Source organism: Panthera uncia, chromosome D1, assembly GCF_023721935.1.
Source record: "Panthera uncia isolate 11264 chromosome D1, Puncia_PCG_1.0, whole genome shotgun sequence".
NCBI lineage: Eukaryota > Metazoa > Chordata > Mammalia > Carnivora > Felidae > Panthera > Panthera uncia.
Genome location: NC_064808.1, coordinates 16,570,189 through 16,640,233, shown reverse-complemented (window position 1 = coordinate 16,640,233; position 70,045 = coordinate 16,570,189). Strand labels below are relative to the sequence as shown.

The 70,045-nt window shown below is 53.2% G+C and overlaps 2 protein-coding genes and 1 long non-coding RNA gene across 4 annotated transcripts in view; 1 reads left to right on the top strand and 2 right to left on the bottom strand.

Annotated features, from left to right (window-relative positions):
* Positions 1-6,497, top strand: part of PRDM11 (PR/SET domain 11) — a 47,508-nt gene extending 41,011 nt beyond the window's left edge. Inside the window, exons 6-7 of the mRNA XM_049647728.1 lie at positions 2,452-3,078; positions 4,269-6,497. Of these exons, the coding sequence (XP_049503685.1) occupies positions 2,452-3,078; positions 4,269-6,433 (2,792 nt within the window). The 3' untranslated portion in view covers positions 6,434-6,497. The remainder of the gene's footprint in view (positions 1-2,451; positions 3,079-4,268) is intronic.
* Positions 6,498-18,215: 11,718 nt separating this feature from the next.
* SYT13 (synaptotagmin 13) lies at positions 18,216-59,858 on the bottom strand. Of its 2 annotated transcripts, none has more exons than XM_049647701.1 (6): positions 59,556-59,858; positions 32,790-33,015; positions 30,434-30,568; positions 28,986-29,287; positions 23,927-24,056; positions 18,216-22,241 (listed from the first exon to the last, which is right to left on the bottom strand). In XM_049647701.1, the coding sequence occupies exons 1-6, from the start codon at positions 59,733-59,735 to the stop codon at positions 21,937-21,939; spliced, it is 1,278 nt and encodes a 425-aa protein (XP_049503658.1). In that variant the 5' UTR covers positions 59,736-59,858; the 3' UTR covers positions 18,216-21,936. The 2 variants fall into 2 exon arrangements, with proteins under 2 accessions (XP_049503658.1, XP_049503666.1); XM_049647709.1 differs by lacking the exon at positions 59,556-59,858 and adding an exon at positions 33,388-33,489 and having other exon boundaries at positions 18,217-22,241.
* LOC125934368 (uncharacterized) lies at positions 39,386-41,837 on the bottom strand. Its single transcript, XR_007461360.1, has 2 exons — positions 41,288-41,837; positions 39,386-39,733 (listed from the first exon to the last, which is right to left on the bottom strand). It is a non-coding gene; the product is annotated as an uncharacterized LOC125934368 (long non-coding RNA).
* Positions 59,859-70,045: the final 10,187 nt, after the last annotated feature.

Below are 70,045 nucleotides of genomic sequence, written 5' to 3'. Positions count from 1 at the left end.
GAGAAGTCCTATCTGAGGACACAGGTTCCGTCCCTTGGCCATAATCTTCTTAAATTCTCCTGGATTCGTGATATCCTCCCCCACCCCCACCCCCACCCCCAACCCAGTGTCTTCTCCAAAGCACATCAAGCTGCGATCATCCTCAGAGAGCCCCGAGATCCGAGGGGAACGCTCGGAGGAGGGAGTGACCTCTCGGGAGTGGCTCAAAGGAGGCGTAGCAGAGAGGCTTGAGATGAGATACGTGAAAATTTGTGAAGATACAGGAGGAAGGAGTGGCTGTTCCTGGCCAGGCTGAGCAGTAGGAAACAGGAAGGAGACTGAAAGGCACCATGGGGCAGGGCCAGAGCCGCGGGTGGGCTTGATCCTAAAGCCCTTGGGAGCAGTCATGAGCTCAGCGGCCTTTAGCTGTGTAGACGTCTCTGTAGCCTACAGCTTTGGCAGGCTCTGAATACAGTTTAGTGGCATCTTAGATTGGTGGGCCAGCCCCGCTCCGGGAAGGGGATCCCGACACTCAGTCACCGAGGGTCTTGCGTGGAAGGAAGTTCCTTTGTAATTGGGGGCTGGAGCCCTGAGAAAGGCCAGAGCATGAATTACTGGTCCTTCTTAAGTAGGGATGTTACCTGAAGCCCAGAAACTTCTTCCTGCAGACCGTTTAAAGTATGCCTTTGTGGAGATCTTTTAAGAGCGGGATGCATCGGATAGGTGTATTCAAAAAAACCTTGTGTCATTTGATCCACTTTGAGCCACCGATTCACTCTGTGGTGTTTCCCCCCATATTTAATGGAGGCTTTGAAATCAATTCCACGATGCTGAAAGGTCCTTCTCGGCCTTTAGATTTTTCCGAGCGCCTTGAGTCCGAAGAAGTCCCCCACGCATCCTGGGAGATTTGAATGACCTTGTCTTTAAGCAGAGACGCATGAGGACTCCCTGCTGATGTATAGCCTTGAGCTCCCGACATAAGCTGTTTGCCGCCTGACTGGTCTGTGAGAAGTGAAAGCGTGGCCCCTGACGTTTGGAGATTCCAAATGGGCAAGTGTCATAGCTGATCTGTACCGCGAACGTGTCGCATTTGTTAGTGTTCACGTCCACCCTTTCTGCTCCTCGGTCGTTATAAAAATATAGGCTGTGAGAGCCACCTGACTTTCAGGGGCCCTGAACATAACGTTATTCGTGCGAGGACAGAAGAGGGGTGTCCTGATTAGGTTACCCCCTTTTGTGCTGTTACCCGTCGGAAGCCTGGATTCATACACGGGCCGGGGCACGGCACCCCTTGCCGGCTGCGGGGACCCAGGGCTCGGGCATAGCATGGATCTTCTGGATTGTTCCCAGAGATCCTTTGGCCTCCGCTCCACTCAGAGGTTTTTAGCAAACACGGCTTTTGGAAATCCATCCGCAACATACATTCAGGTCAAGTCACTGCTCGGAGTCGGCTCCCAGGGCCCCACCTCTATCTAGGAAGCCCTTTGAGATTCCCCGGCCCCACAGGCCGCCGTCAGGAGACCTTCTGAGGGTCCCCTGTAGCGTCTGCAACCCCCGGGGAGCATACGCCCTTCTATAGCAATTTATGAGACTGTGGCGGCCGTTTCAAAGAATCAGGCTAAAATTCTTGTTGGGAGCTCAGCAACGTCTCTGAAGCCAGTCACGTGATGGAAAGAGCTAGAAAAGGGAGCGTTCTTTGTATCATCAGGTAAGGAGACACGGCTATATTTCAAGAATGCTTTGGGTCAGTGGGGCCACGCCCCTCTTTGTCTTGCTGGAGGCTGCCCGCCCGGGAGCCATCAGCCACTGTGGGGGGGCCCCGTCTTCCCGTTCCCCCCCCCGCCTCGGTTGTGGGAGAACCACAGACGTTCAGGTCACGCTCCCTTCCGTGCACCTCGTCCTCTGATCACTGGGAGAGTTAAGAAAGGATGGTTGGCTGTGGGTCGGTCTCTGCCCCGAGGGGCCGTCTCGGGGCAGCCAGGGAGCCGGAAAGAGTGGACTCCGTGTTTCGTGTGTACCTTTTACCAAGTCGAAGCAGCCGTCTTCCAGTTGCCAGGACTGGACGAGAAGCCTGGAGGGCGGGGAGCCACACGCACTGAGCTCTGAGGTGCGCGCCCACCCGCCCGGTTTGATCGGTGGGGGTGTCATCTTCTACGGTTACCGAACTTCCCACTGCCCTCCCCTATAGCCTTCCCTCCATTTGTAAATGTGCCGCGTGTATACGTAAGGCTCCCGTGCAACGCGTGGTCTTTTTAGAGAGTTCTGCCCACGTTTTGGGATCCCACTCTAGACCCCGTGATCCGCTGAGTGACCCGCCTCTCTCTCCCTGTCGTGTCACACCTGCCCCACAAGGCCAGATTCCAGAGGGATGTGTCAAGTGACTTTCCCGATAGGAGGCGTGCCTTGTTTTCTGTTGGTTTCTCCACGTCGGGGCTTTTCCCCCCTTCCTCACGCCCTGGTTTTCCTTCCTAGGAGAGAAGAGGTTGCAGAGGGAGAAGTCTGAACAGGCTCTGGATAACCCAGAAGACCTGAGGGGTCCCCTTCCGCTCCCCGTGTTGAGACAGGGCAAAAGTCCCTACAAGCGTGGCTTTGACGAGGGGGATGTGCACCCCCAGGCCAAGAAGAAGAAGATTGACCTCATTTTCAAGGACGTGCTGGAGGCTTCCCTGGAGTCCGCGAAGGCGGAAGCTCACCAGCTGGCACTGAGCACCTCGCTGGTCATCAGGAAAGTCCCCAAGTACCAGGACGAGGCCTACAGTCGGTGCGCCATGACCGTGTCACATGGCGTGCAGAATGTCGGCCGGACCCAGGGGGAAGGGGACTGGAAGATCCCCCAGGGGGTTTCCAAGGAACCAGGCCCGTTGGAGGATGAAGAAGAAGAACCTTCGTCCTTCAAGGCCGACAGCCCCGCCGAGGCCTCCCTTGCGTCCGACCCTCACGAGCTCCCCACCACCTCCTTTTGCCCTAACTGTATTCGCCTAAAGAAGAAAGTCCGGGAGCTCCAGGCCGAACTAGATATGCTTAAGTCTGGGAAGCTTCCTGAACCCCCCGTGCTGCCCGCACAGGCCCTGGAGCTCCCGGAGCTCTCGGACCCCGCAGGTAAGTTGGCGTGGATGAGACTGTGGCCGGAGGGACGGGCGCCCGGTGGGCAGGGTGAGGGTGGCCTGGCGCTCTCTGCTGGAGCCACCTTCCCCGGGGGGACCTGAGGCGTGTCACGAGGGGGGCGGACTCCGGTCGCGGCCCTTGCCCGCAGGTGCCTGCCCCCGACAGGCTGCTTCTCAGCTCCAGCGGGACGCCTCGCATCATGCCCTTGTATCCTCCCGTCAATAAAGGAAGTTCCACTGCTGGAGGGGTGTGTGCTGTGTTCTTGACCCGCTGCCTCTCTCTAGTGGGCCTACTGGTGTCTCAGCCCCACGCTCAACTTCTAAACCCCATCTCTCTCTCTCCCCAGTCCCAAGCAGGGCACCCCGTGGGGGAGAGCTCCCGGCCTTGTTGACCTCAGTCCCGGAACACAGCCTCGTTCTTCTCTTCCCGAATCACTCTTCTGCCGCACGCGGTCCTATCTCCCCTGCCCGGAGTGTTCTAGAAGGACCGGGATGCGGGGGCGTGTGGCTGCACGCCTCGGTGCTTTTCTGTCGGCCGCTGGGATCTTTAGACTCGGTCGACAACCGGCAAGGTTTTCTTGGAACACAGCTGCAGCTGAGTCCAGCATTGACGTAGCGTTTCCTATTTTAACCTCATCCCGTAGCGCAGAGTGAGGCGTTTCAGATACTCGAAGCATGCGTCTTGACCAAGCTGCATTCTGATCCTGAAATAGCCCCGGGGGCCGTGGCAAGCCGCCTTCCCGCGAGGGCGGCACGCCGGCCCCCGACCACGCTGGCCGCTGGGATAAGCGAGCCCCCGCGTCCTCGCCCCGGGGGGCTCGGGGACCCTCGACGTGCTTCGTTCTCTCCGCCAGGTCGGCTCTCGTGGTCGTGCCGCTCAGTCGATGGGGAAGATGAGGTTCCGTGAGCACCCGCTGGTGGAGGGTGAGGGCCGGCGGCCCGGTGCGGGGCGGCCGCCGGGGGGCGACCGCCCCCCCCCCCCCCCCCCCCCCGGGGAAGGCACGGGGGGGGCGGGAGGGTGCCTGTAAAACAAATCCGAGGCCGGGGTTCGGTCCGTCGTAGCACGTGGCTCGCGGGTCACGCAGCGTGGCGCCTTTGTTTGGGGCCGCGTGCCCGGTCGCTTTGGAGAAGTCGCTGTGTTCGCCCCCGGGGCCTTCAAATGTCTCCTTCCCGTTTGTCTTGCAGCCTCCGAGAGCATGGTGTCTGGCCCCGCCATCCTGGAGGACGACGACCCGGAGGTCGACTCGGCCGACGAATCCGTCTCCAACGACATGATGACCGCCGCCGACGAGCCCTCCAAGATGTCGTCCGCCGCCGGGCGCCGGATCCGGCGCTTTAAGCAGGAGTGGCTGAAGAAGTTCTGGTTCCTGCGGTACTCCCCCACCCTCAACGAGATGTGGTGCCACGTCTGCCGCCAGTACACGGTGCAGTCGTCCCGCACGTCGGCCTTCATCATCGGCTCCAAGCAGTTCAAGATCCACACCATCAAGCTGCACAGCCAGAGCAACCTGCACAAGAAGTGCCTGCAGCTGTACAAGCTGCGTATGCACCCCGAGAAGACGGAGGAGATGTGCCGCAACATGACCCTGCTCTTCAACACCGCCTACCACCTGGCCCTCGAGGGCAGGCCCTACCTGGACTTCCGGCCCCTGGCCGAGCTCCTGCGGAAGTGCGAGCTCAAGGTGGTGGACCAGTACATGAACGAGGGCGACTGCCAGGTCCTCATTCACCACATCGCCCGCGCGCTGCGCGAGGACCTGGTGGAGCGCATCCGCCAGTCGCCCTGCCTCAGCGTCATCCTGGACGGGCAGAGCGACGACCTGCTGGCCGACACGGTGGCCGTCTACGTCCAGTACACCAGCAGCGACGGGCCCCCGGCCACGGAGTTCCTGTCCCTGCAGGAGCTGGGCTTCTCCAGCACGGACAGCTACCTGCAGGCCCTCGACCGGGCCTTTTCTGCCCTGGGCATCCGGCTGCAGGACGAGAAGCCCGCCGTCGGCCTGGGCATAGACGGGGCCCACGTCACGGCCAGCCTGCGCGCCAGCATGTTCATGACCATCCGCAAGACGCTGCCCTGGCTGCTGTGCCTGCCCTTCATGGTGCACCGGCCCCACCTGGAGATCCTGGACGCCATCAGCGGGAAGGAGCTCCCCTGCCTGGAGGAGCTCGAGAACAACCTGAAGCAGCTGCTCAGCTTCTACCGCTACTCGCCGCGCCTCATGTGCGAGCTGCGGTCCACGGCGGCCACCCTGTGCGAGGAGACGGAGTTCCTGGGGGACATCCGCGCCGTGAGGTGGATCATCGGGGAGCAGAACGTCCTCAACGCCCTCATCAAAGACTACCTGGAGGTGGTGGCCCACCTCAAGGACGTCAGCAGCCAGACCCAGCGGGCGGACGCGTCCGCCATCGCGCTGGCCCTGTTGCAGTTCCTCATGGACTACCAGTCGGTCAAGCTCATCTACTTCCTCCTGGACGTGATCGCCGTGCTCTCACGCCTGGCCTACGTCTTCCAGGGCGAGTACCTGCTGGTGTCCCAGGTGGACGACAAGATCGAGGAGGCCATCCAGGAGATCAGCCGGCTGGCCGACTCCCCGGGGGAGTACCTGCAGGAGTTCGAGGAGAACTTCCGAGAGAGCTTCAACGGGATCGCGATGAAGAACCTCAGGGTGGCCGAGGCCAAGTTCCAGTCCGTCAGGGAGAAGATCTGCCAGAAGACCCAGGTGATCCTGGCCCAGAGGTTTGATTCCCGCAGCCGGATCTTCGTGAAAGCCTGCCAGGTGTTCGACCTGGCCGCCTGGCCCAGGAACAGCGAGGAGCTCGTGAGCTACGGCAAGGAGGATATGGTGCAGATATTCGAGCACCTGGAGGCCATCCCCACCTTTTCCCGGGACGTCTGCAGGGAGGGGCTGGACCCCCGGGGCAGCCTGTTGATGGAGTGGCGGGAGCTCAAGGCCGACTACTACACCAAAAACGGCTTCAAAGACCTGATCGGCCACATCTGCAAGTACAAGCAGAGGTTCCCGCTCTTGAACAAGGTCATCCAGGTCCTCAAGGTCCTCCCCACTTCCACAGCCTGCTGCGAGAAAGGCCGCAACGCCCTGCAGCGAGTTCGCAAAAACCACCGCTCCCGCCTGACGCTGGAGCAGCTCAGCGACCTGTTGACGATCGCCGTGAACGGCCCGCCCATCGCCAGCTTCGACGCCAAGCGAGCCCTGGACAGCTGGTTTGAGGAGAAGTCCGGCAACAGTTACGCGCTGTCGGCCGAGGTCCTCAGCAGGATGTCCGCGCTGGAACAGAAGCCGGTGCTGCAGACCGTGGACCACGGGTCAGAGTTCTACCCGGACATCTAGGGGGCCGGCGTCACAGAGTTCACTGAGCTGTTGAATATTTTTTTAATCTATACTCATAAGCTTTGATATATAAATATATATTATATTATATATATATATATATACATGCATATATATATATATATATATATATAAACCCACACTGAAAATTTTTAAGAACCGAGGTGATGCATCCACCAGAAGCCACTGGGAGCTTTCACAAAGCAACGATGTTGGAAACCGACTCTGGTCTACAAGATCCGGCAGCCGTTTTCACTCACGGAAGCATGTGCTGGGGCCACACGCGTTCCCACCTAACAGCCAACCAACAGCCTAAGCTAAAACGACGGGTCTCTGTCATCACCTTTAGGTGGTTTGTTTCGTTTTATGTTTTCGTTTGGGGGTTGAGGGGTTGGGGTTTGGGTTTCTGTCTTGCCTTTTCTTTTCCCGTCTGGTTTACGACGGGGGTTCTTGGCCTCTTCGCTGCCATGCTGGTGTAGCTGAGTCCCATCTCTGATTTTGGAGGGGGGCAGGTGGTGTATCCGGATTGGGGGGTGTGTGTGTGTGACTTTCTCCCTTGTCCCCCCTGATTTCAGCTTGAGAGGTTTGTACTCGTTTCCTGTTGAGCGTTCCTTCACTGTCTTAGAAACAAACGTGTCGGTCAAACTGTGACACCCACCACTCCCCACCTCTGTCGCCTCTCCCGTCTCTGGGTTCTGGATTCCCTCCTTCCAGCCCCCTGGATCCTAAAGATATTACCTGTTGTACTGAAGGCAAAACTGCCTTACAACCGAGCTTGAAATCGTGGGGAAGGGACAAGGTGTGTGTTGGGGGGCGGGAGGGGTGGGGGTGGGAATTTTTTTTTGCATTCCTGTTCTCCCGTGGTGTGGGGTAAAATAATATAATTCCATTCAGATCCAGGACTTTGGGGGAAATGAAGAGCCAGGAAGTCCAGACCCTCATAGGGCAGCGATTTTTGGCTAAAAGCAAGTCCGATGGAGAGTGTGTATTCAATTTACATGAATTATTTATGCTCTGTCTTTATAATCATATGATGTGTTGGGGGTATTTTTTTTTGTGCATTTAGTAATCAAATGCCTGCTATAGTTCAGTGGCAGGAGATGTCAATGCAAGTTGTGCCCTGGGTTGTGCGTAACTCCGAGGAGGGTCTCTAGGCATGGAGGCCTTCTTTGGTGACAAGGCTGATAATAAACCCTTCAGCCTGGCAGGAGGCAGTGGGGAACCAGGCCTTGCATCCATGCCTGTGAATGCCTCCTTTTTTGAACAGGGTAGAAATGTCCTAAAGAAAAGGAATAAACAAGAGGTCAGACGGGACTCTCAAGGCAGCAGCCTACACACACACACACACACACACACACACACACACACCAGACGCACACACACACACGCACGTACACACACACACACACAACCACAATATAAGCTTTAGAAATAGCCACTTGCCTATTCCCTGGGGCAAGTAATGGTTTTAAGCTAGAGGAGTCTGATCGATGCTCTTTTGTTCATTTAACTACCAGTATACCTCGCAAGGGAGTTTTTTTAAACAAAATGTGCGTGAGCTGTTACAAACTTCTGTTCATGTTTCCACATCTGATTTATGCATATCTGATATGCAGAGATCCTACATTGTGGGTGCAGGTCGTGTTTGGGGGAGGAAGGAAGATCTGCGTTGTCCGTGGTCAGGTCCTCTCACTCGGCAGAGGGTGGGCAGAGGACGGTGTGATCGGGCCACAGGCCAGGCCCCCGTGTCTCCAACCTGCTCGGCTCAGACGTAGAACTGTGGTGGCTTCCTTCCTTCTTGGTTTAGCTTGTCTCCGAGGCCTCGTGCCGCTGTTGAGAACCGTAGTGGAAATGTCATCAACACTGAACATGTCATTCCCCTTTCCTTGTCCTGCCCGTACCTTCACTCCCCACACGTCCCCTCCCCCCACCCCTATGGTCTTGGTGCTAAGATAACTTTAGAATCATTGCTGCTAGTTGATAGCTTTTCATTATATAAATATATTATATATATATATATATATTATATATTATTTTTGAAACTTTTTCGTTTGTTTTCAACAGTGATGTAGCATGTTAAAAAAAAAAAACAAAAAAACAAGAAACAAAAAAAAAAACCACCCGGTTTTCTCCAACTGTCCCACTGCCAGGCCTCATATGCTGCCTTGTTCAACAAATCAATGCACCCCTGCCTGGTGACATTCACCACCCACCCCCTCTCCTGGCCCCCTTCCCAGTCCCTCGTACTTCCCCACCCCCCCCTGAACAAGGAGAGAGCAGAAACTAGCAAGGAAACACCCAAAGCCCTTTCTGAGGCTTCGGAATTCCCAGCCCCAAACCATGTCCGTACTTCAAGCTGATGGTCCCCCCCCCCCCCCGCCCCCCGCCCGCCCTCCGCCGCTCCTCCCATCCGGGTCAGTATTTGTGGTCAAGTGGGATGCCCTTGCAAAGCACAAGGTTCCACCCTACCCTCCCGGACATTCTGTCCGCCACACACAAAAACTATCATGCCTGTGGGAGCTTTCTTGGAACATCACACGGACTAAGTGAGGTGGGTTGGGGGCAGAGAAGGCTGGCAAGGGGAACCTTGGTGGGGGCCGGCAAAAGTAGGTTGGGATCCTTTCTTCGAGCCACCAGTTGCCTTAGACCTTCTCCTTTCCCCTTCTGCTCCTCTCCTCCCACTACACTGGGAGCCATCCCCTGGACCACTCATTTGAAAACCGGGAAGAGAGAATCACTGATGACTGCCTGAGGACTGGTCAGGGCTGTGACTGTTTCAAGAGGCCATGGCCCGAATTAGCTCCGATTTTTATCCAGACGGGGAAAAAGATCCTTCGGGCCTACGCCAGCATCTGCCGTGAGCTGGTGACGTACCTCTGGGCTAGGAGCACGAGCGCGTGCCAGCAGCACGGGGACTGCGGGTGGCCTCCTGCCGGGCCAGGCTCCACGCCCGGGGCAGGTTGAGCTCTCTCGGGGGCCGGGGGTGCTCGAAGTCTGGCAAGGCGCTCTAAAACTCCGGGTGCTCATGGCTTCTGTTGAATGCAGCCAGGCCTGGGTGGTGTGAGGCACTCTGAAGGCCACTTTACCTTGGGACCGGAAGTAACCAGGGCACAATTTGGGTGACACGCCCACTGCAATTTACACAGGGTCTTTTTTCAACCTGGATGCTCCCGGGAGGCTCCGTGCTCCCAGCCTGTGAATGTCGCGCGTGATTTCTAACATGGGAGTTGCCACTCTCCCGCCTCCTCGTGAAAGACTTTCGGGAGAACAGGCCCCCACAGGGTCTCGCCCAGGGAACCACAGGCTCAGCTAGCCTGATCTCCCTTTGATGGGTATAAAAAGCTGTGACCGGGCAGTCCTTGTATCCCAAATATGGTCACTTCAGATGAGACAGAGCCCTTTAGCTCAGCCACTGGCTTAGAACGACATGTTTGTCTCCGGGGTTGAGACTTGTCCTAATTGGGCTGACCGATGAGTGATTTTCTTTGGCTCATAGAGGAGGGTGGGAAGTGAGTTCAGGTTCATGGCCGTGTGTGCCCAGGAGATACACTGCACAGCCTGGGCGCCACAAGCCCTTGTGATTAACACGGTTCGCTTCCTCTATTGGAGGACAAAGACACCCCCTGCCATCCAGTATCTGTGGAAGCTGAGGGTAGCCCAGCCCCGGCTACAGCTCTCGCCACATCAGAATCCCCACGTTTTGCCCACCCGGTCGAACAGGAGAGTCCAGGCATCCAAAACACCAGGTTTTTATTTTTATTTTTACTTTGTCCACGGCCGCCTACGACATTCTTGTCTCCTCATCCTCACTTGAGAATGAGAGCGGGCTTGGGCTGCAGGGCGTCTGCTTGGCCGGCCGCGGTGCTGGGCCCTGAACCCAGGGCAGGTGGGGGTCTCGCCCCAGCCCCGCTACCTGTTTCCATGTTGAGTTGTCTTGCTCAGCCCCCTGTCCTTGACTTGCTTATGTCAACCCTGTCATTTGGAGGAAGGACCTTGTAATTATTTAAGGTAATGTTTAAGTAGCTGCCATTTGTTTGGACGTGATCCCGAGAAGGAGGAAACAGGGAAGGACGTGTAGAATGCCGAACGTGGTCGCAGCGAGACAGAAATGGCTTATGGGACTGGCCCAGCTGGGCTGTGGGGCCGCTGTTCTCCTGAGCCCCGCGGGGTCCAGGAGGCGGCCTGGGGTTGAAGTAGAACGTCTTTTCTAGATTCCTCCCCATGTGTTTTCCCTCCCATCCCCTCTAGGGATAGGAATTCTGGATCTGGATCTGGTGATGGCATGTGGTCTGGGTTGATTTCCAACTAGAATTTGTGTTTTTCTAGGTCCTACGCCCAGTTTGTGCAGAGGGTTCCGGGGACACTGGACCTCACGCCCCCCTCACCCCTTCAAGGGGCCACCCTAGCCAGGTCAGCCTGGGACAGCCAAAGCAGGGAGGCCAGGCCTCCTTAGGTGAGAAAGGCGTGTTTGGACAGCAGGGGACCCTGGGACGGTCCCATTGCAGACACCAGCCTCCTGGGGGTGGTCATGGGTTCTGTGCTGGGTCGTGGGTTCTGGCCTTGTTTCCTCCTCATATCTTGAGGAAGGAAGATTTCCTCCGGAGACACGTGGGGCCCTTCTGCTTGGAGGGAGACCTCTCTCCTGGTCTCTGCTCACAGGGTCCTTTCGCTGAGTGGATGGAGCTGTGATATTTTAAGAAGCCTTTGAGGTGATCCTTGTGTGTTAGTCAGAGGGAGAAAAAAAAGTGCCCTGTTGGGAGGAAAATGGTACAGCCCTCCTCTTCCATCTGGCTTTCCCCCCTCCGCCCTGTCCCCACCCCACCCCCATCCCTTCAAGTGGTGTTGCCCTGGAAATACCTATGCAATCCAGTCTCCCTAGGAGAGCGCATGGAAGCAGGGGGTATGTGCAGTGTATCATACAAATGCTACAGCATATATATTGTATATATGGACATATGCCGTACGTATACACACAGAGTAAGAGATTAAATCACGTCTATATATCTATAAATAATATCCTATATATTTATACATTTCTATGTTTTAAATAGATATAAAAATAGAGTCTATAGAGAGCTGGGAGAGCAACGGGAAAGCCTGTCGCTGTGTTGTGCAAAGAGGGAGGAGGCAGGGCCTCTGCAGGGGGAGATGTGGAAGCCAGGAGGGCACTGTCTGCCGGGAATGGGGCCTCCTGCCCACAGTGCGGGACAGGAGAGTCCCCGGGCCTCTGCCCTCTCCGCGCACTTTCTCTCCTTTACCGCAGGCTTGGGCTGAGGTGGAAGGAGATACTCGCCCTCTGAGCTCCAGCCGAAGTGCCCCCCACGCCCCCCCTCACCCCCTGCACTCCGACGCTTAGGTGGTCACTGCTGCTTGGCCCTGGGACGTGGTCTCTGGGCCCTGGTGGAGGGACCACTGCACAGTTTCCCCTAATGCCCTCCCCCTACAGGAATGAGCAGCGCTGGTGGCAACCGGAAAGGTGCACATTGGACCCAGAGGGGCCCAGGGAGGATGCCCTCCTTGCCCCCTTAGGTGCTTCTGCTGACCCCTAGAGGCCAAGCCTCTGAAGTGCGGCTGCCCCCCGCCTCCTTCACCCCCTCCACCGCCGTCTGCCAGGGCGCTGCAGGGGTGAAGCAGGCGGCGTGAACATCACCAGCCAGTGCTGCCCGCTACGTGGAGGCTTTTTCGGCCAGGGCGGGGGGCGCCGGAGAAGGGCGGGAGCGGCAGACCCCCCGCACCCAGAGCTTCAGTGAAAACTCAAGTTCACAAGCAGGGCTTCGGCTCAGCCCGGTTTGCACAGCTGCTGTTGCTGGCTGTACTCAGGACAACGCTCTCCCCTCCCCCGCGTGGAGGCCCGTGACCCCTCCGCCCACCGCCACCGTAACAGGCAGGTTTAGTTCACGTACACTGTTCCGATTCTGTGACTCGAGGCAGCGGCTGAGCCGGATGCCCCGAGCTTATCCGCTTCCACTGGGGAGGACGCCTTCCCTGGCTTTTATCCCTGCTCCCGCCCCAGGCTGGGAAGGTGTGTCTGGGGCGTCTGGGGAGGCCGCTGGTGCAGCCGGCAGTGCCACCGAGGGCTTGTGTGGCCCCGACCGAATCAGGAGCCCGTTAGCGTCCGGGTTTCTCTCCACCGTTTCGTTTCCCTGGAGGTAGGAGAGGAGGGGCCGACAGGGCTGCAGGTGATAGGAGACAGCCAGTGGCTGCCCCCTCTCCTCCAGACCAGCCTAGGCCTTTCGGCTCTCCAAAGGCACTTACCTCTGTCCCCGAGCCTCCTCTGACCCCACGTCCTCCTCTTCCCTGCCATCTACCAACGTACCTCAGTCTCCAGCAGACCCAACCTCTACACCTATGGTCTGGGGCAGGTCTGTTTCGCCAATGCCCACCTCTTCGCCCCTCCACGTCTGCCTGGGTCTCCTTGAGCCACAGCTGGCTGCCCACTGGGTCTCGGAATCCCTTCCAGTGCCTCCAGAAAGACCAGGGCGGCCCGAGCCTTCCTGCCACGGTGGTGGGTCAGACCCATGGCCAGGGGTGGGCATCCCCGGGTAGCAATCCACGATGCACTGTACCTCAGAGAGAGAGCATACCATGGGCCTCACGGGCACCGTGCCTCCGTCCAGGCGAGGACAGCCGGTTACAGTAAATACTGCTTGCAAGGAGACAAGGGCCAGGCTGCCCTCGGGCGCCCCTGCGTCTCCACTTTGGTCTCTCGGGAAGAGCCAGCAGGTCTGATTTGCTCTTTTTCAGCCCTGTCTCTCTCCTTCTCTCCACCCCCACGCTGCTGAACCGATTCATTTCAATCACAAAGGAAAACTAAGGTGGGGGGGGGGAATACTTAGGAGTCTATTATCACACACATATTAATATGTTAATACTTTCTTTCTTAAAAAAAAAAAAAAAAACCTCTTGACGTTATTATTTTGCAGACTACGCTTTATAGTACCTGTGTGACGGGACCTAGAACACTGGATACAAATAGAGCTATGTTGGTTTATCATAATATGTACGCAGAAACTTTCCTTTTGTCATATTATCCTTGTAATGTAAGAAGATTGTTAATAAAAGCATTTAAATTTACTCACCAAGGTCGAATCTCTGCCTCCTTGCCTCCATCCCGGGCCTGGGCCCTGGGCCATCCAGAACGGGTCCTATTTCAAAGGCTCCAGGGTCAGGATAGGAGCCTGCCTGCTGCTGCCAGGTTGGAAGGTACTAGAAGAGACCTCTAAGCCCCTTCCTGCCTCTGTCACTTTTCCCCCAGTCAAGTCCATTTCCAGCAGGTAACCTACATGCCTCACCCACCTATCTGGCCAAAAGGAGGTGTAAAACCGAAACCATTTAAAATAAACCTGCCTGCCCCCGCATGCATTTATCCCACAGAGACTCTGGGAGGAAGCACACCCAGAGCGGTTGCAGACAGACTGTTGCTCTGATGCTCTCTCCAACTGCCTTGCACAGTTCTCCACCTGCACACCTGGTCCCTGGGGAGGGTCTTCCCCCGCTGGTTCACTAACGGCACTGGCATGGGGACGGGTGTAAGCGATGCTTTGCCCAAATTGGTCTAGAGAAAAGATGGGCATAAATTCAGTAAAGACATAGATAAAGTGTTTGTATTTCTTCTAAAGAGGATCTAAGCTCTCCTACTCTCAGCTTCGGCTCCCCGCTAATCTGGCTTCCTTTCAGGGGCCGTCCTTCTCCCCTTTCCTTAATCTCTGCCATCTTCCTCCCAGGCTGTGACCCTCAGGTCACTCAGGTCCCCTCAGTTGGTCACTCAGAGGCTTCCTGTTGTGAACGCCACCCCACAGTGCCCATGGAATGTTCTGGTTCTCTTCTTTTCCCAGAAGATGGGGGATAGGAGAGGAAGGAGCAAAGGGCCATAGCTGTCCATGCCTATCCAGCCCAGGGGAACCAGCATCAGCCCACACTCCATTGCTGGCCATCTGGACTTGACTTTCATTGGCAGTCTTATCTGGAACCTATTAATGATTTCATCACTGGAGAGCAAGGAATGGAAAGATCCTCCACCTGCACTTGGCCGTGAGATCGGTCTCCCCCGAGCCGGGCTTGGAGGATGTGGTAAGACAATGAAATCTAGCCCACTCCCTTCCTTCCCCCTTCTCTCCAGTTGCTCCCTAGCTTCCCTCTCCAAGAATCAAAGGACAAGTTGCATTCACCTCAGAGAGATGACGCAGGACACTGACTAGTGGCCCAGAGACCCGAGGGGCTGCTATGTGACAATGTCTACAGTGATCTTTTGAAAACACAAGTCTAGTCATGGCGTCTTCTCTGCTTAAAACTCTCCGGTGGTTTCCCATTGCCCTTGAAGTTCAATCCAAGGGCCTGAGCATGACCATGGCCCTGCACAGTCTAGCCCCTGCCTACCTCCTGGCCTCAGCCTGTGACCTCCTCTGCCCGGGGCTCCAGGCACACCTCCCTTCTCTGTTCCTCAGGCTCACCAAGCTTTTTTCTGCCTCAGGACCTCCCATTACCCCGGGGCCCGCTGCCTGGGATGGTTTCCCCCAGGGTGGTTGTATGGCTGAGCTCTTCTCCTCTTTTAGAATCAGCTAAAATGCCACCTGTTCAGAGAGGTCTTCTGTCTCTAAATAGCCACCCTCGAGGCACCGCCCGTTGTCCCTCCTGTAATTATTTTCTTTCAAGACCCTTATCTCTGTTTGCCTCTGTGTCTGGGGGTGGGGGTGGCTGTGTGTGTCTGTGTGTGATTTTTCTATGTCTGGTTTTCCCCCTCTAGGTTGTAAAGCCCACGAGAAAAAGCGGAGACTTTCTAATATCACATAGTAGGCATTTAATCAATGTTTATTGAAATGACTTCACGCAGCACCTGATAAAAGTATAATCCCATTAATGCTGTATTGGTCACAGGGGAAGTCCTAGATGCTTCCACTTCATCTGTCCCTGTATGAGTTTCTCCATTTACTCAGGATGACTCTGCACCTGACCCCCGGCTATCTCCGGCCTTGACTCAGCCTCTTCTTTATACAAAGCTGGACGTGGCCCCTGAGGTGCCTACCTGAAATACCCTCCACTCCCACCAGCTCTTGTCCCTTGAATAATGGTCTCTTCCAATCCAGGCAGGTGTCCCCTCTTTCCCCGAGCAAAGAGAACTTCCCAGCGCCTTCCAGCTTGGTAATTCTCAGGCCGTGGTTCCAGGTAGCATTTTAAAGCCACTGTGTGCGTATCTAAGTTACCTTTCCAATAAAGACGCTTGGCCACTGGCTGTATGTCAGAGCCTGGACTTTAGGGTTAGAGGACACCACATTGGATCCCCGCGCCCTCCCCCCCCCCCACCTCTTATAAGCTGTGAGACTTAGGTAGGTCACTTATCTGAGTCTGTGCCTTCAGCGCTTAGCACAGAGCAGTGGTCCACGGCATGCTGTTTATCGTCATTATCGTCAGATCAGGATGACCTAGGTGCCAGAACGGTGTGTGATTCCCCACTGCCATCACCTTTCACCCGGAATTACTGGGGCCACCTTGGATGAGGACAGCTGGAACGGACTCCTCTGCCTGAATGGGGGTCACCTCTTCCTTCTCAGTCTAGAGAGCCTCAGGGAAGATTCTCCTGTTTCAACAGCTCACCCTACCTGGCTTTCAAGGGAAAAAAGCCTGCAGAGAGATTTTGTTTGTTTGTTTGGGGCTGGAAAAACGAGTTTCTCTTTGCTTGTCCCTGGCTTGAGCGCCTGGGTTTCTGAAGCAGGATTTCTGCCATCCCCCGGTTGCCGCTGAGCTGTCCTGAAACACCAAGAAGGAGCTCCGGTCTGGGCTGCTCGAGGGGAGACCACACCCGACCGAAGAAGAACCATCTCAGGGCCCTGAGCACATGGTGGCCACCACTGGACCGGTTTCCGTGGCAACGCCTGGCTTCCGGCCCCAAGACTGCCTTCCTCCCACCTCCTCCCAGGCAGGTGTCTGCCTCCATCTCTAGCTTGGGGATGCTTCTGAGGTTCCTGCCAAGGAACTCAGGTGCTGGCTCACCTGCAGGAGGGAAAGGAGGGGAGGATGGGGGCAGTTCTTCAACACTGGCAACAAGAAAATGCCCAACCCCCTAAATCTATCCATAGCACATCCTGTGGCTCTAGCCTTGCCAGGTGTCTGCCCTGGAAGGGAGACAGAACAGATGCTAGGGTTCTGAGCTTCTGGAATGGTGGTGCTTCCGACTGGCTATAAAAAAGAAATAGAAAGTCTTGGGTGGAAAATTACCACCAGCACATGAGAAGAGGCTGACTCGGGAGCCTCAGGTGACATCGTATATCGTCTCGAGGAGTGGGTGGATGTCAGGAGGGACCGTTCGACGATGCTAGGCATGGGGCAGAGAGGGCAGGTACACAGGTACATGGGTTTAGCTTGTTTTATGTATGATATGGAAGACCAAAGATGTGTGTGAAAGGTACATTGAGGCCAGTTTCGATCACAGGATCATAAAACCTTAAAGTCAGTGATCGTTTGGTCCAAATTCATTTTACAGATGGGGACACTGAGGCCCGAAGGCAAGTGACTTGTCCAAGGCCACAAAGTGACATAGCCATGCTGGGTTGCTGGTTCTTAGCTCCTAAATGCAGGGCTCTAGACTTGAGTCCCTCTGCAGGGACAGAGCTTATACTTAAGGCGGTTCAGTGGAAAGCCCCGTATAAGGCTTGTTTAACTCTATAGAACTCTATAAGCCCTGTATAACTCCTCTTCCCTCTTCCAGACTCTCAAATATTCGTTTGGGGCTCTAGTGGGCCATATTCATAGTTACCTGGGAAACAGTCTATCTTTGGCTCTGTGGAGTAGGACCTACTTCTCCTCTATTACGAAAATAAACATCCAGGTTGTCATTAAAATATAATAAATATGTGTATAATATAAAATAAGGAATGATATGCGCAGCCTTAGAAAGCAAAGACATCTCATGGTTTTCTTCATGGATCATTTATCTTTTATAAGAACTTTGCTTTTAATCAGCCCTGGCTGATTCCCTACTGACTGTGAAATTCAGGCCCCAGACTTTGCCTAATGCCAGGGGCTCTTCCTCCAGAGGCCAGGGCCGCAGTGGCCACCAGGAGGCCCTATGGTGACGGGCCTCCGGGAGTCCTCTTGTCCCTGCCCACCTTCTGGAGCACAAGAGGACTATTGGCTGCTGCACTGATCTTCCAATGATGGGAGTGTTTCTTTTGGGGATGTTAGGGAAAGAATTCTCTAGTTCCTACCTAATTTTTTTTCTTCTCAAGAATGAAGTCAGAGCCCCGAGAGGCCAGTACCCCTGCTTGCGTGTAGCCCCTTTGATTCAATGCTCAAGCAAAGCCATCAAGGCACACACATACACACACACACACGCACATGCACACACAGAGAGCACTTTATGATTCAGCCATTCTACTCACTCCTAGGTACATATCTTAGAGAAACGTGTGCATGTGAACGAGGGGATATGCACAGGCATGTCCACAGCAATCTTGTAATAGGAAAAAAAAGGAAACATCTAAACGTATGTCAGTAAGAGGATGGGATTCTGGCATCTCCATACGATGGAATGTTATACAGCAGCAAATGCATGAATGAATGAGCGAGTGAACGAGTGAATGAATGAACTAGAGCTACATAGGTCTGCATGGATCAAGCTCAAAATTTTAACGTGGGCGGGGGGCAGTGCCTGGGTGGCTCAGTCGGTTAAGCATCCGACTCCTGATTTTGGCCCAGGTTATGATCTTGCGGCTCATGAGATGAAACCCCACGTCGGGCTCTGCATTAACAGTGCGAAGCCCGCCTGGGAGTGTCTCTCTCCCTCTCTCTCTCTCTCTCTGCTCCTCCCTTGTTCACTCCCTTTCTCTCTCTCAAAATAAGTAAATAAAAACCAAAACAGAACTTAAAACGATTTGGATGGGGGGCAATAGTGGGATGCGATTTAAACAAAGTTTAACACACGCAAACACACTCTGACGCTGCTCAGGGTTTACATACACGCGTAGCGAAAGGACAAAGAAATGCTTGGGGGGAGAAACACGGCAGTCTCCTGAGTGAAGGACTTGAGAGGACTTTGGCTACCTTGGTCGAGTTTTATAAAACTCGGCAGCGGCTTATGAGTGTTTACCGGATTGTTTTTTTGTGCATATAGGTCTAAAATGTTAAGTGAAAAGAAAGAAACAAGACACCAGGCACCTGACCTGGTTGGAAATTATTTATTTACCATTGAAAGGTCGGTGTTCCCCAATGTGACACCAGACGTATGACTACAACGTCTCATGCGTCTTTTTGTACTTCAGTTCATGACTGCGAAACAGACACACGCTTAGCACTGACAACAGCAAACACAGGCGGCAGAAACAAATCACGAAGACTACGTCTGTCTTTTGGGGGGTCCTCGCCTCGATCTGGCTCGGGCTGGGACTGCCTCCCTCCAGGACTCCTGTACACCCCAAAGGAACTGCCCCGGGGAGCCTCTCTTCCAACCCTACCCTCTCTACCCAGCCTCATTTGGAGCGCTATGTCACTTAACCCACACCCAGAGTCGTATCTCAAATTGAAATGGACGGACACGCACAAGGACTCGCGCAATAGACACTCAGCAAATACACACTGATTTGATGTAAGCAGCGGAGTCACAGATGAACGCGGGCGGACTCCCATCGCCATCCAGGTCACCTTGGGGGCCCCAGGCCGCTCTGCGATGGGTTCTCGCCTTATTTCCATCTCGCTCCATGCCCTTCTTCGAAAATGCTCCCTGGCCAAGCACAAGGTGTTCCTTTCAGAAATGGTCGGCCGAAGTCACACGGGCCCAATTACTCTAATTGGGGGGTGAGTTGCACGTGTGTCTGCTACAAGGTACGCGGAGGCGAAGATCGCCGAAGCCTGTCGACATGGCGGTCTGGGACCTCTGGGCGATTGAAAATGCACCCAGACGGAATTTTGTTGGAAAAGCACAGCCGTTACAGTCTCTTCTGTCACTAGGTACACGTACAGGTGGCTGGGATTTGTCATTAGGTGGATGGTAGCACTTACGGCTGAGGTGTCTGCTGCTTTTACCATTGAGCACTCAGGACAGACGGACTTTTGTGTCACTCGCAGTGTCTCTTCCTGCCAACCCCCTATCCATCCTTCATTCATTAATTCACTCAACAGATACTTATCGGGGGCCCATCAGCTAGCTTCATTCTGGGTCCTCGGAACACACAGGTGAAAAACCTCCCGAAAAAACCTATCTCGTTCCGCGCAGGCCTGCTCTGTGAGGTGGTGGGTGACACTTCGATGTGCTACGGTGGCGTTTGACTCTTACTGGGGCAGCCTTTAGATTGGATTCTGGAAAGCGCAACGCTTGAGATACAAAGATCGGATGCCTCGTGATGGAATGACCAGAGGCAGAGTTGATCTTTCTGGCGTCAGAGGCCCTCTCCGGCCCACCTCAAACATCCTTCAGTGCGACCGTGAGGCAGGTGCATAGATTTATAAGGAAGTAGAACCCGTGTTTCCTGATTTTAAGTCTAGAACCCAGAGCGTTGTCCGTTGGAGTAGCGGATGTTGCCAAGAAGAGAAGACTGGTCAGCTCACGTAGGAAATGTTTTGTTTCCTTGTGGCTATGCCAACCCCAACAGGCAGACCAGGGCGTGAGGGGAGCCTCAACAACGTGTTATAGGAAATCGCTAGCAAATGCTTTGCCTAAAAAGCACTTGGCAGGGGGGGTGCTCCACCTTAATGAGCAAGATCTCCAATTCTGAAAGCCTTTCCAATTAAACAGGGATCCGATATTTTTTTCTGTTTCTTCGGATGCTTTTCTACTTCTGCACGGGACGGGCAGATCGTGACAGAAGGTGATAAGGCCCCTGCTCAGATTCTCAGGGAGAGGCCAAGCATGGCCTGACTTGTTTCGGGAAAGAAGCACGGCCCTTACCCACCTCGCCTCAGGGTCCCTTGGGGGTCACAGGACCGGGTGACATTTGAAAGCCCAGAGTTTGGATGTCCCGTAGCAGAGTTCAGCTGCAGAATCCATGGTTCTGGAAGTGCCTGGGGATGGTTCTGGCGCTTTCCAGTCATCATCAGCTGCCATCTTGAAGCGTAAAGATGATCTGTGGGTGGCCTGAGAGTTTGTTTTTTTTGGCCAGAGAATGCCGACGGCTTCGGAGCACTATTTCATCTACCACCTCATTCACAGATACAGAACTGCCGTGTTGCTGGTCCTGTTTTACAGATGGCCAACCACGGAACCCAGGGATCCTGGTTCACGGGCAAATATCCCACCTGCTCGGCAAGACGCATCCTTTAACTGACGATGTGGACAGCTATTTGGAATAAGAAGGTAGGGATTTGAAACCCAGGCTGCTGGTTACTTACTGATTCAAGCGACAGGCCCTGAAAATTCAGGAAGGGAGGCACACTCTCAAAAGACTCTCTCTCCTCTTTCAAGTTGCCTTCCTTCTCCACATCTACGGAGCCAGACATAATAGACTAAGTTAATATGTGCCCCCGCCCCCCCCCCCCCCCCCCAATTCCTCCTGGAAGGGCTGGCATGCTGAGAGATGCATCGGTCTCAGAGGGTCACTTGGGTGATGTCGGTGGATGTGACAACTAGTGCCTCGTGACGAACAGGCTCGTCACGGAAGATGTCCCCAAGTATAACGTGAACCGAGTTTGAGATAAAACGATGGGGAGTTATTGAACAAAAAGCACAGAATTCAGCCCCAGAACAGGATCTGAAGGGCACAGATGAAAATATTAAGCATTAAAATAGTCAAATGAAAGAAACGGAGAGGCCTCCCGCATTTCACACTGCCCGTTGAGATGTCCTGCACTGGAACTGGCTGCCCCTGGGGACTGCAGCCCCGACAAGGACTGCGAAAAACCTGTCCGGAATGCTGTAGAAGGGATTGCTCCTAATGCGGTGGTCCAACCTCGGCATCAAAACCCGTCGGTGCTGGTTAAAAATGCAGGTGCCTGGGTTTCGGCCGGGAAGATGGACTTGGAAGGTCGACGGGTGGGCCCGGGGAATGTGCTGGTGACTCTTTACACGCTAAGGTTTGAGAACTGCTGGGTTCCTGCCGCGACCGGGCCGGGGGCGTGATTTAATGCTGATTTCATCCCACCCCGACAATCCCTGATTCTCCGAGTTGATCCAGGATACTTTTATTTCCTCCATCATTTTTGAAACGCCTCTTTTTAAAGAGCCACATTCTGCCCGCACGTTATTCCCCACCTTAAGCTTTCTCTGCATCCGGCCGGACCCCCCACCGGCCAAACCTGCCCCTGGGCTGTATTTGACAGGCGTCTCTTCAACAGCACAGAGGAGCCAAACGCATTCCTCAGGGGGACCCAAATGTCCCGTGTCCACCCCTGGCCCTGCCTTGCTCATGTTTTAGAAATGAGAGTGTAAGAAGAGAGGGGCGGGGTCCTGGCCTTTGCAAACACATCTGTCCCCCGGGGGGTCGGGATGAGGATGGGGCACAAAGAAGATGTCGTCGAGGAGGACAGCGGGGCTGGAGGGGCGGGGCTGTGCCCGACAAGGGAGGAGCCCAGGCAGCTGGCTACAGACGCAGCTGGTGCCACATGGCGATCTGCCTCCGGGGGTTTTTGAGCATTTCCTCCCAGTGGCTGCGCTCGGAGCCCGAGGCGTGCAGGCCCAGGCTGCAGCGGCCAAGCGTGCAGCTCTGCCCCTCCTCGTCCTGGCCCAGCACCTCCAGCTCCACGCTGGAGGCCTGCAACAGGCCATCCGGCAGCTCGAACATGATCATCTCGTTCCACACGGGGTTGATCTTGTGCTTGGCCCGTTTGGTCTGCTTCTTCTTCAGCTTCTGAGCCTGGTGCTTTAAGGTGACCTTGACAGAGACATCTGGGGGAAAGAGAGAGACAGAAGGGTAAGCTGGGGGGGGGGGGGGGGGTAGCGGGCCCAGGATGAAGCTCCCCCTCGGGGCTGGAGAGACGGGGTCTCCGGCTCAAGATGTGCATCGAGGCTCCCTCTGGGCACGCCCCGCTCTCACCGGGCCCTGCGCTCATTCAATTGTTAAATGGCCCCCGTGTGGCACTAGACGGGGCATACGGCAGAAGTTCCTGCCTCCACAGAACTTAGGCTGTGGGTGTGGAACTTAGGGTGTGGAAACTTAGAACTTAGGGTGTGGAAAGCACCCAATAGCATAGTATATCCAGGGTGGTCGTCTGGTGGCCCAGGCTTGGGTCAAGCTAGAACCACCACCTGCCCTGAGCCCTTCCACGCGTCTTCAGGTCCCACGTCAAACCAGGCCCAGGATAATGGCTCAGCTTGATTTTTAAACTCGGACCAGAAAAACTAAGCCACCCCCGTGGCTTCACCCCATTGGTCTGTCCACGCGAGCGTTCTGGCTGATTATGAAGATAGAAGGTCTTCTCCTCCGTTGTTTTACAAATTTCACTTGAGGGCCCCGGCTTCACGTGGAGGACGAGGGCACACTGCCTTGGCCCCCCAGGGGCACCGCACCGATGGAGCTGTTCCCCAAGACAGCGGCACAGGTCACTGGACAAGCTCTCACGGAACATCACAAGGCTCAGGACCCGGATGATGTTTTCATTTGTCAAGGTTCCCGAAGCTAACGTGAGAATAATTGTTACTCGGTATTTATTGCTATAATTATCATCCCCGGGGGGCTAGTTTGTTATTTCAGCCGATAGATTTGAGAGACAAAGTGTTGTGCTGTAATTGTCCTGACAGGAGCTGTAAAATAAATAAATAAATAAATAAATACAAATAAAAAAAGAGTAGGAGGCAAAGAATTGTCTGGAGGGGAGGAGAGGAAGCACTGAATTCTGGCCTTTGGCTCAGGAATCTGACGGCAAAACCAGTTCTGATTTCTTTTGCCCCAAATAGTTTGCTCAAAGGTAATGAATGTGGTGGCAATTCTCAGTTTGTGTCCTGCTATAAATATCTATTTATTTATCCCCTGCTATGAGCACTTGGCTCTGGGTCCAAGCAGCATACTGCTACGTTTCCGGCCCTGACAAGAGAGCCCGTTTCAGTCCCCAGACTTGGGGTCTGTGCTGGGGTATCCAGAAGCAAAACCTGAGGCTTCCAGAATGTTGAAGAGATGCTTATTTGGGTATATGGGGCACAGATGCCCGAAGCTTCAGGCCGCCTCAGCCCAGGCACCCACACACCCTCTGCCAGCATCCGCACTCAGCTGGTGTGGGGGTGGCAGGTTGACAAAGACTGAGAAGAGAGAAGAGGCTTTGGGGGGGGGGGTGCGTGGGGCACACGGTGACGGCCAGCTGAGACAGGAGGACCTAGCCTTCCAGACACCAGTTGGTGAGGTGAGTCCAGCTGGGTGTGGGTGATGGGCTAAGCTAAGTTTCTTCTTAGCCCAGATGCTCCAGTCCGTAGCTACGGTCCTATCCTTGGCTTCCTCTGACCCGTGGGTAAGACTGGCTCCTCTCATGATGGATCTGGAACGTAGGAAGCTCCAGGCAGCTCACACCTGGGCCCGATGGAGGGATCGGCCCAGGAGTAAACAGATACGAATTTAAAGAAGGGAGTGTGTTCTCACTCACCCTTCCCCAGGAGCGCCTTGGGCTGGTTGGAGTGGAGGTTCTTGGCCTTAATGAGCACGACCAGGAGGCGGTTGGCAGCTGGGAGATAGCTGATGGATAGAAGGACCTCTCCAGTCCCCGCAGATGGTTCCTGAAACAGAAGAGAGGATACAGGAGGGGGACCCATCCACTAAATGCTCAGCCTGGGGTCACACTGGACCTGTATCCAGCAGGCATCCTAGAAACCACGTACCCATCAAGGTTGCTTTCTTACAGAGGGAGGAGGGCACCGAGGAATTCTAAGCCGCATGTGCCTCAATAAGAATTTTTCACTTGCCGCAAATTGTGATTTTCCAAATTATCATATGCTCAAACCCAATTTCTAAAACACATCAAAGAGATGCCACTTAGGATCTGGCAGGAGCAGAGGGTCGGGACCCCTTCTCAGCCTTCGCCATCTCCCACAAGCTCTTGGGGTATCTTAATAGAACACTAGGGTTCTCGGGGACACAGTTTGAGAACCGCTGTCTCGACCGGTCAGGTTCCTGCGGCAGTGGGGAGTTGCGATTCCTTACTCTGTTTGAAAAGATAATTCCTTCCAGCCCCTGGAGGGCTGAGAGTCAATAATATGATGTACGAATACGGAGCAGGGCCTTGCCTGGTCAACAGAACGGCCAACTGTGTCAACAAAAAAGCCGGGCATGCGACGTTAGGAGGGCCACCAGAGACCTCTGGCAATAACCTCGCTTTGCAGGAGGTGCTGACGCCCCCTGTCAAACAGCCAGCACGCCTTTCCTCCGTCTGTGGCTCTACAGAGTGTCTCCGCTGAAATTCCTACAAGAACCTGTTTGGAATTTCAACAAATCGACTGAGGGACAAAAAACGACCCAAAAAAGGCCCCCACAGGAGGCAGACAGACGCGTGCCACGGTCGAAAGGTGGCGTGACAGACTCCAGCATCGGACCATCCGGGGCTGAGCACCATTTACTAGCTGGGTGCCCTCCGGTCCATCATTTCACTCCCCACACCTCCGTTTCCTCATCGGTGGAATGGGAACCCATCATCCAGGAAGGTCATCCAGGAAGGACAGCCACCACTTTTTGAGATTGTGAAGCAGGCATATTGTTTCTGGATGAAGAGGAGACAGTTTGGGCTTTGGGAGTGAGGCTGGAGGAGGCTGGCTAAGCCCTCTGCCCCCGTCACCCCTTTCCTCCGGGAAAAATGTCTTTGACGTGACTGTATCGATTCCACCAGCCCTAAGTAACCAGTCACACGACAGAATGATTCGGGAGCTGCCAGGAACGTTGGCAATGACATGAGTAACCGCAGCGAAGACCAATTAAACACTTATTACGGGCGAGGCGCGATTACGTTATCTATCCCACTAGGAGGCAAGGTCGGTAAAGCGGCTCCCGGGACCCGGCCTACGGTTGACACACCGTCAACTATGTGTGAGTGCAAGAAGTAAGAGAGAGGGTTCATTTTCAGAAATGCCAGGTGAAAGCTGTGCTGTCTCCTTAACAGTAGGCTTACAACCTATTGGAAATATGTATGAACCCCAGCCCCCCACAGTGGAGCCCCGAACGCTTAGACACTTCACTTCCTGGTTCTTCTTCCCCTCTCCGTTTCTCGGGCTTATCTTCGCGGGCTTTGCGATGAGCGTGTGTCAAAGAACAAAGGGAGGAGGGACTGAGGGTCTCTGCGTCACCTCAGGGAATGTACCTCTGTTCCAATGAGACTGATTTTTGCCTTACATGGGCATAGACGTGGTCTGAGTGAGGCTATAACCTCTGTAGTCCTCAGCCAATGAGGAACCAGGGGCGGGACTTCACGCTAGGAGATAAATTGTCTGCTGTAACTGCCCGGGGGTGTGCCTGTCCCTCAGACACCCGCTCTTGCAAGAACGTTGATTAAACCCTCACTCCACTGTACTCTGAGTTTCAGTGTCCCTCCTCTGATTGGGCCGGTGGACTTATTTCTCACAGTGAGACAGAAGGGTGAGACGTCTTACTGAATCTTGACAACAATCCTAGAGATACCAATCTTGTCTCCATTTAAAAAAAAATTTTTTTTAAACATTTATTCATTTTTGAGAGACAGAGAGAGACAGAGCATGAGCGGGGGAGGGGCAGAGAGACAAGGAGACACAGAATCCGAAGCAGGCTCCAGGCTCCGAGCTGTCGGCGCAGAGCCCGACGCGGGGCTCGAACCCACGAACTGCGAGATCGTGACCTGAGCCGAAGTCGGACGCTCGACCGACTGAGCCACCCAGGCGAATCTTGTCCCCATTTTAAGCATAAGGTCTTGATGCTTCAGAGAGCACGTCCCCACCTGAGGTCATGTAGCCAAAGTAAGAGAAGTAGCAAAACTGAGGTCTGGTCTGATACCGAAGACCAGGTCCTAAGCCAGGGCTCTTCAGACCTCTCATTCCACGGTGAAGGAGCCGGGCCCAGGGACTTGTCCAGGCACCCAGAGGGGCAGCAACAGACTAGGGTGGACCACAGCCTCCCGATTCAAGGCTGCTTCTTGGAGGCCCATGGGTGACCTGTGCTGTAGCCACAGGATGATCCGGCTTAAACATCCTGCTCCCCTTGGACCAGGCAAGAGGAGCTTGGTCCCATCAGCCCACGAAGGGCTCGTCACCTTTGTATAGGGTGCCAAGGCCCTGGATGAGCCCAGCCGGCTGCACCCCAGCCAGACAATTTTAGCAGCACCTGCCAGCTCAACTCTGATGCTCCAAGTACCTGCTGACAAAAATAACCTTCTTCACCCACACCCTGCCCCCCATCTTTCTCTTGGGCTCTCAGCGAATCATTCGAAATGCCCTCCGGGTGGGTTGCTCTATGATCCCTGATGACGCACACGCCACCTTCGGGCTGAATGTCTTCCGGCAAGAACTGGCTGGCCCCTCCGTTAACCCGTTCTAGCCCACAGAGGAGCGAAGCAGCCACTGAAGGCTCTGCCCGCCTTGTTCACGTCAGCCCACGCCCTCGAGCTGGGGCGAGGGCCACCCTCACCTGCCGCGGGGCGCCAGCTCCTAGGTCGGACGGCATGCTGCAGTCATTGCTCACGTGTGGGGAAGCAGGCCAGGGGGCCACGAGGATGTGAGAGTGTCCTTGAGGCACAGTGGCCCCTCTGAGCATGATGAGGATTAGAATGCGTGCACTGTGAGGGCAGGGCCCGGTGCTAATTTCTGCTGTGTCCCCAGCTCCTGGAGCTGTGCCTGGCACAGGCTGGAAACCGGGCAGGGTGTTTGTGGGATGAACGAACGTGTCTTGCTCTTCCAGGGGGAAGGATAGAAGGTCTGAGACTTCCAGAGAGATAGGCTCCCTCGGCCCTGGCGGCACCAAAGTCTCCAAAGCCCTAGGGGAGCCCCTCCACCTCCAGAGAAAGCTGCTCTACCAGCCGAATAAACCAAAGTGTGCGATCTTCTTCCCAGGCCCCCCGGGCTGTGATTCCGCACAAATCCCAAACCACGCGCTAATTAGAGACTGTGCTTCAGAACAGCCTGGTTCCAGCTGAGTGTGGCTGCAAATTTTTGTCCATTTTCTGAGGCTGGGAAAGAAAGAAAAATAAGGCAAGGAAGAGATTATAGCAAAAAGGGAGGCAGGTGGGGACTGAAGGCGTCCGTCAGGGAAGGCTCTAACTGATGGAGCCTCATACACCATCGGGCACTTAGACGGCATTTACATGGCATGGTGGTGAGGGGACAGCACAGGACTCACAGCCAGACCAACCCGGTCCCGAGGTCCCGCTTGCAATGTCCCAGCTGGGTGACCATGCAAGGGTCACCCAGCTACTCTAAGCCCCAGGCTCCAGGTCTGTAAATGAGTCACAGTGTCACCTTTACCAGGCTGCTCCGGAAAAGAACTGGGGTAGAGTTCCAAGCACAGCAGCTGATAGATATGTACCCCGAAATGAATGCGCTTTTTTAGTATTTTATCACTCTAGCATGGGAGTCAGCAAACATCTTCTGTAAAGTCAGGTAGTAAATACTTAGGACTCTGTAGGCCACCCAGTCTCCCCGAGAAGGCGCCGGCCAGCAGGTTGAGACTGGTCTTCTAGAAGGTTCTCTCTAGGCTCCACTGTGGAAGCCCTTGGATAAGGCCTTGACGCCAGAGCCTAAATAATCACACACCGTCCTACAGCCCTGATGTCTCCGACCCCTCGCTGCCCTGACCTGGGAGGATCGATGGTTTGCTCTCCAAGAGACCCCTCTCTGAGCAGTGCAGCCTTTCAGCAGACGTTCCTCTCACACCCTCGGCTCCCCTGACAGCAGAGGGCTGGGGAGAACCATGCCAGGGCTGGTGACAACAGAGAGCACCGGGCTCTGGGGCTGTCCCTAGCCCAGTCCATCCTCCAAATCCCAGTACAGACGCCATTTCGCACCAGGCCTTCTAGAACTCTCCATCAGAGTTAGGTTAGGCCTTTCTTCCATGTCTTAGGATTCAATGCATGTCCAATATCATCGTTGTCCTTGTCAATGTCACTCGTCTGCTCCAATTTATGCTCTGGCCTGTAAGTTCTGGGTAGAAGGATTCCACACGGTGCTCATCTCCCCAGCAGTGCCTGGCACACAGCAGGGACACAGGGAGTATACGTGAATATAAATGGGGCCATTACTGGGGCGCCTGGAGGGCTCAGTTGGTTGAGCATCTGCCTCCTGATTTCAGCTCAGGTCACGATCTCACGGTCATGAGATCGAGTCCCATGTCGGGCTCCACGCTGGGTGTGGAGCCTGCTTAGGATTCTCTCTCTCTCCCCCCTCTGCTCCTCCCCCACTTACTCTCCCCCCTCCCCCAGCATCAAAGCCAAATCACACATAATTTTCCATGTTTTCCATGATGGCAGGGGGACCTTACATGGCAAGCTAGAAGCAAAACCAGACTCCAGACATTCCATAGCCTGGGCTGAGTCCACTCCAGCCCTCCACCCTGTTCACGACACCGAGCGTCCTCGCACACACGCACCCGCACACTCGGGGAAGGTCCGTGACGCTTGTTTCGAGAGCCCTGGCCCAGTCCTGCCGCTGCATGCTCCCCTAACAGGCTTCAACTTTCCTGGTGCGAGGTCACCCTACCTTAACTGAAGTCTTCAGCTCACCCCACTGGGCGGCCCCCAGAGGCACAGACACCCCGTCCAGGCCCAGGCGGAGCTCCCCGACCACGCTGTGGCGGGAGAAGCGGTCGCAGGTCCGCAGGGTCAGCAGCAGGGTGGCTGTGGGGAGCTCCTCCTCCGCCAGGGGGAGCGCCAGGCCTTCCTCCCACATGGTGTGCAGCTGCCGCTTCTTCAGGGCCGTCTGGGCCTCTGCGGTGCCCGTCCCGTTGGCCACGCTGCCTTGGACATAGCAGTCACAGCCTCCATCGTGGCCACTGGTCACAGCTGCAGCCAAGGAGACAGCAACACAGACGTGGGACTTTCTCAAGGACAAGGGTAGAGGAGAAACACAGGCCTGCTTTGAGCTGCCGCATCCAGCTTAATGGCCATGACCTCAGGGGTACGAAAGCCCCAGGGCTGACCACCTTGGCTTTGCGGAATCGCCTTTCAGTAAGACACTCAGCAATGGGAGACCCTCCGAGGTGGCCAATGTCAGCACACGCTGGTCTTCCCCTGGAGAACAGGGACGTGACTGGCTGCTTCCCAGAGCCCTTCCCACCTCATGACTCTGAGGTTTCCCCAAGATGCCGGGGCCCGCAAATGGCTGAGGGCTTTTATGCTCTGATACTGTAATTTTTAATTTTTTTTAATGTTTATCTTATTTTTGAGGCAGAGTGCAAGTGGGGGAGGGGCAGAGAGAGAGGGAGCCACAGAATGGCCCATTGTCAGCCCCAGCTCCTTTGCAAAGTCTTAGCTCTGTTTGCTGATGACAAAATTGTTGGGGCAGAGAGACCAGGGGCATCCTGACCCCTTGGACTACAGAAATTTTGCTGACCATTCAGAACACCCTCTTTATCCCCCACAAAGCCCCATTCAATGTCAAAGGCACCTGTGGCAGAGACAGCTAGCTGTTCGCCAAAAACCCGGTTTCCTCTTTTTGCTGAGCACCTGCTAAGCCACATTTCCCATGCTCCTTTGCATTCAGTGGCCATGTGACTGGGTTACAGCCAATGGGGTCTGAGCAGGAGTGATGCATGTTCTGTGTGGTCATGGCTTTTAAGGGGTGGTTGTGCTCCCTCCCTCTTCTCCCTCTCTCTCCACCTGCTGGATACAGATGACAAGGAGGCCTGAGAGGATAACGGGGACCCTGATGGAAGGAACCTGGTCCCTGAATCGGAGGTTTGAATCACCATTTGGAAGAGAAAGAGGCCAACCAGGATTCTCCACTTTGAATGTTATATGAGAGGGGGGGGGATTCCGCGCCCCCCCCCCCCCCCCCCACCGCACACACACTTCACGGTCCGTTCTTTACCGAGTGCTAATCCAGCACTGAGTGCTCCCTCCAGCCTCAGGTGCTCCCATTCCTCCTGTACAGCTCCTCCAGGGGAGACGGACCCACGGAAGCCCATGAAAGTCAAATACAAGTAATACCTTCCAGGCGAGTCACGAACAGTTCCGCCTTCTGCCGGTCATAGTCCAAGCGGTAGTGGAGTTTGGGGGCTTGGTTCCAACTGGCAGCCTTCTCTGGGTTCCAGGCCTCCATGACACACACATCCTCTACCACACCTGTCCAGAGAGGTAAGGCCGTCACTGCCACCCGCACTATGGTCCTTGTTTTTCTAGATCCTCTCTTTCCCATGTGCTACCCATGCCACTAATGGAAACCAAAAGCGCTCTAGCCGGGGGCCGAGTCATGGTGGCCACCTCAGGGTGACACCTGCGGTCCTGGGATTACATGTTAAGGGACCGTCACAGCCCAGTGCTCAAGACATGGCCTTTGGTGTCACACACGAGCTGCCACTTAAGAGTTACGTGACCTTGGACAAGCTGCTTGACTTCTTCGAACCTCAGTTTCCTCATCTGTGTAATGGGAATGATAACAGTGTCTCCTTCCCAGAGTTACTTGCATTAAATGATTCAGAAGTTCCCCCCCCAGACCACACATATCGCTCACTCTGCCCCTCACTGGAACAGGAGTCAAACATCTGGAAGATTCTCGGTAGTCAAACATAATACGGGAATTAAAGGATCCAGCAGCTGTAGCCGACTCCACTTCGAGCAAATTGGAACTCAAAAAGTTTTGATTCTCAGAACAACTTTAGAGGGTAGAAACGTAAAGGCCTATTTAATGTCCTAAATGGCTTGTTATGGGGTTCCTGCGCGTGGGGAAAAATTCCTCTGGTGCGTCTAAGTAAGGAACAGACTGACCAGGATGTGAGCAACGCGTAAAGCGAGACCGTCGTGAACACAGGACTCAGGTGGCTCCCAGGGGCGCCACGGGGATGATCACAGCAGGGTCAGTGCCAGAAGGGTCCTGCCTGGCACCCACAGCTCTCCCCTCTCAGGCTACCTCAGCCTTCAAATTCAAAGCCAAATCAAAGCCAGACCAAAGCTGGCACGGTTTGGCAATGCAAGAATGGATTCTGCTTCCAGAAACGGAATTCTGAGCTCCCGGGGGGGCTGAGGATCAACACTGGTGGGAGCAGGACACGTTGGGCATCACGGGAACAGTGTCCGATGAATTTGGCATCCTCGTCGCCTGCACTCCCTTGCCTCTGGTCAATATTTGCTGAAGAATCAACTCCTGATAGATGTCTATGGAACCAGCGTTCTGGGGTGGGGAACAATGACGAACGATGACAAAGAGAAGACAAACTAATGTGTTCCGAATTCTTTAAAGTTCCAGGCTCTGACACACTGCCCTGTTCTTCCTGGTGGGCAGCATCCAATCCTGGCTCCCCCCGAGCTTTGGGAAACCTGGGGTTCCCGAGAAAGGGGAGCCCTCTTGTGATTATGATTACTACCCCCAACGCTCCACGTGCAAGCTTTTCCTCACTCTCGGATCTTAAGCTGTCGGGTCCTCAGGGGGTCTATTTGACATCTTTTTAAAATGCGGGGCTAAGAGCTGGGCAGATGCGTTCCTGCCACAGGCACCTTGCAAATTGTTCTTGAAGAAACGCCAGGCTAATCGCTGTGGTTCTGGGTGGGGGGCGGGGGCACCGGCTCACCGGCCAGCATGCACTCCAGTTGGACCCAGGCCAGGAGATGCGTAAAAATTGGGGTCAACGTCAGAGCCAGTTACGCTGCCTCCCCTTGTACCGTCTGCCTCTCCGACCACACAAATAAAACCCCAGACCACACAAGAATCCGTTCTCCTGGACGTGTTTCTTGCCTCCTTATTGTCAAAGAGCCTGCATGCTCTTTGGGGTAGGGGCTGTGCCTGCTTCGCGTATCTGCCCCAGCGCCCAGCACAGCCCTGTACCCCGAAAGGTTGCTGCATCTCGAAGTGGACGCTGATGAGAAGCAGGATAGAAACAACAATAATAACAACACGCTTTGGTTACACCTTTGCTGCCACGCCCTGGGCTAAGCACTTTATATGCATTATTTTATTTACACTTTGCAACAGCCCTCCCGGGAAGACAACAGTAGAATCCCATTTCAGGTACGAGGAAACTGCGGCCCAGAGAGGTTAGCCACATGACCAAGGCCCCACGAGGAGTACGTAGAAGGGTAGAGAATTGGCCCCGGGACTCTGGAAGCCCACGATTCAATCATGGATCATGGCCCCTCGACGTGAGTTGAAAAGGACTCTCCACTCCCCAGTCGGAAGCTGGAGGCCTCAGAGAGAAGCCGGGTAGCAATAGGTCCGCAGGAATAAAGGACTGTAATTCCCAGGCCCTGTGCCCCCGTGCTTGCCCAGCGTCAAATGCCGGGGCTGGCCATGAGACGCCGTGAGCCCCCCTGAGTACTGCCCATGGAAGAACGAGGGGCAGGAGACCCCTACCATTCTGAGGAAGGATGAACAGTTCCTCTGTGACCTGCCTCTTGAGGCGGCTGTCATTCGGGGCCGGGGGGCTGGCAGGTGCAGCAGGTTCCTCCGTGGTCCTCAGGGTATAGTCCGCATAGTTGATGACCTCCGGGGCTGTCACAGCCGGCCTGGGTCCGTAGATGTCTGGCAACTTGAGGAGGGCTCGGGGCTGGACGGGCTCCGTGGACTTTTTAACATTGAACTGCAAACACACGTCACTCTGATTAGTCCACGAGAAGACCTCCCGCCTGTTTTCTACCCACAGAAAGGAGAAGCCATGACCCGGCCTTTCACGGGAGGCAGAGGGAGGGCTGGGGTCCCTTTATGCTCCGAGAGGCACCACCCAAGCAGCCAAAATGTCACTTTCAAACACACCAGAATCCACAACACCGCGGTTGCGATGGCATCTGGGCCCTGTTCATCCACCCCCTTCCTCCCCCTGCCCAGTGGTCTTCTGCTGTGTCCCCTGGGGTTATTCGGGCCCATCACCTGTGCCACCTGCTTCTTGTTCTCTCACCGCCCCTCCCCCCCTTCAAGAGACCTACAAGCACTGGCCCAACCCGGCCCTACTCACCTTTCTGACATTGTCCCAGAATCTTCCCTTTGCACGGCTCCAGTCACTGGGCTCCCTGCTTCTCAAACAGGGCTGAACTCTTTCTGAGTCTGATTTCTGGACCCCAACCCCTCCCCCCAAACCACCACCCCCACCTCCACCTGCTGTAAATTAAGTCCCTCCCCCAAGCCTGTCCCTCCCTTTCACCACATCCTGCTCTTTGCTTTATAGCTTTGAGCTCGCCCCTATATTGTTATTTTTTTTTTCATAGGTTGGCCTGTTTGTGTCCAGTCCTGTGTGAGCTCCGTAAGCACAGGGATTATGTCTTATCTTGCTCCTTCTGTATTCCTGGTGCCTGCACAGTGTCTGCTCACAGGGAGTATGCAATATAAACCCGTGGCTAGGGCTGCCATGTTCGGTTGTATGGTTTGTGCACTGCACAAAGGAGCCCAGATGAGGGGCAAGTGAGGGTTGAAATGCAGTGTGTGCACCACATGCCCAGTTGTGTCCCCTGAGGTAGGGTCTTAGTCCACCTGGAGGAAAGGGCATCTTTTTCTCTACACAAAGGCCTGCTTGCTTGTGAAGCTTTAAGTATGCAGGGCTGCGTCACACAGACCAGTGGAATCTTCTGTCTTTCCCTCCACTAGGGACTGAGATCTCTTCTACCTAAGGGATTCCAACTTATATACCAGGCAGCAATATCAGGGGTCTGCCTAGTCCCCGGGAAGTCAGGGACTGATGGCCAGACCTAGAACTCAAAATGCTCGGTGGGTAGCCCATAAAATAACCCTCAAATTGGGGCAGGTGCAGACCCACAATAGAGTCCCCCAAGCAGCCTCCTGCCCTCCTCGCTGGCCCTGCTGTCTCTCCCCTCTCTGTGGCTGCTGGAGGGGCTGGCCAAGGGTCAAGGCTGCTCTCTGACCCAGGGACTGGGGAGTTTCGGGCAGGGGTGGCAGTGGGGGTGATGCAGTCCTGGAGGGGGACAGCACTCAGAAGTTGATGTGGTTTCCAAGTGGGTGTTTATAGTGTTTCCACAGTCTACGTTTCACTCTCCCGGGATAAATCCCGGACATTCTGCTCTCCTTGACACTCTGTCTCCGACCATCCCCGAGGGAGGCTGGACCTCAGTGACCTTAATTATCCAGGAATGCACCGGGGCTCAAAGGGGCCACAGGCGGCCGCCGTGCAGGTGGCCTGCTCCTGCTTTACCTCTTCTTCTTCCCAAGTCCCTAAAGGGCTTAGAGGGGATAAAACACTTCCTTCCTCTCTCGGAAACACTGCCCAGCAGACTGCAGTGCAACCGAGACTGTCCCAGTCTCTGCTGAGTGTGCCCGGCTCATACAGGCTGGAAAAGCACTTCTGACTTAAGTGGAACACAGCCGCCCAGGAGCAGACAGCAGGGTGGCCGCACATTTACATCTAGATCGGCCTGACCCCAAAGCCCGCTGCAACCGTGGCTCCCGACCCCCTTCCCGCCTTCAAGCCTCTGCCTGGCACGACACCCACTCATCAGAAATGTTTGTCACCGCTACGCCCTGCACCTGCTTCTCAAAAACACAGTCCCTGTTTGTCTGGGATGCTGGACGCAAAGGGGCAACGGCAGTGTCTGGGCTTTGGGCCCGTGCTGCGCCCTCCTGTTCATCAGCACAAAGGCACCCGGCCTGCCACTGGCCGCTGGCCACACAGCCCCTTCTCCAACGCCTCCTATCTGTCCCTTACTGGGTCCAGAACTAAGGGCGCTTGGCTGGTTGGGGGAGCACTTCCGTGGTTTGATATCTGCTTTCATGCCAGTTCAATCAGTTCAGACGAGGGCTGTGTTGATTCATTTCTAGCTGGACCAAATTTGGCTGGTTCCACATTTCTCATGGAAAGAGAACGATGGGGCTCAGTTCTGAGGTTCACTCCGTGTTGCTTCAAGCCTCCGCAGAGCCTGGGTCAGCGCTCCTTCCTACTCGCTGGCTCTGAATTTGTGAGCCCCTTGATGAGCTCAAGAGCCTGTGACAAGAGCTTAAAATGCATCGCCAGAGCACAAAGTTGGGGTGTTCCTGGCTGTCCTCCAACATCCGTTCCCTCTCTATTCTGCCTTTCCTCCAGATCCCCTGGCTTTCGGGATCCCTCCCCGGCCCCAGCTCTGGGTTGGGGCAGGGGGACCTGCTTAATGTGATCCCATCGGCTCCTGGGTACTGTTGTTAGCACAGGGGTGGGCACCTGTCCCGGAAAGCGAACCCAGACAGGCAGAATGGAAGGACTTGCATGGCACGGAAGTAGGAGAGATCCTCTCCCCTGCTGGACAGGTAGCCTGTGGCCCCGTCTGGTGACTGCAAGACGAGCCAGTCTTGGGACAAAGTTGACATGGTGGACAGCAGGGTGGGAACAACAAAGGAAGCTGTGTTCTCTGGTCACAGTGTTACGGAGCCTCCAAATCAACCAAGCCCGGTATCCCCACTCGGCACTTCTGAGTTGCACGAGCGATGCGGTCCTTCCTGTGCGAGCCGGTTTGGGTTGGGGTCTTTGTGGTTGGCAGCGGGGAGCATCCTGAACTGAGACACTGCCTCTGTCATGAGCACACAGGATGCCATGACCGGTGGAGAGAAACTGCCTGGGGTGAGACGCCTCTCCCACCTCCTGAACGTCTCTGCATCCAGCCGAAGGCATCCTCATTTGCGGTCTATCCTTGCCCTGCCCTGGTAAGGTCCTGTGTGGCAATGGTTCCCTGAGGTGGAGAGCGATTTGTCGCCCTTCACTGGAGGCAGGGTCTGATGCCTGCTACACCACTCCCTTCAAGTAGCAAAAACAGCTGCTGGTTCCCTGTCTCGTTCTCTTGTACAACCGTATTCATTGCATTTCAAAACCCTGGTTCCACCACATCTTTCTTTTTTTTTTTTCAATTTTTTTTTTAACGTTTATTTATTTTTGAGACAGAGAGAGACAGAGCATGAACGGGGGAGGGGCAGAGAAAGAGGGAGACACAGAATCGGAAACAGGCTCCAGGCTCTGAGCGGTCAGCACAGAGCCCGACGCGGGGCTCGAACTCACGGACCGTGAGATCATGACCTGAGCCGAAGTCGGACGCTTAACCGACTGAGCCACCCAGGCACCCCACCACTGCATCTTTCAAACGCATCTATGTTTCCCCTTAAACGACTGGAACTTCTGTGCCCCAGGAGCAGAAAAGAGGTTTGGGAGTGGGGTGGGGGGGGCGCTGGGAAAGAATTATGAGTGGGGCACAAGCGAGAGCGCCTGGGAGGAGGGAGGCACCAGGGGAGCGGACCCCTGGAGAAGGACCTGAGCTCCAGCCTAGCACCGCAGTGTGCGAGGGGCGGGATTTGGAAGTGGGGACTGTCTCTCCAAATGTCCCTTGAACCCAGGGGAAGGGCCTGGCAATGCCGATGCAGGAGTCCAGGAAGGTTCCCAGTGGGGCGGACATTCAACGATTAAGGCACCCCCAATTGTGCTGGCATGGCAGGTACAGAGAGGGGAGACCCCTCTGTTGCGTCTCTGCAGATTGTCCCTGCCTCTCACCTGTCCCCTTGGGCCCCTGGCTCCTGCCGAGAGTGTGGACCCCGAGCAGCTTCATGTGGCACAGCCCCACGGCGCCTTGGGTCACGCCCCTCCCCTCTTGCCACCTCCCCGGGGGCTTCTCGGTGGCTGCTGAGGCGCATGGGACTTCCAGGGACACTGTGGGTCGGCCCAAGGGCAACCCAGATGTGCCAAAAATTGACGCTCCACAGGATGGGGGTGGGGGGGACTTGACCACTGTCAGCTGGAAGCCAGACCTGAATTCTTCTCCTTTCCTCCTTCCTACCCGTCCCCAAAGTATCTTCAGTCACCCCTTGGAAGATGACACCTCCAGCAACTGTCCTTGGTGCCAGGTGGTGGCCGGCTCAGTAACACCTCTGTGTGTCCCCTCCCCCCCGCCCCCTTCCCCGCTGCGTCCCATCCCAAGATGGCACTTCCTGCCTAAGAGCAGCTCAGTGGCCTCAGGGTGGGCTCAGCCTTCCCCAATCCAGGCTGAGACAGATGGCATGGGGGGAGGGACAACCCTTCAGCTAACGAACAAATATTTATTGAGCCCTACTAGAGGCCAGGTCCTATGCTAAGTGTTAGGAACACAGAAGTGAACAAGACAGATGCTGCCCTTCCCTTAGGGGGCTGGTGTCGGAAAAAGAGAAATTAATTATGCAGCTAATGATCTGTAAACAAACGCTTAACCTTACCAGAGGCGTCAGGCGACCCCTAACGTCACAAACGTGATTAAGTTTTTCACCTAAAGACTGTTTATTAAATTGGGCTCTCGTGCTAGGGCATCCATATTAAAGCATCACGTCACCCTGGGAGCTACGGAGGAGCCAAGCAGACTCGGCTGGAAAGGGGGACAGATGGCTTTATCCCTTATACTTGACCTTTAGAAAGCAGAGGGCAGAGGAGAGAGATTCAAACACAGAGTGTTTGGATGATGTCAAGCACAGGCCACTGCAGCTAAGCTCAGCAAAGCCCCCGCCTCGGAACGGAGCTGGGCTGGAACAAGGGACCTGCCAGCTTCTGTCACTCTGGACTCCAGTACCCGTAACCACACACACCAACTCGTGTACAAGAGTTTGAAATGTAGCCCGGTGGTCAGGCGTTCAAAGCCCGGAACAAGACAGCGTGATTGGAGTCCAGGTTCCGCCAATTACTTGCTGTGTGATCTTGGGACCGGTTAATTAACTTCTCTGTGCTCCCCAGTTTCTCCATTTGCAAATGCTAACAACACCTCTTTCCTGGGCTTGGATTGAGGATGAGCTAAGCAAACCAGCGTCAAGCCCTTGGTACGAAGGCTAGCATGACAAACCCTCAACAAATGTTGGAAATGCTTGTTTGAACCTGAGGTCTGGAGCAGTGCTATGCAAAGTGGGGTTCGTGCATTGAGTTCCTGTCCGTGAATTTGCGTGTGAGAAGGTACGTAGATGCTAAAGCCAAACCGAACAGGTTTTTTTCTCCCACGGATGGTGTGAGAAGCTCTGGTGTGGACCGCACTTCTCCCACAAGAGCTGCTGGGGCAGGTGGTTCTTCAATGGCTCCCAGGGCCCCTCACCTCCTGGCGAGCACCCCTTTGTGTAATTCTCTTCCCCTGAGTGTGGGCTGGACCTCGTGACTTGCTCCCGATGAAAAGAATACGCGATGAGCTGTCACTTGTGCGATTAGGTTACAAAAGAATTAGATTTCATCTTGTCCACTCCCTCTGGCAAGCATCCTGTGATGTTGAGGGTGCCCTACGGGGGGACCCGTGTGACAAGGGAGGGAGGGCAGCCTATGGGGAACCGAATCCTGCCCATAACTTGGCAGTAAATCCTTCCCCAGTCACGCCTCAAGATGACCACAGCCCTGGACAGCACGACCCTGAGCCGGAGGACCCAGCTATGCTAGGACCAGATTCCTGACCCCCAGAAACGGTGAGCTCGTGTTATTTTAAGCCACCAATTTTGGGGAGAATTTGTTACGCGGCACTATATAACTAATACATCTGTTCAGGAGAATTAAAGTATGAAAAACATAGAAACTACCACGCATGCACCGGAATGGCTAAAATTAAAAAGAATGGCAACATTGGGGCACCTGGGTGGCTCAGACGGGTAAACGTCTGCCTCTTGATGTTGGCTCAGGTCATGAAGTCGTGGTTTGCGAGATGGAGCCCCGAGTCGGGCTCTGCGCTGATAGCGTGAAGCCTGCTTGGAATCCTCTCTCCACCCCCCCTCTCTGCCCCTCCCCCACTAGCTCACGCACACCCTCCCTTTCTCTCTCTCTCTCTCAAAATAAACAAACATTTTAAAAATAAAGAACGACAACCGTAAGTGTCGGCAAGGATGGGAAACAATGGGAAGGTTCCTACGTTGCTTGGAAGGAAAAATAGTAAAACCACTTTGGACAACTGGTAGTTCCTTACAAGTTAAACTTCTGTCTACCCTGTGGCCCAGCAGTTGCACTCCTGGGCATCCAGCCAAGGAAAATGAAAATACACGTTTACACAAAGACTCACCCATGAATACTGATAGTAACTTTACTCATAGCAGCACCCCACTGGGAGCCACCCAGGTGTCCATCAACAGGAAAATGAATAAGTAAATGGTGACTTCTTTTCATGATGGAATACTCCTCAAAAGTGAAAAGAAATGAACGACGGGTACACCAACCGCACAGAAAAAAATCACAAAAACGTGCTGAGCAAGAGAAGGCACGATGCAGAAGAACATATCCTGCAGAATTCAACGGATATCTTAACTCAGGAGACATTTGCAGGGTCGGGAGACATTTTGCTGGCGGGCGGAGGCTGTTCCTGGGTAGAGGCCGGGGATGCCGCTAACCATCCTCCAGTGCACAGGCCAGCTCCCTGCAACAAAGAATTATCCAACCCAGAATGGCAGCGGTGCAGAGGTTGAGAAACGTCGATTTGCATGTGGTTTTGGAACACAGAAAATGCATCGATGGGGATGAAAATCAAAACAGTGGTTGCCTCTGGGGGAACGGCATGGTCAGAGGCATGTCAGAGGGTGCGGTTACAGCCTATGGTATAAATATTTGTCAAAATTAATTAAGATATACACTTAGAATATGTGCATTTCACTGCATGCAAACTGTACCTCACTAATAATTTAGATAGAAAGACCGAGATGGATATAGATACACACACACACACACACACACACACACACACACACGCTCTCCCCTAGTAGACATTAGAGTCCCTAATGTCTGGACAACGGGCAGTAAGTCCATTAGGTCAAGCTAGAAGTTAATGGGCAGAAATAGTCTTTTTGTCTCCAGGAAAGGACTACTCCTAGAGGCTGAGTCTGTGAGTGGGAATGGCCCTCTGACTGGCCTTTCCTTCCAGCCATATAGAGAACTCTCCCAGAGAGAATTTGGGGTGCAGCCACAGAGGCTCTTCACCAACCCAAAGGGTTGATCCCCACGGTCCATTCCTTGCAGAGGGCATCCTTGCACACACCCACAACTGGTTGAAGCTTCATGGCTGACGGGCTACTTGTTACCAGCCCTGTATTAGTCAGGCAAGGCTGACTGCCGTGTAACAAACAGGCCCCACACATAAATGGCTGAACATAACAAAAGCTGATTTCTTACAGTCTTAAAGGGTCTACTAGCTCTTCTCCAAAACTGGAGTCCCAGCCTCTTCCACCTTGTGGTTGTGCCCACCTGCGCCGGGCACTGTTCAGATAGATATGAGCTCACTGAGTCCCCATATAACCTTATTAGGAAGTGCTACTAAGATCAATCCCATTTTCCAGATGAGGTTGCACTGCCAACTAGTGAGCCGTGGGGGCTCCATTCAAACCCAGGGTGACTCACTCCAGAGCCCGGCGCTGAGCCGCTCTGCCCTGCTTCCAGCCCCTTTCTCCATCTCCTCGCATCTCCAGCCATACTTTACTGCTCACTGGTGTCTTCCTGCCACATAGACTCATGCCCAGGCCACTGGATGGCCCCACCACCCAGCCCCTGCCCCCGCCCCTGCCCCTGCGTACCCTTCAGTCAGAGGAACGGGGTTGTTAGGACTGCTTCCCACACTTGGGTGCGTCTAATTCCCACCTGCGGAAGTGAAAAATTCAGATTTTTCTGAAACCCCAAGGCCCAGAGGTTTGGCTGAGAGGTCTTAGGTAGAGCCTGGGGAACATGCATGTCTAACAAGCTCCCCAGCCTGACTGCGATGTGGGGGGGTCCCTGTGGCCCCTGGGGGGACACCCCGGTTTTGGAACCCCCCCAGAGATCCAGGTAGGATAGGTGTAGAAATGTCCTCCTGTGCGGTGAGCTGCTCCCTGGGCACAAACTCCCTGTTTCTCAGCGAGGTCCCTCGGCGCCCACAGTTACTTGTGGTAGATCTCCCACTCCACGAAAACCGCTGATACCAAATCCCTACGTCTTAGAGGCTTACGGGCAAGTCCACAGGGTCAGGCCCCGGGGGAATGTGTACTTCCAAGCTGCAAAGTTGAAATTCACTTTGAAGCAGCAGCTTGTCTTCCGGTCCAGGCGCCACACAGCGTTTCCATGGTGACCCAGCCACTGCTGGTCTCTCAATATCCCTTCCAATACATCCTCTTCTTTGGTGCCCCAATCCCTTTTCAAATCCCCTTCCCTTGGGACTTGCCCGCTACCTTTCTTTCCCCTCCTTTGTTATTTTAAAATCAAGAAAGCTTAGTTTGTGGTTAACCGGGACACTCCCTGTCTCCTCCCTGGTATCCAAGGCAACAGACCAGGAGGTTTGTCCCGGAACCAGCCTTGCCGTCAGTTGGGTAAATGTGCCTCTCAACCGGGGAAGAATGAAACACGACTGAAAATAACAGCCAGCCCTGGGCAAACCCTTTCTCTGCTGGTGGTCACTCATTCAGTCATTTGTTAAATCTCTAGATGCCGGTCAACTGCAGGAACAACACCATCCAGTCATTTCCCTTGTGGAGTGAGCGTCGCCAGTGGGGCAGAAAGCAAGAAACCATTAGATGCGGAAAAAAGCAATCTCAGGGACAGATGGTGAGGGCGGGGTGGGTGGGAGGGGAAGTGGTGTCCACTAAAAATGTGAGGGTGAGGAAAGGTTTTCTGAGCTAAAATTTGGGGGCAAAAATCGTGTCGAACGTTAGTCATGTGCTGGATAGAGGTGTAAGCATTCTACCTCCATTTAAACCCCACAACCTCATGAAGGAGGGGCTGTTATTATACCCACTTTACAGAGGAGGACACTGAGGCACAGAGGACTTACGGCTGAAGTCACACAGTTAACTGGATACAGAGCTGGGATTCGAACCCAAGCGCATGCCCACCTCTGCCCTCTGACGCCAGCTATCCATTCATTCATTTGACCAATCACTATCTCGGGGTGGGTTGTGTGCATTGAAGGGAGATTTTCAGGAAGATGCAGAGGCTCTGGCTTTGAGTTGGGCACTCCCTGAAGTAGGGACAGCAGTTTGATGGAGGAGAGATGGGAGAAGGGCATTCCGGACCAAGGCTGTGGCCTGAAAGTCTGAGTGTGGTCAGAGACCAGTGGATACAGCTAAGGCTTAAAACCCCGCGAGAAGAGGAGAGACAATGACTACTGCCAATCTCCCAACATTTCCAGAGTAAACAGAATTCACAAAACAAAACCAATCGGTGGGACTGGAAGCCGCCACATGGCAAGATCCTGCCTAGAGATGTACTTCTCACGGGTGGTCCCTGCATTGACTTCATTAGTCACATCACGATGCCCGAAAGGGCAATATGGCTGCCGCCTCTTGACCATTGCCTATGTACCAGATGCTTCTCGAAGCACTACAGACTTCACTGTATTTGACCCTCACGCAACCCTGTAGGGAAGTGCCCAATATTTTCTCTATTCTACACCCGAATTTTAATAAATAAAAACAGCCCAATTCTTTACAAAGGAGGAAACTGGGGCTCAGAGAATTCGAAACTTGTCCAGGATCCTACAGCCAGTATACGACCGCCCTGGACTTGGAAGCCAAGTGCACCCAAAGCCAGTGCTGCTATCATGACACTACATGACATGGTTCCCTGGATCTCTGGATGCCAGCCATCAACAGGTGGAAGTGGAAATGCCCAGCTAGTTGCTTTTGATTTGCCGGCACATTCCCTATCGTTAGACTGATAATAACCCCACTCCCATCCCCACGCAGTTGTCTGGGTTTTTTTTTAATGAACCGTCTGGACGTTTGGGCATCTGCTTTGTTACTGCTCTCAGTTTTGAGTCTGGGCTTGACATTCTTTGCGTAGAAAACGTGTTTCATTTGTGCCATGAGCCAAGACAACGGCAAGACTATGTTGTAACCTCATGTAATCGACATCGGTCCTAAGTGTTATTTCAAAGCCAGGATGTTTTAAAGGTCAGAGAAAAGCCCTCTAGTCTGGGGCTCAAACTCAGTCTTGCCACCCCGTCCACTCCATTCTATCCTCTATTTTGCAGCCGCCATAGCAGGGCTGTTGGCAACGGGTTTGACTCAGAGCACAATCTCAGCCGGCCTTTATCTTTCAGAATTTCCACCTGCTCCCCCACCACTATATTGGTTTCCCAGGGGCTTCAGCGGCCAACTTTGGCTCAGGTCATGATCTCATGGTTCGTGAGTTTGGGCCCCATATCGGGCTCCGTGCTGACAGCTCAGAGCCTGGAGCCTGCTTCAGATTCTGTCTCCCTCTCTCTCTGCCCCTCCCATGCTCATGCTCTCTCTCTCTCTCTCTCTCTTTCTCTCTCTCAAAAATAAATAAACATTAAAAAAATTTTTTTAAGTCTGAGAAATCTGGTTATATGCAATTTCTTGACATTGAATTCAAAATCTTCTTTCTGAACAGCTATAGGATGTTTTGATTCTATAATGTTTGATAATTGATGAAACTATGGACAAAGGCAACAATTTTTAACCTTGTCGTTAAGCCAATATATTACAAACAAAAGCTAAGGTACTAAAATTTGATGCTTGTTTTTTTTTTTTTTTTTTTACCCATTTAAAAAATCAGAGCACATTCAAGGTTATTCTTATAATAATACCTCCTTCACGCATCTGCATTCTGATAAGCTTTTCTTTTTTTTTTTTTTTATTTAAAAAAAAATTTTTTTTCAATGTTTTTTATTTATTTTTGGGACAGAGAGAGACAGAGCATGAACGGGGGAGGGGCAGAGAGAGAGGGAGACACAGAATCGGAAACAGGCTCCAGGCTCTGAGCCATCAGCCCAGAGCCCGACGCGGGGCTCGAACTCACGGACCGCGAGATCGTGACCTGGCTGAAGTCGGAGGCTTAACCGACTGCGCCACCCAGGCGCCCCCTGATAAGCTTTTCTTAGTGGGAGAGAAAGGAGGTAAATTCTGTAGAACCCCTGAGCATGTGAATATCATCCATCAAAAGTGATACAGCGTGGAATAAAAGTAGAGAGAGCAACTAACTGAAGACATCCATCCGCTTCTGTGCAGACACTTGGAAAGCACATCATTTTCCAACCCGGTAGTTTAAATGACAGCCAAGTTTTAAAGTGTGCCTTCAAAACAAGACAGGGACTGTTTTACTAGATTATCCTTATATTTTGGTTTTAAGCCCAAACCCTCCAATTTCTACCCAATAAAACAGAAATCAGCACACACCTGTCGCCCACTATGTATTTACCCACCCTTAAAACCATGGAAGATCCACGAATAAGTCCCTGCCCTCAGGAAGTTTACCATGCCATGGTGGAGATGAGATATTCCATAAACAGGAATATTAATTGCCTATCCTAGAAGAACTCTCCTGTCCCCACGGCAGACATGACTAATCAGTTAAAGCATTATTTCCTGCTCTGCTCAGGGCTCTAGGAAGCGACTACAAATTAGTAGAAATTGGTATACGAGGGGAAAGCTATATGCTTTCCCTGACGCATAGTTATACAAAGATAACTAAGTATAAAAGGTAATCTTAAAGGGCCATATGTCTAGACTATGTGCTATATAAAAGACTATGGAAGAGGTCCTTATCATTAGTGAGGCCAGAGAAGGCTTCCTGAAGGAGGGACAGTCAAGGATAACTCTGGATAGGAGAGGCAGGGGGAGTTCAAACAGACAGAGCAGAGCAGCGGGCACAGAGGGGTGCACACTCGAGGCATGGGGTATCTAGCAAACCATCCAAAGAGAAACACTGGGATTGGAGAAATGGATTTGCAAAGGAATGGTGAGGCCAGGTCATGACGGGTCTCGAATACCCGGCAAAAGATTCCGAATCCTAGTTTATAAACAGTGGAGAGACTCGGGCAGCTTGTGAACAGGACAAGGACAGGAGCATTATTTTCAGTAACTCAGAGGAGCAGGGGCATGGGGGAGGGACCGGAGGCGAGAAGGCCAGCTCAGAGCCAGGTGAGAGGAAGCGAGGGGCCGGGCCAGGGTATACCTGTCTCAAGGGAAAAATGAAAGCAGCATGCGGGACAAGTCCCCAAGGAAGATTCCACAGTCCTCCCGGGTGGAGCCACGTGTAGGGACGAGGAGTCTAAGAGAGCTGCGGCAAGGGGAAGGTACCTCCATCACTGCCTCTCGGGTCTCCTTTCTTAAAAGGGCATCGTTCCTGAGCGTCACTGAATATCCACAGCCGTGGAAGTGTTTAGGCAACAGATTGACTCTCCTGTGCGACTTTTGTGAGAGATGGCAAAGGATAGGGCGAGAGGGCTGCTTCTGACATTGCTCTCCCAGCGGTCATCCGGGCAGACTCCAAGCCGGGGAGTATCACCCACAGCCGTTAACTTTCAAACGGGATGCCAACCTATTGGCCCTCCCTCCGGTGTCACATGGGCCCACATTCCAGCGGTCTACCAACGGTCACGAAAATATGATTGGACCGTGGAAGGTCAGTGATATCAGATATTTGGCTCTAAGTTACTACACATGTCAAACAGTTCTGCTCAGCTCGTTGCAAGCTTTTGGAAATGAGAAAAACAGCTGAACTTTCCTACCCATGGATGTGTCTGTTTGACCAAGCACGTCTCAGACGCCTCAAGATGTGCAGAGCACCCTGCTGGAGGGTGGACCAAAGGGAAACCCTGCTAGACGCTGGACCAAATGGAAATCCTGCTAGAGTCTAGACCAAATGGAAAACCTGCTAGAGGCTGGACCAAAGGGAAACCACGCTAGAAGCTGGACCAAAGGGAAACCATGCTGGAGGCTGGACCCAACGGAAATCATGCTGGAGGCTGGCATTTATTGAGTACCCTATCAGTAAGGGTTTGGGCAGGAACAGAAGTCACGAACTAGGTCATCGAGGAGAGTGTGGGAGGTTAAGGAAAACACCTTGGGATGGAGAATATCCTGGAGCCAGGAGTAGCCGGGCATGGGGAGGGGAAGTTGGGAAATGGGGACAGGTTTGGGCGGGAATGGCAGGTAGGGGAGGAGGGTGCGGAGAGTGGTCTGGATGCAAAGGGACGATTTCCAGCCCGGCACTTCAGTTCCGGGCACTGCCCTACCTGGATTATGTGATTTAATCCCCACAATTCAGTGACAATGACACAGTTAACAGATGGCCACACTGAGGCACAGATAGGCGAGGTCACGAGCGTGCCATCCCACAGCAGGCCAGGGGCGGACTGGATCTGGAAGCCCAGCACTTCCTGTCCTCACTCATCTAGCATGTGACATCAAATATTTTACTAGAGTCATTTCAATGACAACTGAATTATTAATACCACTTGTTCATCCAAGAGTCATTTCATGCACTGTTGTAACTCGTGCAGCCCCCCCAAAGGCCGCCTGGGGGAGTTATAGGAGCTTGGTTTCCAGTGGTGGCCACAGTCAGAGTCACCATCCTCCTCTGTTCCCGAGGAGGCGGGGGGCCCCGATGTGACTCCGCCGGGGACAACCTGTGCAGCTGTGTTCATTGCCCGAAGGTCACGCAGTGGCCCAGGGAACTGCAAACACAGCAGTGGCCTCAACCCTGCCTTCCGGACACCAAGCCACAGGTTCAGCTCGCCGCGGCAAGTGCCCTGCCCGGTCCCTCCGGTGGCCCTTAGAGGTAATGGATTCGAGGCGCTCCTTTCTTAGAGTCTCACGTTTCCCCGAAGTGAAGAATTCCGGAAACACCACAGGGCAGGCAACTGCTGACTTCACCAGCTGCCGACTCGTCCGGTCTTCTTTTTTTTTTAATTTTTTTTAACGTTTATTTATTTTGAGACAAAGAGAAACAGAGCATGAACAGGGGAGGGGCAGAGAGAGAGGGAGACACAGAATCTGAAACGGGCTCCAGGCTCTGAGCTGTCAGCACAGAGCCCGACGTGGGGCTCGAACTCACGGACTATGAGATCATGACCTGAGCCGAAGTCGGACGCCCAACCGACTGAGCCACCCAGGCGCCCCTCATCCGGTCTTCTTAACAACAATTGAAGGCCATCAATGATTCACTCTACCACTTGGCCCTCATCGGCCCCCTGCCGGCCTCGTGAGGGCACTAAGGATCCGTCTGGAACCTTTGACCCTGTCGGGCACATGGCCCTCACTCTGCAACCTTCCCGATTTGATTCTGTGGTCCATCATTTCAACAACACCTTTTGGAGTCTAAAGACCCCCCGCCCCCCATCTTCCCGTCCTTCCCTGATGCTGTGTGGTAAAACCCCACCATTGATGAACTCACTACAGCACGATGCCTGCCCCCAACAGTCCTGCAACTGGGGTGGTTCCATGAACAATTCATGGTCAACAACCTCAAAATGGCTCCCGGCCCTGCCTGGCAATCCTACTGTTTCCCTAACTCCTGCCCCGAGCCCACATTTTGGAATCTCTCTGTTGCCTCGGGCTTCTTCTACAGACAAAAAGGAAGCCAAGAGAATGGAGATCCATTCACATAAACCCTGGCTGGACACATGCTGTGGCTTCCCTGTCCTGTTATGCCTTGGGAGGTGTACCCCTCGCTCTCCCCCTCCAAGACCAGTCCTTCCTTCCGAGCCTTGCCCCCATCCCCATGCTATTTGCGGGAGCCCGACCTCAGCTATTTTCCATCTCTCTCTCCTCCTCTCTCTTGAATGCTCACCTTTCTCTTTCAGCCTGCCCCTCCCCACCTGTTTTTAAATGCGCTCAACACTGCACTGACTTCTTGTCCCCTGATCAGCCACTGTCCTCACCCTCTCTGCCCAGCCAGGCGTCTCAAAAGAATCGCCTGTGCTTGGTACCCTCCTCATTTCCTCACTCTCCATCCGTGCAGCAAGCCACTCCCAAAGGGTCCCGTCAGCCACTGAAGGTCACTGTTAGTCTCCGAGGTCACTGATGACCTTCACCCTCTGATTCCTATGGATTTTTTCAGTCTTATCTGACTTGACTTTCCGGTAGCAGGTTCTCAGTGGATGATTCCCTTCCTCTTAAAAAGCTTTTTCTCTTGTTCTTCTTCTTCTTTTGACATTCCATTCTCCAGGCTCTCCTCCTTCCTCTCTGGCCACTTCTCTGGCTCGTGAAATGCTGATGTCCGTCAGGACTTCCCAGGCGCTTTTCCTCCTCATTCTGCTCTCTTCCTGGGTGGTCTCAACCATGCTCCTGGCTGTGATCGCTGCTTATGACAGACGACTCCCCAGCACACATCTTCGGCTCCCCAGTATACGTCACAGCCGTACTGTGAGCTCCGGACGTGCCCAGCCACTGGCACCATGGACATCTCCATGCAGAAAGCACAAAGAGTCCTCGTGCTCTCCCTGCACAAAAGTGAGTTCGTGACTTCAAGCCCATGACCTCATTTTTGTTGAGGGTTCCCTGTTTCGCTAATTGCTACCACCACCCAGTGGGGTAAGTGAAAACCTCAGGTGTCACCACGAACTCCTCCCTCTTCCTGAAACCCACACCCAACCGATAGGCAAAGCCTGTCAGTCTATTTCCTAAACATCTGCCACCATCATAGCGGCCCAAACCAACGTGGTTTTTCTCCAAGGCTTCCCTTGGTCTCTGTTTCCACTCTTCCCCATCTGGAAGGATGGTTTCACAGCCCTAATATGGCCATTAGGCCATATTCACCTTACTGAAGATCTTTCCATAGCTTCCACTGCTCTTGGTATAAATATCCAAACAGTCCTGGTGGCCCAGAAGACCCTGGGTAGCCCTGCCTTAGTCTGACTGCCTCCTTCACTCTACTCCCTCCTGTGACCTTTACACTCTACCCACTTCGACCTTCATCCAGTCCCTCCTGAGTGGTATTTCTTCTTTCCACAGGGCCTTTGCACATGCCCCATGCCTAGAAGACTTCAAATGTCATCCCCAACACCTTCACCTAGTAAAAATACCACTAACTGTCACAGGGATATGCAAGACCGTTCATTTGGGGTATGCGAAGAAAATAACAGAATTTCATCTCATAATTTATTTTTATTTCATTGTTTTGAAAGGTCCATCTTGTGCATGTTTTATTAGGCACATGATATGTTGGTAGAGTAACATATGTTTAAGTATATATATGCTTATAAAGAATTAAATATGCACGTATAATGTACACGCTCAAAATTTTTTTTTACTGAAAGGAGTCCAAAAATCTTGACGATCAGAGCAGTAATCAGCTCTCACTTCTTGGGAAGACTCCTGCCACCCTTGGCACACCTAACACAGCTGTAGACAACTGGTGTGATGAGCATCTCTACTGCTAGAATCCGAGCTACAGGTCAAGGACGTTGTCTGTCTGGTTCCTGCAGGGTCGTCCCCAGGGCTCAGTGCCTTATGTATAGTGAGTGATCCAGAGGTATGTTTAGAATGAATGAGTATCCTAGAAGTGGAATGTTCGTGCTCTCCTTCCCATCCTCACAGAAGCCTTTTCATGTCTCACATCTGGAATGTTTTTAACGGACTCTCTCTTTCCTACATGGTAAGCCTACACTCAAGTCACTGCTTTCGTAAAACATAAGTAAGAAAATGACTTGGAGATACTTAAAATATACCCTGAGTAGCTCCAGGTGCTGAGTCTGTCGGGTGCTTTCAAAAGTCATCTCATTTAGTCTTGAATATGACCTTAGAGAACCTTACCACCATCCCTGCTTGTTGAGGAGAAAAGCGGGAACCAGGACGGTCGAGGTCATTGAGCCCAAAAAATGGTGGAGGAGGAATTCACATTCAGGTTTGGGGTCTATGCCTAATCGGCTGCCTATTCTATCTCAGCAGCTTGCTCATAAAGTGAACATTTTGATCCGAAGAGGCAATTTCCTCTTTCAAGCGATCTCAAAAACCTGGATCGTTACGAAGCCCGCTAATTCCGGCGGCCATCCAGAATCAAATGCAAGTCTACCATGGAGCGGTTCTGCGGAGGTTCATTCCTTTCCGTTCTCTGTTTCCGCGTGTTTGGCGATGAGGCTGTCGAACAAAGGGCAGCTCAAGTCACGGTGCTACTTAAAGGGTCCGTCCACTTGCAAGGTAAGAGCCGTGCTCGTTTCTCTTCATAATTTTTTTAGCAGCACGTCCAAAACTGTGGGATATGATGCTTTTTCAAGTAAAAGGCAGTCTTCGTGGGCATTAGCCCATTGGCTTCACAGCTGAAGGTTTTTAAACTGTCTCCTATATTAGCCAAGAGAATGGAGACCATCCATCCATCCACCCATCCATCCACCCATCCATCCATCCATCCTCTGACTCAGGCAGCCATTCAACATTTCTCCTCACATCTCTGGCCATCTGCCAGTCCTGCTCAGTTTTCTCTACAAAGAGGCAGTCCATCTTGGACTTAATGAATGGGGGGCAGGGAGCGGGGCGCCCATGAAATACATCAAAGTACCCTGACGTCTACGCCAGACGGAGGGAGATTCAACTTCGCAAAATTCCCATAGGCTGCTCCTCCCCTTTGTATCCATTCATATTCATATTCATGTATGCAACGACTAGCTATTTGACTCTAATCTGTTCACGAAAACACGCTGGCCAGCCATTTTCAGAGAGCAGTCACTCGTACTCTGTTAAATGAGACAAGTTTTAATGCATTCCCAATCCACCCAAAAACCTCAATCCACGTCCCAAAATACCACTGGAACACCCTTAAACACCATGCAAAAAAAAAAAAAAAAACTCTCAGGAATTTTCTATACTATAAATCAATGAAAACACCCTTCACTTAATTAGCACTCAGGAAACTCCTCGGTGGGAAGGTTTGCACGTGCGTGTAGCCAACTAACACAGTAGGGGACCAAGGCCCCTCCTCCTGGAATCGCACTGGCCCTGATAACGTGAATACATAAGGAAATGATATTGAAAGATAGTAAATAGCACCTCGATTGGACCTGGGTTTGTAGGACCCCCCAGGTACGTGAGTGAAGCCGATTGGGACCCATGAAGGGCTAAAGTTCCGGCGGGGGGGAAAGGGTGGGGAGCATGACAGTGATCACACGCAATGTATTTAAAGGGTGGGGCAGCAGGTGCAAACAGGCTAGTACAAGAAGGGAGCCAAGGGCTGCCACACCCAGCACTCCTCGCATAAGACTCATGAGCAACGAAATGTTTTTATAGGTGTGCCCTTGTAGGTTCACTGTAATGGCCATTCCACACAGAGAGGGCCAGGCGTCCACCAGCTGGGGATATCCGTATCACGGGACATTATTCAGCCACAAAAATAAGGTTCTGATACAGGTCACAACATGGATGAACCTTGAGCACATTATACGAAGTGAAATAAGCCAGACACAAAAGGTCGCATGTTTGAACAATTCTAAATATGTTGGACGCCCCAAATAGGCAAATGCATAAAGACAGAAAGCAGATTGGTGGTTGCCAGGGACTGGAGAAGAGAGAGAAATAGAGAGCATGTCTGCTTAATGGGTGCAGAGTTTTCTTCAGGGGCGAGGAAGATGCTTTAGAGCTGGATGAAGGTGAGAACAACATTGATAGTGTGATTTGTACTCTTTAAACTAGTTCATGAATTTCACCTCTATTTTTTAAAAAAAAGCTTTGAAAACGACTGTAACGTTCCTATCACCAGCGCCCCTCACATGGGCATTGATCACTGTTTGATACACGAATGAATAAATGAAAGAGTGAACCCTGGTCTCTAGTGCCCTGCTTGCCTCAGGCCACTCTCCAGCCTCATTGTACATCAGGCCCCACCTTGCTCTCACTTTTCGGGCACCCTGACCTTTTGCTAGGTCCTCCTAAGCACTAAGTAAGGTTTCTGTCACAGGACCTTTGCACGGCTGCATCCCTCCGGAGCCCCTCACCTCCCTCCCCATTGCCCTGATTAACTTCCTTTCTAGTCCAGCTCTCAGCTTGGCCATTACTCTCTCCAGAAAAGCCTTCCCTGACCTTCCTGACTGGGTCAGTTCCACCTTACCCTCTCCTAGCACTAGAACTTTCTCTTCAGGTCACTTGCCACAACCACATCTTCATTTATCTGGGCTCTTCTTCTAACTCTGGTCTCCTTTACCACAACACAAATTTCATGAGGGATAAGAATGGGTCACTGTGTTGTTGAGGAGGGAGCAGCTACCACTGTATCCCCATCTCCAAGCACGGTACCTGGCACATAGTATGTGCTCAGTAAACATAATCAAGGGAGGGAGAGAAGGGTGGAGGCAAGAGGGAGGAATATATCCACCCTTTTCATCTGTTTTCCTTTAGAAACCTACAAACACCGGACAGCCTGGGCGGCTCAGTCAGTTGAGCGTCCGACTCTTGATTTCATCTCAGGTCACGATCTCACGGTTTGTGAGATCGAGCCCCACATCCGTGTCTGTGCTGACACCACATTTCCTGCTTGGGATTCTCTCTCTCCCTCTCCCTCTCTTTTTCCCTCTCTCAAAATAAAGACAGAAACTTAAAAAGAAAAGAAATTTACTAAGACTTGATTTCTTAACAGATTGGCTACAAAGAGCCCTTTGTATGCAAGTGTATGTTGATTCTGACATGTCCCTATAGAATCCCTTTGTTCTTAAAACCTATCCCTGTGAAGCTATTCTCCTCCACCTCAAAGCGACGCTTCCCAGTGTTTGTTAGCAAGAAATCAGCTGTGGACATAGTGAATGCAGTAACACCGGGGAAGAAGTGAGAGACGAACTGTTAGCGGTCCCTGGGAGACCGGAAGGTCAAATAGCGTGGATCGTCTATGGGATTTGGATTTCTCCTGCCGGTCTCCGACTCTGGGACGGCCAGTCACCCTTTATCTTGCCTCCTCTTTGCCTTCTGGCTCTGCTGCTTTCCCATCTGACCGGTCCCTCCCCTTCCTTCTGACTTTGCCTTACACCCCTCCGATTTCTCATTTGGGTGTTTCTTCCATGGGGTTCTGATGGCCTGTCTATTCCCCTTCTTACGACCCAGGTACTCGATGGTAACCGGGGCCAGTGTCTGAAAACCTGAAAATGTCTAAAGATACAGCAATCTTCACTCCTGGAGTTAAAGCGAAGAGAAGAGCCGGGCACCTGAATTATTTATACGCTCCGGCAGAGGAGAAATGAGGAAGGGAGGAGGATGGGATGGTCTGGGACCTGACCCCAGGGAAGGGATTGGGGACAGAGACCTAGGGTCCACATCGTATCAGGAGGGGCCTGGTGTCTCCTGTGGCTGTGTGCTCATCTCTCTCAAATAATCTATGCTAATTTCTTGATGAAAGATTCATCCTGTCTTCCATGTTGCTAAGCAACCAGCCCAAACATGTTTACTGTGTAAATCTCTCTGGAGGGCCCTGGGCTGCACCCAGTGCCTGAAGCGTGATGGACGCAAGAGGAGACAAAGCCGCCCAAGGCTCGGGGAAAGGTTTCTCAAGCTGACCTGCAAAAAATGCGTATTTTTGACACTTTTATGCCATATCTGGGGAAACACAGTGGCCCAAGTATAACTGTGACTAGCCCTTTTCTGCTAATCTCCAGCCTACTGCTCAAAAGTGTGGGCTCAGGGGCCAGGCTTCCTAAATTTGATTCCCAACTCTGCCACCAAGTGTGACTTCAGAGTGCTGTGTTGTTTTTCCCATCTGTAAAATGGAAAGAATACTGACGCATATTTCACAGGGCTACGGTGAGGACAAAATTAACATGACTCAAGACGGCCCGGCACGCACCCAAAGAGCCCGCAAAACGTTGGTTATGCCATCATTAGTGCTTATTCCTCTAGGGAGATGCTTCTAAGTTTTTTGTCTGTGTATTTACACGAATTGGAGAGTCTGCCAGACAGGAGATCAGCTGAGAAACGAATCCTTTAAAAGGGTAAAAATGCATGGGGGGCAGACCGTGGAGCGGCCCGGAATCACACCAGTTCATGGGGCCTCTTCTGACCACCGAGGCACAGGGGAGACCTTGCCAAGGCAGCGAGCCGGAACAGGAGAAAGCTCTTTGGGCTGAAGGTGGGGGTGCCCCTCCCCCAGGGCTTCCCAAGCCCCTGCACCTGCCTATCACGACAGAAGCGTAACACGATTCATGGCGATTTGCTGGCTGGCTTCGTTGTCTGTCTCCTCACTTAGCAGGAAGAGCACACACCCGTCTCCTCCTTGCTGTATCCCAGGGCCTAGCGTGTGCTCATTAACTTTTAATGAATGAACTTATTAGCTAATGAATGCAGCATATGGGTTCTGGTTCATCCTCGCTCTCAATAATTATGAATTTAGATTCGGGATCTGAGAGGACTTGCTCCAGTGGTCTAAGGAAGAGGAGGGCAAGGCAGGACGGGTGACACGGCCACACCGATGGTCTCGAGGCCCCAGTCCCAAGAAGGAGGCAGCCACAGGAGTAACAGTAGAAAACAGACGGGGCCAGGGAGGTAGTATCTGATGGATCACAAGGAAAGGAGGGACATGCCTCTTGTTCACAGCCTGGAAGTCCTCCTGGTGATGAAAATTGTGACTTGATACTAAATTGATGTTTACAAACTGTGTATGACAACATGAAAACTTTTAACGACAACTTTACCAGAGTGTAACCATACAAAGAAAAGTGCATAAATCAGAAAAGGAGTGGGGTGCCTGGGTGGCTCAGTCAGTTAAGTGTCAGACTTCAGCTCATGTTATGACCTTGTGTTCACGAGTTCAATCCCCATGTCAGGCTCTGTGCTGACAGCTCAGAGCTGTCAGCTTCGGACTCTGTGTCTCCCTCTCTCTCTCTCTGCCCCTCCCCCCCACATGCTCACTCTCTCTCTCTCTCTCAAAAATAAATAAACATTAAAAAATTGTTTTAAAGAATGCAACAAGGCAAGCACCATGTAGGGAGCAAAATCAGACACTAAAACCAAAGTTTTCTAAAAACAGGACCCCAACTCCTGCTAAGTGACAGGTGTCAGGGGTTCTGAGCTGTGGTAGAAGGCACTTCTCCCTGCTCACTCTTTATTACTTAGGTTAGCCAAAAACAGGGTTTCTTCTGAAGGGACCCAGAAGTAAGGGGAGTGAAAGCCTGTGCAGACCAGCGTGAGGAGGAAACTCAGGGTAAGGGAACCAAGGGGTCCGGCCACCTTTCACTGAGTAGATTCTGAAGCAGCGGTGAAGGGAAGATACGCACACGCACACACACGCACACACACGCACACACACGCACACGCGTGCACACGCACACACACACACACCCCTGTTCTGCTCGCCGCTCTGTCTCCTCACGCAAGCTGCCAGGTCACTGCATAATCACCAACCTTCGGAAGCTGGGCTGACAACCGTGAGGGAGGTCCCCGGGTGACCCTGCCAGACCACGAGCGGACAATGTAGTGAGACCGAACCTCCCGCGTCCCCCAAAGGACTGTACCCGGGGGGAAGGGGAGGGATTGTCTCAGGAGGCAGGACAAAGGGTCCAGAGTGTGTATTTTGGAAAAGCGAAGAAGAACTATGAATTGAAGCCAGCTGGAGGCATGAAAGGTGATGACTGAGGGTTTCTGCCCTCTCTCTCCTCCCACTTAGCAGAGATTCGGGGCCTTTTTTGTTCCATGGATTCCTTCAGCTCTCCAGAGAGGCCCCGTGGACACTTCCTCAGAATGTGTGCAAATAAAAGACATCGGACCACAGAGGAACGTCTAATCACACCAGCTCGTGAAACGGCTGTACGGGTGCCTCTTTGTCCACTCATTCCCGAACGGGATCTGGCAGGGGGTTTAATAAGCACCATGATCTAGACCTGGCGATAAATGCACATGATACTACAGGTGTACTTGCCTTGAAACTACCTGTGATTTCCCTCAGGGACCAAGTCACAGATGTCGTTGACACTCCTATAGAGTGTTGCCAATATTCCTACTAAGGGGAGATGCTACGTGTCCGTCACCGAGGTTAGTGAAAAGAAAGATGTTACTTTTTGCCCTGTCCGAGACCATGAACCTCTGAAAGTCTCTCCACAGACCCCGTGGGGAGGTCTGGGGAACCTAAGGTTAAGAACCCCCAGGGGAAACATCCAAGTTCTTCTCAAAATCACTACAAACTTTGGGGTGCCTGGGTGGCTCGGTCGGTTAAGCGTCCGACTTCGGCTCAGGTCATGATCTCGCGGTCCGTGAGTTCGAGCCCCGCGTCGGGCTCTGGGCTGACCGCTCAGAGCCTGCAGCCTGTTTAAGATTCTGTGTCTCCCTCTCTCTCTGCCCTCCCCTGTTCATGCTCTGTCTCTCTCTGTCTATAAAATAAATAAACGTTAAAATCACTACAAACTTCAACTTCATCCAACCATTCGGGGCCCGACTGTCCAAGAGACTTTTCCGGCAACCACAACCAGTGACTTACAGAGTCACAGGCAGTCCCTCCGCATCCTACAGACATCCGGTTCCATGCATGGGCGTCTGGAGCCCGGTTCCCCAGCCCTGCGCCCTCCTTTCAGAGAACGCCTTCCGAGAGCCTTCCCCAACTCCGCCCCTCCTTGTCAACGTGTGCCTCTTTCATCACCCCGCTGTCACCTGTCACCCCTCACACCACCTCCTTCACTTATTTTGAAATGTCAATTGTGTCGTGTTTTCTCTGTTTACTCTATCTGGGTCAGTGCTGAATCTGAGCACAACAGCAGCCAAACCAATGTCGTGAGATGCCTCCTGCACCACATCCGGCTTGCCCAAATCCTTGTCACCGAGGGAACCAGATGAGGGAATGTGGAGGAAGGGGTCTCGTGTGTCAGTAAATGTTTACTGTGCCCCTACAGAGCGACCACAGGGTTACAAAGGCACGGTGCATATGCACTCACATGTGCAGAAATGACTCAAGCAAGAGTCCCAAGTCGCTGGACACGGCGATACCTTTATTTGTCCACCGTTTCTTACTGGACACCTAGTCGGTTCTAGCCACTGAGCAGGTGCTGGGAATAAATAACATACAAGTAAGCGGGTATTGGGGCGCCTGGGTGGCTCGGTCGGTTAAGCGTCCGACTTCGCTCAGGTCATGATCTCACGGTCCGTGAGTTCGAGCCCCGCGTCGGGCTCTGTGCTGACCGCTCAGAGCCTGGAGCCTGTTTCAGATTCTGTGTCTCCTCTCTCTCTGCCCCTCCCCTGTTCATGCTCTGTGTCTCTCTGTCTCAAAAATAAATAAACGTTAAAAAAAATTAAAAAAAAAAAGTAAGCGGGTATGAAAGATCACACCCAGTTATAACAAGAGCTATGAAAGAATTGGAAGGAACAATAGGGAAGAAGGTAATAGGGGGGAGGTACTCCCGTTACATGTGGCAGGAGATAAAATCCTCCCGAGAAGGTGAAATTTAAACAGAAAGAAGCCTGGGGGCGCCTGGGTGGCTCAGTCAGTTGAGTGTCTGATTTTGGCTCAGGTCATGATCTCACAGGCTGTGAGTTCGAGCCCCGCATTGAGCTCTGTGCTGACAGCTCAGAGCCTGGAGCCTGCTTCCGATTCTGTGTCTCCCTCTCTCTCTGCCCCTTCCCTGCTTGCTTTCTCTCTCTCTCAAAAATAATAAACAATAAAAAAATTTTTTTAAACAGAAAGAAGCCTGAGGGATGGGGAGGAGCTCTGTGTGAAAAGCCAGAGGAAAATGGCCATGGGGGCTGGGGGCGGGGGGTCTTTAAGAAGGATCGGAAATCCAGGGAGGGTGAGCTTTCAGATGATTGGGAGAAGGGCATGAACCTTGGCCTGGAGAGGGAGACACCTGCCAGGTCAAGCACGTGAGGGAGTGGAGTGGCTAAAAGCACGGATTCCAGAAGCAGACCAGCTTGGCTAGAATCCACCCAGCTCTAAAACTTCTCTAGCTGTGCAGCCACGGGCAAGTCACTCAGCCTCTCTGAGCCTTAGCTTCCTCATCTTTAAGTAGGGATCATCAAATACGTCCTTCATTGACTTGTTCAATGCATTAAGAATAGAGCACTTAGCACGGTGCCTGACACAGAGCACATGTCATGTAATGGTTTGCTATGACTTGTTCCATGCTCATTGAGAAGCTGTCGGGGGGGATTTGAGCCAAGGAGACGGTTGTCTTTAACAGGTTCTTGGCCATTGTATGGGCTACTGGTCATGACTAAAACAGAGTTGGAAGGGATCCCAAAGGTCATTTACACCCGGTCCTTCTCCAGTGCTTTTCTCTGGGGAGGGGAGGGGACAGCGCCTGAAGAGCCACCTCTGTGACAGGCAGAATGGTCTTCCCCTAACGCTGGGTGGGAGAGAAGTTTGAGAGGCAGCCGGCTACAACTTCTGGAGGGTTCCCCCACCCCCTCAACTCCCAGTGGGCGGAGAGCCCACTACTCCCACTTCAGATGGTTCTGGGTCTCATGTCTTGATGCCCAGCTGGCTCCCCTTCCTGCCAGTGTCAATGTCACTTTTCTTGGATTGTAAGTGCCTCAAGGACAGCAGCCATTTCCTTCCATTCTCACTAGCCGGTGACTGACACAAGGCCCCTGAGCAAGCGCTGAGTCTCAGAGCTTTTGAATAATTGATTGGAAGAAGGAAGGTGGAATCATAGCATTCTTGTGCCTCTCCCAGACCTCCAAGCTCTATGAAGAATCTAAAGGGCCTTGGGAAGTCATCGAGACAAGCCCCTGACCCAGGGCCAGCCTTCCTCAAACACCCTAGCAGGACTTTCTCTGGTTCTCTCCAGAGGGCATTTTGCACTCCCCACCACGGGGAATGCTTCCTGGAGTGCACAGCCCGTCTGGAGCTCCTTCCAAACCTCTTCCCTAGACCCCCTGGGTCACACTGTACAATGGGGACACCACCCACTTCCTGCCCAAAGGGCTCTGTGTACAAGCCAATGCATGGGATAAAGCCCTCCTGGGTCCAGGGCCATCATCGGAGCTATCCTAGGGGAGGGCACAGCAAAGCCCCCCTGGCTGGCTGGCTGGAGCTGAGGGCTGCTGCGAGGGGGCCCCTCCAGATTCACCAGCCTCTCCCCAGACCCCAGGCACCCCCGCCGACTCCCACGGGTCCAGCAACCACCTCCCCTCTGTTCTCCCGTGGCTTTCCCCCTTCTCAGCTAAGCCGGTGCTTTTCCTACACCAGACCCCCCCCCCCCCCCCCCCCCCCCCCCCCCCGGGCCCCCCTTTCCCCCCCCCCCCCCCAATTCTGCACGCTTCTAACCCTCCAGCCCCCTCCCGCGGTTTCCTCCCAGCCGCTCCACTGTCCTCTCGGCCCCTGTTCCTACCCAAGTCCCCTTCCCATTCCGTCCCCACCCCTCCCCTTTAGCGCTAGGCTCCCCATTCCTCTCGCGCCCCCACCCAGCCCCCCCCCCCCGGGTACCCCCCCCCCCCCCCCCCCCCCCCCCCCCCCCCCCCGGGGGCCCAAAAAAGGCCCCCCCCCCCCCCCCCCCCCCGCCCCTCCCCAACCCGTTTCCCCGCGGCTGCGGCCGCCGAGACCCCGCCGCGCCCGGGAGAGGCCGAGGCGCCGCCCCCGCTCACCTGTTGTGCGGACCGGAGCACGCCGGGTCTCGCCTTCTCCGGATCCGGGTCCCGCTCCCGCTGCAGCCCCTTCTTGGGATGCATGTGCCGGCACAGGCAGGTGACCCCGCACAGCGCGAGGATGCTGGTGGCCGTGCCCAGCGTGGCGCCCAGCGCGATCACGGGCACCGACAGCACCATGGTGCCCGCGTCCCCGCCGCCGCCGCAGCCACCGCGGCCGCCGCGCACCTACCCCGGCCGGGCCCGCCGCCCGCCGCCGCCCGGCCGCTCCTGGGATCGGGGCGCGCCGACTGCTCTCCCGCCGCCGGAGGTGGTTGGGTGGGGGGGGGCGGGGGGCGGGGAGGGGGGACGGCTGCGAGGACGTCAGAGGAGGAGCCCGGCCCGGAGCAGGCTGGTGCGCCCGCACTCAGCTCCACGTCAACCCGCACCCCCTCCCGCCGGCACGTGACCGGACCCCCACCCCAACCGCAGCCCAGCGTCCAGAGGGATGCGAGCTTAGGGTTGTGCCAGGCCAGTCTTCACGCTTTCTGTTGGCGGACACTTGCCCCATAAGGGCGGGAGCTCGCCGAGGCCACACCGTGTGAGCTGGCGAACCAGGGCTCCATCTGGGTACAGATTCTGCCAGACTACCAGCCCTTCCTTCCCCACCTTCTCTGGCCCAGCAGGCTGTGAACTTGGGTCCTCCAGGAGGTTTTCAAACACACAAAGCTGGAGACTTCCGGTCTGCCGAATTTGCCAGGTGTTGGCTATGCCGTGAGGGTGAGGGGCAGGCGACAGGAAGAAGGGAATTGGTCTCTGTCTGGCGTGGAGACTGCACCCGTGTCCTGGCGAAGGGGACCGCCACAATTCTGCTGCTTTCCGCATCTCCTTTAGGGTTCTCTATGACCTCATCTGAGCAGCGGATCTCTGCTTACAGATGAGGAAGCTGTGGCTGGCAGGGGATGGGGGGCAGCTAGAAAAATCTGGTCATCCTGAGCCCAGACTCAGGCTGGCAGATTCCAAGTCCATGTGTCACACTCAGAGAAAGAACTTATCTTGGATGAACAAAGACTGTCACCTGCAGTAGCCAGGAGCCCACAGCTGGTCCGGAGAGGGGGGAATAAAAGCACTGTGCTTGGAATGAAGGGAAATTAGAATTCCAGGCATGAGGAAGACCGTCTTAGAGCAGAAAACAACGGTTTTCAGTGCGTTGCATCGTGTGGAGTGTTTCATTGAATTCAGCAGGCGTTTGCCGTGTCTGCAGTTCTCTACGCGTGCTGGGCACGTGTGACAAGGAGTGGGGACGATTTCGTCCACAACCGGGCTTTCAAATTCCCGTGACGCCGATGACTCCTAAATCTGTGATGGCTCTGGCCAGGCCTTCTGTGCTGACCTGCAGAAGTGACCACCACCTGGTGCGTGGCTTATCTCCCCCGTGTAACAAACTGCCCATGACTCAGTGGTTGCTTCTCATGATCTTGCAGGTTGCCTGGGCTCAGCTGGGTGTATTTCCCGCTCCGAGGGATGTCTCCCGCGACTGCACTCGGCTGGGCTGGGCCGTGCAAGGTGGCATACCACATGACACTGGCTGCCGCGGGGGGCACAGCTGGCTGTCCACCAGGGGGGTGCCCTTTGGTTCTCCCCCACGTGGCTGGAGCTGCACGGCAGCCAGGTTCCAAGAGGAAGGAAGCGGGAGCGGCCACTTCTCTTTAGGCCTGGCTTCAGAAGTTCTAGAACGTTGCTTCTTTGGTCAAGCAATAGTCTCCCTCTAGTTCTTTCCCTACAAGGCATTAGAAAGGATGTTTCTGAAATGCAGCGCTGATCCTGTCGCTCACATGCATAAAAGCCTTCAGAGTTTCTCCAGGGATGAACCCAAAGACTCCAGTTAGATCCAAAGCCCTAGTGGCGCCTGGGTGGCTCAGTTGGTTAAGTGCCTGACTCTTGTTTTCGGCTCAGGACATGATCTCGAGGTTGGCGAATGCTAGCCCCGAGCCTGCTCTGCCCATCCTGTCTCTGCCCATCCCCCGCTTGCTCTCTCTCTCTTTAAAAAAGAAAAAAGAAAAAAAATCCAAAGCCCTTTGTGATGTGGTTCCTGCCAATCCCTTCAGACTCACCTCTGTACACTTCCCAACATGGCTTTGAGCCCCCAATACTCTCAGGAACTTGGCATTCATTCGACAAGCTAATCTCTTTGGAGCCTTCATACCATCACCCATGGGTGCGAACAGCAGGTGCTCAGTAACTGTTGAAAGAGGGAACAGTTCACCTGATCATCTCATGTAGGACTTCCAGTGGCTTGGAGGGGAATCCCATTTGCTAAATGAGCTCCGTGTGATTAAACTGACTCTTCCACAAATGTTTATTTTGTGCCTGCTGTATGCTAGGCACATTTTCCTACTGAGCTCCATTCGCTGCCAATCATGGAGCTCAAGTCCCTCCGGGACACTCGGTATTCTCTCTCATAAGAGCTTCCCTGGGAGGTTTTCTTGGCTCCTGGACCTGGCAACGCAAAATGTTCTGGGGAAATCAAAGGTTTAATTAATGATGTCAGCCCAGATCTCCCATGCCTGAGCTGCTCCCCTGGGATACCCTTAACACCATCTAGTAGGATCTGGGGTGGGAGGAGAGGGGAAGGATGAGCACTTAATTTTAGACATTGTCTGATGGAGATCGTACACCTGTCATGTGGTTCATTGTTACTATGGTTACCGGAATGACAGCAGCTGCAGTGACCTTCATTTTCAATGGGAAGAGGGACCCCAGCCTGAGAACTGCTTGTCTTTGGTTTCTTTCGCACACAGGGAACCCGTGGCAGGGCTAGGGTAGACCTCAGGGAATTTGAAACCCAGTGATCAGAACTCCGCGTCGCCTTTGCTACATCCCGCCCAGGATGCGATTTTGGCTTCTCGGTTCCTGATACCCAGGCAGTAGCCTTTAGCGACAACTTTCTAAGAAAAGGCATTAGTGGATTCCTTTGAAAAATGGGGCCATCTCTGTTGAGAAAGGCGGTTGAGATGGTCGGCCAGGTGGAGCAGTTGAGATGGTCTAAGGAGGAGATCCACAAATAATTGGAGATTCTGGGGCTGCCAGACTGCCAAGAACAGAGCAAGATGCTCGGGGGTTGGAGGGAGCTTCTGGAAGGCTGAGGCGTAGATCTCAGGAGGTTCCCTAGCCTCTTGATGAAATGTCACCATTGTTATTTTGATCGATATTTTACTCATTGGATGATTAAATATTCTGAGCCTCCACTCTGAATCTCTAAGTTATTAAAATGCTTTTATCTGGGAAGAAAGGCTTTCAAATATAGAAGGTTCTCTTCCTTGCAAGCATTTGTTTTGTCTGCATATAGTGCTGAGCAGGAGGGAGGAAAATAAACAGGCAGAGCAACCGAATTTTAACATTGGAAGGATAGCAGGGATCCCCTTGTGGAAACCTTCCATTGGACCAGTAAGGAAACCGAGGCCCAGAGAGATTGTGGCTTGCCATAGGGGAGTTACTGACAGAGCTGAGGTCTTTTAGGTCAGGGTAGGTTAGGTCCTGCTGTAGCAACAAATGACCTCAAAACCTCAAGGATTAACACAACAAAGTTACCCCTTGCTCCTATCATAGTTCAAGGTGGGTCAGGCGCCTCAAGCAGGAAGTACATCTCCAGGCAGTGACTCGGGAGTCTGGGCTCTTGCTTCCCACCATGCAGATGGAGGAAAGAGACCACTGGGGACCACGTGTGCCATTTGCAGAGGCCACGGCTGGAAACAGTCCATAGCTCTCACCGCATTGCATTGGCCAGGATCTGGTAACGCGACAAAGCTAACAACAGAAGAGACTGGGGAAATATAGACGGGGCAACGACAGTAAGGAAAATCAGGCATGGTCCTTCTCACCGTGGCGTTTACATTCACGTGGAGAAGATGAACATTATGATTCATCGCACGAATACCTGTGAAATTACAACTATACAACGAGCTCAGAAGGACAGGTTCGAGGTTGGGACTTGACTTGTTCTGAGACACTTGTGGAAGCCTTCCCAGAGGAAGTGACAGTTGGACCGAGGCCTGAAAGAGTAAAGTTAACTCAGCAAAGAAGGAAGAGGGGGTGTTCCGGGCAGAGACGCGGACGGGGCAAGGACCCCGTGGTGGAACCGCACAGTGGGCATGGGCAGTGTGCCCGTCAGCCAGCGCTCCGGGGCAAAATCGATGCTCAGCGTTTGTTGATTTCTCTGGTGTAAAAGAATCCCACTACCGTGAGTTTCCGGCTACCAACGAAGTCCTGAATGTTTCCCAGCCGGCTCCAGGGCACACCCGGGGAAAATCCTGAAAGGAGATGGGGCGCCTGGGTGGCTCAGGTCGTGATCTCACGGTTTGTGGGTTCGAGCCCTGTGTCCGGCCCTGTGCTGGCAGCTTGGAGCCTGGAACCTGTTTTGGATTCTGTGTCTCCCTCTCTCTCTCTCTCTCTGCCCCTCCCCCTATTCACGCTCTGTCTCTTTCTCTCAAAAATCAAATAAACATTAAAAAAAAAAAAAAAAGAAATCCTGAAAGGAGAGGCAGGGGCCAGACATCAGGGCTGGTAGGCCACCCTGGAAGGCCATTGGGTATTTTTAGGCAGAGGAGCGTGATATGAGCAGATCCGTGTTTTGAAAAGATCCCTCTGGCTGCAGTATTGAGAACAGAGCAGAGAGGGACAAAGTGAATGCTGGTGGGCAGAGAAGTTGCCATAGCGGGCATCCAGGAGAGGGATGCTAAGCTTCCCTAGGACGTGCGTAGTCATTTGGTGGGCTGAGGTTGTTGATGGTGTGAGGAGAGGGCAGTATGGTGGGCAAGTCCCTTTTCTACTGGTCCCACTTTACTCTCTTCTCTGATGACTATGGTTCTCCATGCTGGACGGCAGCTACTTCGAGGCTCCCCGGCCCTGGGCCCTGATGAAGGTAGGATGTGCAGGAGGAAACTGCCTGGGATAAGGGCGTGGAGATCCTGGGCCCCACCGCAGGGTAATGCAAAATCTGCAGAGCTGACCGGCAGCTGGGCGAGAAGGTGAGGCGCTCCGTCGAGGCTCAGGAGTGGGTCCACTCCCAGGACTCCTGCTCCGGCCCTGAGCAATTCTGGGGCCACATCTTAAGGCAGAAGGGAAAAAAGGGGTTGGGCCTGGGATCCCCTGATACAGAAATCCAAGTCCGTAAAAGGTAGAAGAATATTCTAGATTGGTAGTCTTTTATGTGACAGAAAGAAGAGTAGGCCTGAAGTCAGAAGAAATAGGTTCGAATCCCTGTCTTTAGGTGCATTAGCGTTGCGTGATGCACCGGCGAGTAACCTTTCTTGAGCCTTAATTTCCTTATCTGTAAAATGGGGATGATCATCTCTACTTGGCGGAGGTGCTGTGAGGATGACCCGAAGCCTAGTGCTGTATAAAGAAGAGAGGATGCTCGACTCATTGTAATCTGAGAATTAAAATGATCGTTTGCGCCAGACCCTTTAATTTCGTAATTAAGCCACTTAGCCCAGGGAAAGAGTGCATATTGAAGTCCCACGGGTGTGTGTTATTCTAGCTCTGTTGCTTATTAGCTGAGAGACCCTGGGTAGATTAGTCAGCCTAACCCGCTTGAACCTTAGTGTCTTCGTGTATAAAGCCTCAGGTATATTGTTTGCAAAGGTGGCTACAATTATTCCCCCGCCCGTGCCCTTACCCCTTTGCAATACAACTTTGCAAAAAGGTGGCGGTCTATCGCTTCCCTCCTTAATCTGGGCTAGCTTCGTGAGTTGACCTGACAGATTGTGCTGGAAATGACATCGTGCCAGTTCTAAGCCTCGGCTTCAAGAGACCTCGGAAGCTTCCTCTCTCTGTCGTGGGCCCCTGCCCAGTTCCTAGGTGGAGAAGCCCAGGCTAGTCTGCTGGAAGGTGAGACACCAAGTGGCCCAGGGGGCTCTGTCACCCCAGCCTGCAGCTAGCCGGTTCCCAGGAGCACAGCTCCACACAAACACGTGACTGAGACCGGCTGAAGTTCGAAGAGCGACCCAGCCGAGCCCCCGCAAAGTGCCAGTCACAGAATTACAAACTAAATTCAGATTGGGTTATGTTAAGCTGCTACTAAATTTTTCAGTGTTTCTTACACATCAAGATCGACAGATTCAGCCTGGGTGGCTCAGTCGATAAAGCGTCTGACTCTTGATTTCGGCTCAGGTCATGATCTCCCAGTCGTGGGATCGAGCCCCGCGTTGGGCTCTGCCCTGGGCACGGAGCCTGCTTGAAATTCTCTCTCTCCCTCTCCCTCTGCTCCTCCCTGCTTGCGCTTTCTCTCTCTCTCAAGAAAAATAAATAAATAAATAGGTAAACAGATTCAAGTGTTAAATGATATCTAACCCTCGTAAGATTACTGTCAGGGTAGGTAAGGCACCAAGCACAGGGCCTGCTACCCAGTACGTGGCTGTGATTATTAGTCCAGCTTCCCCAAGACAGCCTGACCGAATACTTCCAGTAACGCTCAGCGGGTGCACCAGCCTAATAGTAATTGTGTAACAATCCATCTCGGGGACCCCGACACTTAAGAAGGGGGCAACAGTAGCCCTCCGACTCAACCTCCCCTGGACCAACTTTCCAGATTGGCCCAGGCCCTCCACGCCTTCTGGAGCTCTTGCTGTCTGATGCCCACTGATACAAGTCTCACGGCCTGCAGTCCCCTCTCTACTTGACCTCAGCCTTCTCTCCCCTTCCAACTGGGTTGTATACTCACTCGGGGTTAGTTGTGCTTGTCTCCAAATCCTTTAACGCCAGCTGACCTCATTTTTGAATTATATACTTTAATTAATATGTCAACGACTGAAATAGAAGTATGAAGGAGAGTTAGTTCCACGAAAACCAAGGTGAGTCCTTTGGAAAGACCCATGAAGCTAAGTGCCGTTTAGAAGTTCTCTTGAAATAGGTATGGGCGAGTTACCTGGGAAAGGTGGGGACACATCATAAAATTCTGGGATTCTGCCATTAGACTTCTGGGCAAGTTTTTCTAAGTTCTTCCTCCACCGCAAAGAGAGCAAGAGTGGACTCACAGAGGATGCATCGTGACGTGTACGAAAGGAAATGGTGTTAAATACGAAAAGCTTCCTGCATGTCAGGCATGGGTCTGAACATCTTATCTGTTCTAATGTATTTGCTAAACTGTTGGGGGCGCTTGGGTGGCTCAGTCGGTTGAGCATCCGACTCTTGGTTTTGGCTCAGGTCATGATCCTAAGGTCGTGGGATCGAGCCCCCTGTCAGGCTCTGCACTGAGCGTGGGGCCTGCCTGGGATTCTCTCTTCTCTCTCCCTCTCCCTCTTCCCCCTGCTTGTGCTCTCTCTCTCTCTCTCAAATAAAAAAATAAAAATGAATAAATAAATAATAAACTTTAAAAATGATGGCATAGAGCTCTAATCAGCAAGGGATGCACAAAATAATTAAAACTATGATTTGGTTGAGAAGCAAATGCTTGAGCTGTGTGTGTCATGTTTAACTTTAGTGAAGTGTAACCCTAGGCAGTTAGTGCACAAATCACAACCTAGTGGATGTTTGCAACGTGAACACATCTGTCTATCCAGCACCCAGATCAAGGAACAGAACATACTCACATCCCAGGGATTGTTCATGCATTGTTTTCCAGGATTCGTCATTTTAACCAGAATTTGTAGATGGCGGGCCCAGCAGCCCTGGCTCCCACAGAGTCAGACTCAAGCAGGTTTCCGAGGGGATACTCCCCAGGGCTGGGAAGGCTCCGGCTATGCTGCCACATGGATGGGGGGATGCTGCCCCCTAGAGGATGTAGGGGGAAGTGGACCCTCCCCTCCAGGTTTTTACTTCCTGCTTCCTTCCCAGCATCACCTTCCCTAAGAGGCCTTCTCTGCCCACCTTATGTGAAATGACCAGCATTCTGTCCTTCACCTCATCACTCCCCGTTCCCCCTTTCTGCCTTACTTTTAACATTATTTAAGAGTCCATATAATCTAATCTTCCTTGCCTGTCATGTTTGCCTTGCTGATGGCCTGAGTCTCCCTTTTAGAATATAGGCTCCAGGAAGGCAGGGATATGGATCTGTGTGACCCCCAGCCCTAGAATAGTGCCTGACACATAATAGCACCTCAGCAAATGTGTTGAGTGGACAGCGAGGAGCCCTGTCCCTGCCCACCACCCACCCCTAGTCCCACCCAACAGGGGGGCCTGGAAACACCAGAGCTGGGGAGAATGGGAGCAGCTGTGACCGGGACGCCCGGTCATAGCCTGGGCCAGTGAGTGGCCAGATGAGCTGGACAGTTGTACCATGTGGTGGTCCAGCCGGAGGGCTGTGGCACCAGTCTGCCCCGAGTGAATCTGGGTTCTAGCCGGGGAACTGAACAGGTGGCCTCCGGCAAAGCACTTCATCTTAGTGAGGTTCCCTGACCGTGACTTCTATAAATGGAGAGAATAAAGTAATGCTAATGGGTGTGAACTGCTTGGCCCAACGCCTGACACGTGGGTAATGCTGGGCTGTGGGAAATGATTAGCATTACATCGAAATGTGAGGACGGACAGGAAAACTAGAGGTCATACGGTCCAGGAGAAACATTGTTTATTGCTGTTATTGAAGACACCCCCCCCCCCACTTCCCTATAGTTTTTTGTGGACATTCAACTTGTAAACAGAAGACAAGCCGTTCTGGTGGAGGGATGAGGAGAGTCACCTGCGACCCCTCATCACCAGGCCTCCCTCTCCCCACCTGACACACCCACAAGGCGTTTCAAAGCCACCCCTGTGAAGTCTCTGACGGTAGTCGACACCCTCCTTTTACGGCCAGGGACTCGAGGTCCAGAGAGAAGGAGGCCTTGCCCAGGCCACACCTGTTTTAGCTAAGCTGGGCCGAGCTCCCAGACCTTCTGACTCCACGACCAGGGTTCACTCCAGGCGCTCTGCGATCCCCTAAACCTCTCAACGTTTTTTCTAGGCTGGTCAGTAAAGCTCCCCAGGGGATCTCAGGAGGGGTGATCTCCCTTCCCCTCATTTAAATCACAGCTTCCAGTGGAGCAGGAGGAATTAGGGAGGTTTTTGAAGAAGATTTGATGGCGTGCGAGAGAGGAAGTCTCAGAAGCAAAAGCAAGTTGGTGGATTTGAGAGGCTCTGTAGGCGAAGCCAGGGTCAATCTGGTGTCAGGGAGCAAAGACACCAGAGGAGGCTGGGGAATGATTATGAAAACAGAATCGAAGCATCAGCGACAAGTACTTTGTAGATTGCTAAGTGCTAAGTAAATGACAAGATGTTTATTGTCATCAATATCATCATTACCCTTCACGTTAATCAACAGGCCTGCAAGTGATTCTAATTAGCAGGAGAAGAATTAACGCCTGGATGAAAGTTACAAAATGCCAATTTCTGGGCCCTACATGGAGAGAGGCTGATTCGGGGTCACTGGTAGGCCCGGTGTTGGAGAGCAATGAGATCTGTGCCCCACATCACTGCTCCTAAGTAAAATCCCTTCCTTCCTTTGCCCCATTTCTTAGGGTTCAGAGTTACTCGTTGATTTCTTATAACACTAATTACATCCCAGGTCTCACTCTCAAAACGGGAAGGGTTCATAATTAACAGAAGTATCTCAGAAACCAATGAAAGTGATGACCCCTCTTCCATACCTATTATTAGGGCAAGGTCTTTTTTTTTTTTATTCCAAATAATCTGATTTGATGCTCTGTGAAATTGAGATCATTCGTGAGAATATCAGTCTTGGTGGGATGTGGTTGATAATCTCCAAAGATGCCCATCGATTCCTTTCCTCCCCATAAATGTGCAAATTCGTGCATTTCCCACACCGTAGAAGCAGGCTGGTCTTGGTCGTTTGCTGCACAACAGACTGCACAGAGGTGACGCCCAACGCTAAACCTCCCAGCTTCTGCCTGGGCCTCTTGGAACACTCACAGGCGATGGGCTTCCAAATTCTGGGAGGACCAAGGACATGGGCCACCGGACTTCAACGCGATTGCTGCCGCATCCTGCGGAAATAACCTTTAAGAGAGAAACCTGCCATTTGGACCAGCCGTTTCTCTGGGCGTCTCTGTATTTGCAAAGAGCATAAATATTTGTAAGATGCTCTTGCTATTGGGCGTTCTTCTTCTCCCACATATACAATGGGGACAAAATAAAAGCCCATGATTCCATTAGATTTTTTATTTTAATAAATAAGTGAAGAGTCCTTTGTCATTTAAATTCACATGGGAAGTACTGTACATATCTCTCAAGTCCTCATATATGGCACCGGGGTGGGTGGTCCGCGGACAATAATTTGGGAGACATCATGACCTTGGCTGTGCCTCAGGGGCAGAGCAGGGCCTTGGGTTCTTTGTTGTTGTCTCCCTACATGTCACCAACTTTCTAGTTACATCTTTGCACACCACGCTGGGGAGCTGCCTGCATCTTTCTCCAGCCTTTTACAACCCGCCCCTAAGGAAACTCGCCTGGGTTCAGGAGAGAATCAAGGACCAGATTCACCTCTCCCCACGCCCCCCAACTGCCTGCTGCTACCACTGCCC

What these genes read in the sequence shown, in the direction of transcription:
- SYT13 (XM_049647701.1), bottom strand. Translation starts at nt 59,735, where the DNA reads ATGGTGCTGTCGGTGCCCGTGATCGCGCTGGGCGCCACGCTGGGCACG. An exon ending in TGCTCCGGTCCGCACAACAG is followed by an intron (nt 33,016 to 59,555) that starts GTGAGCGGGGGC and finishes GTGTGTTTGCAG; the next exon opens with TTCAATGTTAAAAAGTCCAC. An exon ending in GTTCGTGACTCGCCTGGAAG is followed by an intron (nt 29,288 to 30,433) that starts GTATTACTTGTA and finishes CCTTGGCTGCAG; the next exon opens with CTGTGACCAGTGGCCACGAT.